Source organism: Oncorhynchus mykiss, chromosome 10, assembly GCF_013265735.2.
Source record: "Oncorhynchus mykiss isolate Arlee chromosome 10, USDA_OmykA_1.1, whole genome shotgun sequence".
Taxonomy (NCBI): Eukaryota; Metazoa; Chordata; class Actinopteri; order Salmoniformes; family Salmonidae; genus Oncorhynchus; species Oncorhynchus mykiss.
This window is the reverse complement of record NC_048574.1, coordinates 58,217,377-58,289,465: the sequence shown is the minus strand read 5'-3', so window position 1 is coordinate 58,289,465 and position 72,089 is coordinate 58,217,377. Positions and strand designations below refer to the sequence as shown.

Below are 72,089 nucleotides of genomic sequence, written 5' to 3'. Positions count from 1 at the left end.
CTAGTTTTTTTCATCTCCATGATGGAACATTTGAATGTTATGAAATGAAATGAATTGAAATTGAAACAATTCTGACATTTATAAATAAAATCTTAGTGTAAGGGCACCCCGAAAAGAAGGAGGAAACTCTCTACGTCCTCGAGAGCTATTGGGATGTGCATGCCTTTGTTCCAGCACAAACAAGCCCGATGACACTTATTGTCATCCAGACTGCATTAGGCTGGAAATGGAGCAAAAGCCTGCACACCCAGGAGTTGGTATTTGATAACCCCTGATAACCCCTCTTTAGAGTGGGGGCTATAGTTTGTTTGAGAAAGTCAAAGGTCAAAGGGCACAGATCAGGGTTTAGAAAATAATCCAGACGGATGGTTATCTTGTGTGACTGTCACCAAGGAAAAGTGACTCACTGGACAGCCAACCATACTGTTGCACACGTGACAGGACATCAGTTTGTTAGACCAGGGAGACATCCAGGGAACATAGGAGTGAGTGTCGTACTGTAGGAGTGAGTCTTGTCTCTTTTTTTCAGTCTTTCTCCACAGCTCCATGCTTTGGGGTTATCTGGTGCAAACACAGAGACAGGAACAATCACCCACAAAACCCAACACCATACAGGCTACCTAAATATGGTTCCCAATCAGAGACAATGACTAACACCTGCCTCTGATTGAGAACCATATCAGGCCAAACATAGAAATAGACAAACTAGACATGTAACATAGAATGCCCACTCAGATCACACCCTGACCAAACAAAACATAGAAACATACAAAGCAAACTATGGTCAGGGTGTGACAGTACCCCCCCCCCCCCCCCCTTACCCGCTCAACCTTACCAGGTTGAATGCTCCCGGTCGCCCTGCCAATGCGGCGAGGTGGAATAGCCCGCACTGGGCTATGCAGGCGAACCGGGGACACCGTGCGCAAGGCTGGTGCCATTTAAGCCGGCCCAAGGAGACGCACTGGGGACCAGATGCGTAGAGCCGGCTCAATGGCACTTGGCTCGATGCTCACTCTAGCCCGGCCGATACGCACTGGGGACCCCGTGCGCTCCACTGCATAACACGGTGCCTGCCCGGTCTCTGTAAGCACAGGAAGTTGGCTCAGGTCTCCTACCTGGCTTCGCCATAGTTCCTGTGTGCCTCCCTCCCAATACATTTTTGAGGCTGCCTCTCGGGCTTCCTTGCCAGCCGTGTTCCCTCATATGTCAGTCACTGTGGGGGGGCCTCCGGAGTGGCTCCTTGCTGCGTGAGGGTGTGCCAGTACTCAAACTTCTTGCCGATGTGTTTGAGACACTCAAACCAATGTTTCAGCCTCAGTCCCTTGGCATTTATGCCCAGTTCAACTCAGCCTGTGAGAGAGGAAGGGAGAAGGTGGAAGGGAGAGAGAGACAGACAGAGAGAGAGAGATAAAAAGAGAAACAGAGGGAGAGGAAGAAGGAGAGAAGAGAAAGAGAAAGGAAATATTTAGTCAGGTAGGTGAGTCATCAAGAAAAACATATATTTTACATGAACAACTAGGCGACAGACATTCAGACAGACAGACATACAGACAGACAGACAGACATTCAGACAGACCCAAAGAGAATCACACAGAAAGACACGGGAGACACACAGGGAGAGAGAACAGCAAAAAAATTGGGAGAGAGAAATAGAGACAGATATCAGACAGATAGAGGTTTTTCTGGCTGTGATTGCATAGTTGATGGATTGTGAAGTTATTTACACATTATTTAACAGACGCCAGCTTTCACAACGCCTCAAACACGCTCAATAGCTCATGTGTGGCCCCACTAAGCCTTGGTATTAAACTTAGATACAGTGTGAGGTATGGGGCAGGTTAATATTGTTCTCTTACATAACTCACACTCCCTCGGAACCAGACATACACACATCAACACACAGTCCTCACAAGTACAGTACACACAAACACACACAGATCCCACTGGGCACAGACGTTAATTCAACATCTATTCCACGTTGCTTCAACGTAATTTCATTGAAATAATGTGGAAACAACGTTGATTCAACCAGCGTGTGCCCAGCAGGATGTGTGTAATTGTATGTGCGCAAACACACCTCGCGCCCAAGTTTCCGAGAGCAAGTGTGTTTGGATAGTCGTCTCACGTACCTTCCTAATGACCCCTTCTCATTCTTGCCACCAACAAACACAGACCCACACAGAGTGGTACATACTTTTGACCTATTTTCCTAGGCCACTCACGTACCGCCTAATGACCTTCCAATCCCCCCCTCCATTTGCTGACCCCCCCCCCCCCTCCACACACACACACACAAACAAACAGATCGATACCATGTTCCCCGAGCCCGGAGGGGTGTGGGTGACAAATGGCGGGCGATTGTGTGACCCGGGCGTGATGGATGAGGGAGAACCTGATGGGGGCCGTCCCACTCCCTTTCTCTTTTCCTCCTCTTCTATTCCTCCCCTTCTCCTCCTTCCTCCACACCTCTGTCTTTGTGCAAAATGAGAGGTCCAGTCCACCCATCAATTGCCCTTACAAATCAGGGGGGACACTGCTACTCTCTCTCCGTCTCTCCTCCTCCTCTCTCTCTGCCTTCCATAATTACTCTATTTCTTTTTCCTTTTTCTGTCCCTGGCTTCTCATCTTCTACCTCTATCATTCTTCCTGGCCTTTACAGAGAGTATTTGACAGCACATTTGCTTCTCCCTCTGCTCTATCTGTCTTTTTTCCTCTCGGTCACTCCCCCCTTTCTCTTCCCCATCTTCCTCCCGTCTCACTCTGTCTCTCCCAGTATCACAGTCATTTTCCGCAGTGCTAACAGATCTAGGCCATCGTGTATGTTGGCCATTACACCATAACGATAACAGTCATGGGAGAGGTTAGCCAGAGCAGTGTGTTAGAGCGATGGCCCTTTTCCCCTTCTCTTCTGGCGCGGGTAATAACTCACCAACGTTATGTCCCCAGCTTGAGAGAAAGAGAGATGGAGAGAGAGAAAGAGAGCGAGAGAAAGAGAGAGAGAGAGAGAGAGAGAGAGAGAGAGAGAGAAAGACTGAAGGAGAGTGAGTGGGTGTCTGTGTGAAAGAGAGAGTGGGCTTGAGATAAATAAAAGGGTGAGTTGGAGAAAGAGAGAGAGAGAGCAAGGGAGAGAGAGCGAGGGCACTAGGGAGGCAGTCGGAAAGAGAGAGAGACTCAGCCTGTTACAGGGAACCTCCAGATGGGAGTAAAACACATTGATCTCAAGGCCTTCCAGCTCCCTGGGAGACGATCCATTCTGCCCCAGCTGCCTCCCCACCGGTTCTCCCTGTGATAAACGTTACACGTCGGGCCGTGTCAGAGCTGTTTAGTGCCTCACAAAGCAGTGTGAATCTCACGTGTCACCCCGTTGAGGGATTGAGGACAACTTTCTGTCGCTCTCGTTTTCATTTCCCAATGCTCTTGCTTCTTCACATACGGCCCCTGCAGTCCTTTCCTTCTTTTCTGCTCATTTTCATTTCATCCCCCTTTTCAGTTCTTCCATCCTTTCACTATTTATTCTCCTCCTTTCACTCACTCCCTCTCTTTTACCTATGACGTCATCGCTCCCTCCCTCTCTTTTACCTATGACATCTTCGCTCCCTCCCTCTAGTTTACCTATGACGTCATCGCTCCCTCCCTCTCTTTTCCCTATGACGTCTTCGCTCCCTCCCTCTCTTTTCCCTATGACGTCTTCGCTCCCTCCCTCTCTTTTACCTATGATGTCATCGCTCCCTCCCTCTCTTTTACCGATGACGTCATCTCTCTCTCCCTCTCTTTTACCTATGACGTCATCGTTCCCTCCCTCTCTTTTACCTATGACGTCGTTGCTCATCACACTGCGGCCCGCCTTGCTTTCCTCCTCACACCCACAAATTCTATTACATTATTTTCTGTAGCTATATTTCTCTCTCGCTAACTCTCCTCCTTTCCCTCACTTCCCCTTGAGACTTACCTATGAAGTCGTTGCTCATCCCCAGATCGTAGTCCCATACAGAGATCTCCAGGGTTTTCTTCGCCAGCTGGTCGTGCGGAACTTCATACACAAACTCCTGTAATGAACAGAGGTAGAGAGAGAGAAAGGTATTCATGTACTCACACTTAGCAGAATTTTATTCAGATTATGTTTAACATTGAATGTGAAACATGCATTGACTTAAATTCACGTTGATGGTATGGTAGGTAGTTATGCAGTATTGAAGGAGATGGAAAATGTATTCAAATGATGTACTGGAATCAAATTATGGATTTAAATGCATGGGACAATATTCTAACACAAATGCATGAGAATGGGTAAGCTATAGCTCTCCATCACTTCCAAGGGCATAGAATTCAACTTCAACAAACAACATTAATATGATATATTATATATCTTGCACATCTGGTTGCCAAATGTGAGTCAGAGAAATGGGTTGCCAGGTACAGATGTAGGATCTACATTTGATCACCATTTTGTTGCTGAGGATTTTCCTACAAACTTGTAGTGTATTTGAGTTTAAAAAATGCTTATTTTCGTTCGTTTGTGATTTCCACTTTGCTCGGGGTGGGTGGAAGTACCTCATTAAACTCGGTATTGAGAATTTTCTTCTTCATTGTGGTTTTGAACTTGTACTTTTTCCCCATATAAGACTGCAGCACAGAGAGAGAGGGGGAGAAAAGAGCGAGGGAGATTTAGAGAGAAAGGGAAGGAGGGGATGAGAGTGTGAAAGAGAATGAGGCATAGTAAGAGAGTTAGAGGGCAAGGGAGAGCACAGAGGAGAAAGAGAGCAAGGGAGAGCACAGAGGAGAAAGAGAGCAAGCAAAAGCGAGATCGAGAGGAAGAGAGAGATATGAAGGGAGAGCAGGAGAATGAGAAAAATATGGAATCTTAATTAGACTGTTGACACAGCATGACGACTGAAAATGCCGCTTTTCAGGGCCTCCTGGGTGGCCCAGTGGTCTAAGGCAGTGCTAGCTGTGCCACCAGAGATTCTGGGTTCGAGACCAGGCTCTGTCTCAGCCGATTGGTAGGCCAAAGGGGCCACACAATTGGCCCAGCGTCGTCCGGGTTAGGGAGGGTTACACACCAGCAAGTCCTGTGGCGGGCCGGGCTCAGTGCACGCTGACCAAGTCACCAGGTTTTCTGTGTTTCCTCCGACACATTGGTGCGGCTGGCTTCCGGGTTGGATATGCATTGTGTCTATTAACAGTGCGGTTGTGTTTTGGAGGACGCGTGGCTCTCGACCATCGCCTCTTGCAGCGATGAGACAAGACTGTAACAATTGGGAAGAAAAAAAGGATAAAATAAAATAAATAAATAAAAAATATATTAAATAAAAAATAAAAGTGGTAACAAACTGCAGGTCAGCAAACATTGCTAACTAATAAACACAAATTAGTTTTATTATCTGAAGCTCTGAGATAAACCGGAAACAATAAAAAGCAACTTTAAATAGCTACTTTAGCACTATTATGTCTACATTTTTTAGTTGCACTGCTCCGCTAACTAACGTCTAGCAAATTATATAAGTAATAAACTTGCTGAGGTAAACACAAAGAGCCAGTTTCCTGGAGAATGATTAAACACACTCTTGGTCTGAAAAGCATGCTAAATGGAGAAACTCTGTTGAATGCTTTTTTAGTCCTGGGTCCGTTGCCTCTACAAAGAGTAGGATTGCTGTTCGGCTTTAGCTTTTAGATCATAGTGAATATGATAATATGGACAGGGCAGACCTGTCGCTAGATCAGCAGTTCTACTCTAAGACACTTTTTGAATTCGGTCCCAGGAGTGTAGGCGTAAATCTGGTTCTGGGAAAACTGGCCCATTTTGAATTGTAATATTAATCCCTGTTTTTTTAGGACAAATGCTAATGTAGCACAGACACCTCATGTACCTTACAGCCCCCACCTTCTTGTTTGGTTGTCCTTCTCTGTCTCTCGATCCAGCTTTTCTCTTCCTCCGTTGGGGTCCTGCATGGTGTACCTGGCTCCACCCTGGTCATCCCATGTCTCCCTGGCCAAAAACAACAAAGCTTTGCTGGGGCTAAGATCACCTGGAAATACAATGACTCCCTGGTTCCAGACTACCCAGAATCCTCAGAGCAACTCAAGCTCTCCCCGGGTTGGCTTCTTTCTGGAAATCTCTCCTGTCAGTGTAGCCAACGAGGGGGAATATGAATGTGTGATCAAGCAGAATGATATGGAGTGGCAAAAAGTGCACATAGTCCAGGTTGATGGTGAGGACACATACTGCCTCCTCCTATTTTCATCACAACTGCCTGTGACGTGATGTAGGCCTTTCTTGAAATAGACACTCTCGGCTTGTGGTTTCTACACCCGACTTTAAAAAAAAATGTACAAGTCAAAACTCAATCACCGTGTAAAGTGTGCCTACATTTTCATACTTAGGAATGAATCTTTGAGTCCATGTTGAGGAGAGAAACAGGACGACAACTTGAGCAGAGGGTTTAGATCACAATGAGTAAGGCATTTAGTCAATTTAAACATACAGCCCCAGAATTTCACTCTATTCAAAGATTGTAATTGTTCAAACTGGTGAAATATGGGGCCATTTTTTGTTGCAGTTTAGCAAACTGCAGGTCAGCAAACATTGCATGCATTTTGAGGTTGGCTCCAGAAATCAACTCCACTGTTGTGCTGTCTTTCATCTTGGTGTCTATCCCTCCAGTGTCCAGCAGCTACATTCTCAAGGTAAACGAAGGGTCCACTGTGAATTTACCTTGTGAACGCCCACCATCCAGCAAAGACCAGGTCCATTGGTACAGATATGATAAAGTGATGAGGAACGGCACACGGAAGCAGTTGAATCCTGCAGAGACTGGGGAAATGGTGGATGGTGACAGACTAGAATGGCTTTTTGGCTCCTTTGAAAAAGATGTGACAATAACACTTAATGGTGTCAAAATGGAGGATGCTGGCATGTACTACTGTGAGACAGCTGAGGAGGGCAGAGACAGCAGCAACTTTAATACAACTGAGCTAATTGTGGAAGGTACGTTTAGCTAACCTTCTAATACGCGCTCAAACTTTTGCCTATACAGATGAAGTAGGAAGTTTACATACACCTTAGCTAAATAGATTTAAACTCAGTTTTTCCACAATTCCTGACATTTAAGCCTAGTAAGAATTCCCTGTCTTAGGTCAGTTAGGATCACCACTTTATTTTAGGAATGTGAAATGTCAGAATAATAGTAGAGAGAATGATTAATTTCAGCTTTTATTTATTTAATCACTTTCCGAGTGGGTAGGAAGTTTACATACACTCAATTAGTATTTTGTCACGTTCTGACCTTAGTTCCTTTGTTTTGTCTTTGTTTTAGTATGGTCGGGGCGTGAGTTGGCGTGGGCAGTCTGTTTGTTTTTCTATGTTGGTTTTTTGAGTTTGGCCTGGTATGGTTCTCAATCAGAGGCAGGTGTTGTTAGTTGTCTCTGATTGAGAATCATACTTAGGTAGCCTTTTTCCACCTGTGTTTCGTGGGTGTTTGTTTTCTGTCTTTGTGTCTGCACCAGATAGAACTGTTCCGGTTGTTTTCATAGATTTTTTGTTATTCAGTGTTCAGTTTTAAATAAAGATAAGATGCGCATTGGTCCTCACCTCATTCCAATGACGATCGTTATAGAAACACCCACCACCAAGGGACCAAGCAGCGTGGTAACGGGCAGCGGCAGCAGCGATCACAGGACTCCTGGACATGGGAGGAGATTCTGGACGGCAAGGGACCCTGGGCACAGGCTGGAGAATATCGCCGCCCCAAGGCTGAGCTGGAGGCAGCGAAAGCCGAGAGGCGGTGGCATGAGGAGGCAGCACGGCAGCGCGGTTGGAAGCCCGAGAGACAGCCCCAAAAATGTATTGGGGGAGGCACACAGGGACTGTGGCTAAGTCAGGTAGGAGACCTGAGCCAACACCCCATGCTTACCGTGGATAGAGAGGGACCGGGCAGGCACCATGTTATGCCGTGAGAAGCACGGTGTCCCCGGTGCGCGTGCATAGCCCGGTGGGTACATTGCAGCGCCTCGTATCGGCCGGGCTAGAGTGGGCATTGTTGTTTTGTTATTCAGTGTTCAGTTTTCATTAAATAAGATGAACACGTATCACATTGGTCCTCACCTTCTTCCACCGACGACGGCCATTACATATTTGGTAGCATTGCCTTTACATTGTTTAACTTGGGTCAAATGTTTCAGGGAGCCTTCCACAAGCTCCCCACAATAAGTTGGGTGAATGTTGGCCCATTCCTCCTGACAGAGCTGGTTTTTAACTGAGTCAGGTTTGTAGGCCTCCTTGCTCGCACACGCTTTGTCAGTTCTGCTCACACATTTTCTAAAGGATTGAGGTCAGGGTTTTGTGATGGCCACTCTAATACCTTGACTTTGTTGTTCTTAAGCCATTTTGCCACAACTTTGGAAGTATGCTTGGGGTCATTGTCCATTTGGAAGACCCATTTGCAACCAAGCATTAATTTCCTGACTGATGTCTTGAGATGTTGCTTCAATATATCCATGTAATTTTCCTCTCTTATAATGCCATCTATTTTGTGGAGTGCACCAGTCCCTCCTGCAGCAAAGCACCCCCAAAACATGATGCTGCCACCCCCGTTCTTCACGGTTGGGATGGTGTTCGTCGGCTGGCAAGCCTCCCCCTTTTTCCTCCAAACATAATGATGGTCATTATGGCCAAACAGTTCCACTTTTGTTTCATCAGACCAGAGTACATTTCTCCAAAAAGGACGATATTTGTCCCAATGTGCAGTTGCAAACCGTAGTCTGTCATTTTTATGGCGGTTTTGGAGCAGTGGATTCTTCCTTGCTGAGCGGCCTTTCAGATTATGTCGACATAGGACTCGTTTACTGTGGATATAGATACTTTTGTACCTGTATCCTCCAGAATCTTCACAAGGTCCTTTGCTGTTGTTCTGGGATTGATTTGCACTTTTCTCACCAAAGTACGTTCATCTCTAGGACACAGAACACGTCTCCTTCCTGAGCGGTATGACGGCTGTGTGGTCCCATGGTGTTGTACTTGCATACTATTGTTTGTACTGATGAACGTGGTACCTTCAGGCGTTTGGAAATTGCTCCCAAGGATGAACCAGACTAGTCGAGGTCTACAATTGTTTTGTTGTTGCTGATTTCTTTTGATTTTCCCATGATGTCAAGCAAAGAGGAACTGAGTTTGAAGGTAGGCCTTGAAATACATCCACAGCTACACCTCCAATTGACTCAAATTATGTAAATTTCCTATCAGAAGCTTCTAAAGCCATGACATAATTTTCTGGAATTTTCCAAGCTGTTTAAAGGCACAGTCAACTTAGTGTATGTAAACCTCTGACCCACTGGAATTGTGATGCAGTGAATTTTCAGTGAAATAATCTGTCTGTAAACAATTGTTGGAAAAATTAATTGTGTCATGCACAAAGTACATGTCGTAACCGACTTGCCAAAACTCTAGTTTGTTAACAAAAAATTTGTGGAGTGGTTGAAAAATGAGTTTTAACGACTCCAGTCTAAGTGTATGTAAACTTCCGACTTCAACTGTATATACACACACATGTTTGCTATATTGGTGTAGATAACAAATGTAACATCAATTGGTTCCGAATAGCCATAATGCCCAAATGTTAGACTCTCACCTGCAATGCTCAAGACACTGTTACGCTCTTGATTTGTTGAAATTATCATAGTAGTTCTCTATTCCTTTTAGCCGTGCCCTCCATTCTTCCTTACTCCTGCGTTGGGTTCATGACCCCCTGGGAATCATGTCAAGACGAGACCAGCAGGTCGTGGGAGGCCATGCTAAAAGAATCCCTCAATGAGTTCTCCATGAACCTTTATGCCTACCTCAGCCAATCACAGCCCATGAAAAACATGCTCTTCTCTCCAATCAGTATCAGCGGGTGTTAACCCACCTGTTACTAGGTAAGAGAGGGTGAGGTTTCTTTAAAAGGGAACTTGGGGAGGGGTTGTCCAAGTGCACTCATACTCTAGATCTCTCTCTTTTTTAAATATTTTAAATAAAGCAACATTCTTGATATTAACTCTTACTGTGTTCATTCTTGTGACTCCCCATCCCGGGTCCGGGAGCGTAATCATCGCCTGACACTAATTAGCATAACGCAACGGACATAAATCTTCCTAGAAAATCTTCCTATTCATGAAAATCACAAGTGAAATATATTGGAACACAGCTTAGCCTTTTGTTAATCACCCTGTCATCTCAGATTTTTAAAATATGCTTTACAGCCAAAGCTAGACAAGCATTTGTGTAAGTTTATCATAGACTAGCATAGCATTATGCCTTGCTAGCAGCAGGCAACCTTGTCACGAAAATCAGAAAAGCAATCAAATTAAATTGTTTACCTTTGATGAATTTCGGATGTATTCAGTCACGAGACTCCCAGGTAGATAGCCAAAGTACATTTTTCCCAAAATATTATTTTTGTAGGTGAAATAGCTCCGTTTGTTCTTCACGCCCGGAAATTGCAGTCACGAAAACAGCAAAAAATATTCCAAATTAGCTCCATAATATCGACAAACATGGCAAACGTTGTTTATAATCAATACTCAAGGTGTTTTTCTAATAACTATTCGATAATATATCCGTCGGGACAATTAGTTTTTCAGTAGGACCGATCAGAGTAATGGCTACCTCTGTATTTTACGCGAGAGTCACCCTGGGAGCCATCATGTTACCACTTACGCAATGTAGCCGCCTACGGCTATTCTTCAACTTAAATGCGTAAAACTACGTCACAATGCTGTAGACACCTTGGGGAATACGTAGAAAGCGTAAGCTGGTTGATAGGGCATTCACAGCTCAATAGGGACTCAATGGAACGCAGCGCTTTCAAAATATGGGGCACTTCCGGATTGGATTTTTCTCAGGCTTTCGCCTGCAACATTAGTTCTGTTATACTCACAGACAATATCTTTACAGTTTTGGAAACGTTAGTGTTTTCTATCCAAAGCTGTCAATTATATGCATATTCTAGCATCTTGTCCTGACAAAATATCCCGTTTAAAACGGGAACGTTTTTTTTTCCAAAAATGAAAATACTGCCCCTAGAGTCGCAACAGGTTTTAATGATTGACACATGGGGAGCTAGTATAATACATACTCTCTTTCTCTCTCTCTCTCTTTCTCTCTCTCTCTCTCTCTATGTGCTTGTGGCAAGACAAGGAGAGACATGGAGACAGCTCTCTGTCTCTCTCACGACTTCTTCTGCGTTCATTCCGAGATGAAGAAACTGAAGCTGAAACTTCATCAGGACACACTGAAGATGGCCTCTCAGATCTATTACAACCCCAGTACTACCAGAGCACAATTAGTACTCATGATAATTATCATTTATTCTCCAGCTATAATTTCGAATTCTCGTCGTATATTGTAAATTTAATCATGAGTCGCAGACACCCATTAACTCACTGTCTGTTTGTTCATCTCTCTGACATTCCCTCTCTCTCCCACCTCAGACAAGAAGTTGAGTGAGTCCAATCCATGCAATTCTACGATGCAGATCCAGTCAAATTGACCAATAGTAGTGAGGTAAACGTGGAAATGATCAACAGTTGGGTGGCGAAGCAGACAAATAATAAAATAAAAGAGCTGGTCGACTCTGTTCCTGCCCACACCGAACTGATACTCCTAATGCTGTGTATTTCAATGGTCAGTATTGTGTGTGTGTGTGTGTGTGTGTGTGTGTGCTCAAAGTAAGCTCTTGGTAAGCACCGATGCTCTATCTGATAGGATGAAGTCTATTTTAGTGGATATGGAGGTGGTGGATTAACTTCTTGGCGCACCCATCCCGTTAGCAGGATCATTTTTGTCAACATCCGTTGAATTGCAGAGCGCCAAATTCAATACAAATTACTAAAATATTTAATTTTCATGAAATCACAAGTGCAATATAGAAAAACACAGCTTAGCTTGTTGTTAATCCACCTGGCGTGTCAGATTTCAAAAACGCTTTACAGCGAAAGCAAACCAAGTGTTGACGAAGGACATCTCTCTCAGCAGACAAAACATTACAAACAGCTAGCAGCAAAGTAGTTTGGTCACGAAAGTCAGAAAAGCAATAAAATGAATCGCTTACCTTTGATGATCTTCAGATGTTTGCACTCACGAGACTCAGAGACCAGTTACACAATAAATGTTCCTATTGTTCGATAAAGATTATTTTTATATCCAAAAACCTCCATTTGGTTTGCGCTTTTTCAGTGATCCACAGGCTCGAGCGATAACGACGGGGCAGACAAATTCCAAAAAGTATCCTTAAAATTTGTAGAAACATGTCAAACGTTTTTTATAATCAATCCTCATGTTATTTTTACAATAAATAATCGATAATATTTCAACCAGACCGTAGCTTTTTCAATAGGAGAGAGAGAGAGAGAAAATGTCTGCTCCAAGCTGTTGGCGCATGCAAAACTCTAGGGACACCCAGCCATCCACTGACGCGATGTGATCATTCTCGCTCATTTTTCAGAATAAAAGGCTGAAACTATGTCTAAAGACTGTTCAAACCATGTAGAAGCCACAGAGAAAGGAATCTGGTTGATATCCCTTTAAATGGAGGGAAGGCATGCAATGGATCAGGGAGGTTTCAAAATAAGAGGCACTTCCTAGTTGGATTTAACTCAGGTTTTCGCCTGCAATATCAGTTCTGTTATACTCACAGACAATATTTTGACAGTTTAGGAAACTTTGGAGTGTTTTCTATTCTAATCTGGCAATTATATGCATATTCTAGCTTCTGGGCCTGAGAGATAGGCAGTTTCATTTGGGTACGTTTTTCATTCAAACATCAAAATACTACCCCCTACACCCTACACTGTTAAAAACATATCTGTTTGAGGTCAATGGAAGATGAAATTTGATGCAAAATCCAAGAAGTCTCCATTTGTGAAACTGAATGGTGATACTGTGAATGTGCCTGTCCTCTACAGTGCCAAATACAAATTGGCTATGCAATACGTCCCAGCACTGATGGCACAGGTAACCATTTTGATTACACACACCCACACCTACATGCATAGATACACTATAGGCAGTCACACACACAATCTACATAACGTTCTGACCTTGTTGTCACCCATAGGTGGCGATGTTCCCTCTCTCTGGTGAAAGTAGCCTGTTCATCCTGCTACCACCCTCTGCCAAGCTCTCTGACCTGCAATTGGTGGAAGGGAAGATGGCGGACAAGGCAGTGAGCCAGATGGTGGAGCAGATGAATCAGGTGTCTCCCCAGGCCACCGAGGTCACTTTGCCCAATCATTTAATCCAGTCATTTATATAACTCTGGCTTTTCTTGATTTGCCTCTCCCACTTCTCTCCCTCCCTTTCTTCGATCTCCCTCTATCCTTCCCTTTTCCCTTCTGGCCCTCTTCACTCTCCTTCTCCATGTACCCCTCCTCTTAATCCCCCACCTCTTTCTTCCCTTAGGTTTGTCAGAGCTGTTTGACAGCACCAACCTGTGTGGCCTCCAGCCCGACAACGAGTTGCTCCTGACGGACGCCCGCCACCGGGCCTTCCTCTCCCTGACGGAGCAAGGTGTGGAGGCTGGTGGGGCCACTTCCCTCTCTTTCTCTTCCTTCCCAGCCCCCAGGCCCTTCCTGATGATACTGTGGAGCGACCAGGCCAAGTCCCCACTGTTTGTGGGCCGAGTGACCGAGCCGTGAGAGGAGGAGGAAGAGAGAGGGAGTGAGAGTAGTATGCATATAGAAAAAGCCATGTTTGCAAAGGAAAGGACATTTTCAATAATATTAAAATCAAATCTGTCACATACACATGGTTAGCAGATGTTAATGCGAGTGTAGAGAAATGCTTGTGCTTCTAGTTCCGACCATGCAGTAAAATCTAACAAGTAATCTAACAATTTCACAACAACTACCTCATACAAACAAGTGTAAAGGAATAGATAATTATATGTACATAAAAATACATGGATGAGCGATGGCCGAACGGCATAGGCAAGATGCAGTAGATGGTATAGAGTACAGTATATACATATGAGATGAGTAATGTAGGGTATGTAAACATTATATAAAGTGGCATTGTTTAAAGTGGCTAGTGATACATTTATTACATCCAATTTTTCAATATTAAAGTGGCTAGAGATTTGAGTCTAGTTGTTGGCAGCAGCCACTCAATGTTAGTGATGGCTGTTTAACAGTCTGATGGCCTTGAGATAGAAGCTGTTTTTCAGTCTCTCGGTCCCTGCTTTGATGCACCTGTACTGACCTCGCCTTCTGGATAATTGCGGGGTGAACAGGCAGTGGCTCGGGTGGTTGTTGTCCTTGAGGATCTTTTTGGCCTTCCTGTGACATCGGGTGGTGTAGGTGTCATGGAGGGCAGGTAGTTTGCCCCCGTTGACGCGTTGTGCAGACCTCACTACCCTCTGGAGATCCTTACGGTTGTGGGCGGAGCAGTTGCCGTACCAGGCGGTGATACAGCCCGACAGGATGCTCTTGATTGTGCATCTGTAAAAGTTTGAGTGTTTTTGATGACAAGCCAAATTTCTTCAGCCTCCTGAGGTTGAAGAGGTGCTGTTGCGCCGCCTTCACCAAGCTGTCTTTGTGGGTGGACCATTTCAGTTTGTCCGTGATGTGTGTGCCGAGGATCTTAACACTTTCCACCTTCTCCACTACTGTCCCCGTCGATGTGGATAGGGGGCTGCTCCCTCTGCTGTTTCCTGAAGTCCACAATCATCTCCTTTGTTTTGTTGACGTTGAGTGTGAGGTTATTTTTTTGACACCACACTCCGAGGGCCCTCACCTCCTCCCCGTAGGCCGTCTCGCCGTTGTTGGTAATCAAGCCTACCACTGTAGTGTTGTCTGCAAACTTAATGATTGAGTTGGAGGCGTGCATGGCCATGCAGTCATGGGTGAACAGGGAGTACAGGCGAGGGCTGAGAACGCACCCTTGTGGGTCCCTAGTGTTGAGTATCAGCAGGGTGGAGATGTTGTTTCCTACCCTCACCACCTGGGGGCGGCCTGTCAGGAAGTCCAGGACCCAGTTGCAAAGGGAGGGGTTCAGACCCAGGGTCTCGAGCTTAATGACGAGTTTGGAGGGTACTATGGTGTTAAATCCTGAACTGTAGTCGGTGAACAGCATTCTTACATAGGTATTCCTCTTGTCCAGATGGGTTAAGGCAGTGTGCAATGTGGTTGCGATTGTGTCGTCTGTGGACCTATTGGGGTGGTAAGCAAATTGGAGTCGGTCTAGGGTGACATGTAGGGTGGAGGTGATATGATCCTTGACTAGTCTCTCAAAGCACTTCATGATGATGGAGGTGAGTGCTACGGGGCGATAGTCATTTAGCTCAGTTACCTTAGCTTTCTTGGGGACAGGAACAATGGTGGCCCTCTAGAAGCATGTGGGAACAGCAGACTGGAATAAGGATTGATTGAAATTGTCCGTAAACACACCCACCAGCTGGTATGCACATGCTCTGAGGACGGGGCTAGGGATGTCGTCTGGGCCGGCAGCCTTGCGAGGGTTAACACGTTTAAATGTTTTACTCACGTTGGCTGCGGTGAAGGAGAGCCCGCAGGTTTTGGTAGCGGGCTGTGTCAGTGGCACTGTATTGTCCTCAAAGCGAGCAAAAAAGTTGTTTAGTTTGTCTGGGAGCAAGACATCGTGGTCCATGACGGGGCTGGTTTTCTTTGTGTAGTCCGTGATTGACTGTAGACCCTGACACATACCTCTCGTGTCTGAGCTGTTGAATTGCGACTCTACTTTGTCTCTATAATGACGCTTAGCTTGTTTGATTGCCTTGCGCTACACTGTTTGTCTTCGGTCGTGTTTCCGATCTCCTTGCCCTGATTAAAAGCAGTGGTTCGCACTTTCAGTTTTGCGCGAATGCTGCCATCAATCAACTGTTTCTGGTTGGGGAAGATTTTGATAGTCGCTGTGGGTACAACATCACCGATGCACTTGCTAATAAACACGCTCACCGAATCAGCGTATTCATCAATGTTGCTGTCCGACGCTATGTGGAACATATTCCAGTGTACAAGATCGAAGCAATCTTGAAGCGTGGAATCGGATTGGTCGGACCAGCGTTGAACAGACCTGAGCACGGGCGGTTCCTGTTTAAGTGTCTGTCTATAGGCTGGGAGCAACAAAATGGAGTCGTGGTCAGATTTTCCGAAAGGAGGGCGGGGGAGGGCGTTATATGCATCGCTGAAGTTAGAATAACTATGATCCAGGGTTTTGTCAGACTGGGTCGCACATTTGATATGCTGATAAAATTTAGGGAGCCTTGTTTTCAGATTAGCCTTGTTAAAATCCCCAGCTACAATAAATGCAGCCTCAGGATATGTGGTTTCCAGTTTACATAGAGTCCAATGAAGCTCTTTCAGGGCCGTCGATGTGTCTGCTTGGGGGGATATACACGACTGTGATTATAATCGAAGAGAATTCTATTGGTAGGTAATGCAGTCGGCATTTGATTGTAAGGAATTCTAGGTCAGGTGAACAAAAGGACTTGAGTTCCTGTATGTTGTTATGATCACACCAAGTCTTGTTAATCATAAGGCATACAGTATGACTTAATTGAGAGATTGTGCTTTTTGACGATACTGTACAGTTAATCATCAGTACGTTTCATCATATAATGGAAATCGATACGGACTCATTATAATGACATGTTCATTGTAACTTCGTAGAATGACAATCAAAGTGTTTTAAACAAAATGCGTGCCAGGGCTCGCTGTAGGTTGTCACAAAATGCATGACTTATCAAAGAATAAAAGGTAACATCTCTCCACGTGGTATGGAAATCTTTTTTGGACAAATGTGCCATTTAAATCACTCTTCTGTCCAACAACATACATACACAGTAAGCCACTCAAATGGGTTCAGTTTATTTTGAGAAGTAGTTCCACAAAGTCACCACAGAATGGCAATCACACCGTATGTTCCACATAGAGATAGACAGTACAGGATGTCCGTGAGTACACAGGGATGCTGTAACAATAGTCCTTCCCCTCCACCCTGTCTCCCCAATCCATTAATGTCATTAAAGGAAGACAATGTCAATATCTATGACAATAAAGGTTTTAAAGCAACGGCAGAACTGAGAAAAGCATAAAATTGAGCAAGTTACCCTGAATAATCCCTTATTTTTTTCTTACAAACAGTAAATTACAAACCAACGAGTACACAGCAGCGATGATAGCTGTAACAGATTTGATTGATGATACCATGTCAAAGATATCAACCAGAAAGAAATTGGCATTGATCAATGTTAGTTACAATGTTAGTTACATATGCATATATATGACAATCGTTACACGTGCATTTCTTTATTAAAATGTTAAGATGCATACGTTTTTTTTTTTGTTGTCACATGATGAACAAAGTCAAGTTCGCTAGACCGACAACATATCAAAATAAAAGGCAGAGATAGAGAGAATCTGAGTGAAAATAAACCACCAGATCACCTGAACAAGAGAAGAAACATCTCCCGTTGTTACATCAGAACTTCAAGCCTGGCTTCCCATGATGAGGAATATCCCAGAGAGGGAAGTACATACATACTAAGTAACTTGTGGAATAGACACCGGCTGGAATGCGGTTTAACCAATCATCTTTCAGGAGTAGACCCACCCGTTGTATACATATGCAGTATTACATACATAAAAAACCTTGAATGCATCTTTGACAACATATCACATAGTGACATCGGAGATGTTTATCATTTGATTATTCATTTCACTGTTGTTGCTGTGCGTGGAGAGGCTTCCTGTGTCGTCATTGGTGTGCATAGAGAAGAACAGATTCCGCCCTCTCCACTCCACCGCCATCTTTGTCGAGGTCAATCAACGTACGATCTTGGTGACCGTGAAAGACTTAGACGAGCTCAACTTCTCACTCATCGTTTCAGAGTTCAGTCCCTAGCTTTGACGATCCATGATCCATGTCACAGTCCCTCTATATTTGACCCCTAGCCATGCTGAATCATCGTTGTTTTTTTGTTATCCATGGTGACGCCTTCATTCAAACCTTTGTCCAAGTACAGAATAACGAACACAGAGATCCCAGACAACGGTTAGAAAGTAAGAAAAAGTCCAGGAGACTGTTGACTGACTGAGATGTCTAATTCACACTACTGGGCCAACCCAAACCATACTGTGCTGGCCAGGATATTTTATTTTCACATTGTCCTTTTTTCATTCCAGCAAATACAGTAGATGAGTAACCAGGCCAGTGTGACACAGCTTGGCTTGACTTGGCTGTGTTTGTCTCAGTAGTGTGAAAAGGGTAATAGTGTGCTTTAGTGGGCCAACGTTGGAACTATAAGGTGTCCAAACTGTAGCCAGGGGCCACAGGGTTGGGCCTCTGTCCTTAATGTGGTTAACCCCTCGAGGTCTGTCTCTGGTAAAGGAATCCATGGTGAGAAGTCACTGTCTACTTTATGCCAGTGTTTTTTGTTGTTGCGAGGGATGGTGGGGGAGTGAGGTGTCCATGAGTGTGTTTAGATTCAATGCATGAACACACACAGAAATGTACACAATGCACACACGCTTGCAAGCATGCACACACACACACGTCTTGTCAGTATCCTTTGATCCTGCATGCAGAACAGTCCATGATTGTCCACACAGTCCAGTGGTAGAGCTTCAGGGAGGGATTGTTGCCATGCTGAGTATAATTCATCACAGCCAATCTCTCTTTCCTCCAGGGAAATCTCTGCTGTCCATCCCTGCAAGTCTGGCATCCCATGGTAGTCTTTTAAGCTCTATGGGCAGTTCTCTGTCATGAAAACAGCCTGGGTAGTCTCTCTCTCAAAGTTCCCTAAACAGACCCTAACTCCTAGACCTAAACACTGCTTCATATGCTCGACTTAGACATGAATAGATGAGTAAATTGATAAAATCTCAGGTTTTTTCCATATTTCTCACACTAATAGTTTTTTTCATCTCCATGATGGAACATTTGAATGTTATGAAATGAAATGAAATTGAAAAAATTCTGCCATTTATAAATAAAATCTTAGTGTAAGGGCACCACGAAAAGAAGGAGGAAACTCTACGTCCTCGAGAGCTACTGGGATGTGAATGCCTTTGTTCCAGCACGAACACGCCCGATGACACTTATTGTCGTCCAGACTGCATTAGGCTGGAGCTGGAGCAAAAGCCTGCACAACCAGTAGTTGGTATTTGATAACCCCTGATAACCCCTCTTTAGAGTAGGGGCTATAGTTTGTTTGAGACTGTGCCGCGGAAATCTCTCTGTGTAGCTTTCAAGTCACTCAAAGTCAAAGGTCAAAGGGCACAGAGCAGGGTTTAGAAAATAATCCAGACGGATGGTTATCTTGTGTGACTGTCACCAAGGAAAAGTGACTCACTGGACTGCCAGCCATACTGTTGCACATGTGACAGGACATCAGTTTGCTAGACCAGGGAGACATCCAGGGAACATAGGAGTGAGTGTCGTACTGTAGGAGTGAGTCTTGTCTCTTTTTTTCAGTCTTTCTTCACAGCTCCATGCTTTGGGGTTCATGGATGGAGACATTTGGAGGCACGCTTACAGACAAACACACAAAAACACACGTGCACACACATATTTGTATGCAAAACGTATGCACACACAAACACTCGCTCACACACAAAGACACATACACACAGGAGGATAAGGGGAGATACAGACACCCACTGTCATCACCTACAGACATCGGACAAGTACACAGAGACAGACCGTCAGATGGATCCTTTTGTGCTTTAACGTCATGGTGTGCCAGTTTGCATCAGAGCGACATCCACCATAATAAAAATCTATAGCAGGTGACTTACCCAACTTGTCCTCATCATTTGGGTACTTTGTATAGTAAATCAGGGATGCAGAGGAGGGTAAACACATGCTAACGCTGTTAACGCACTTTGGTGAATACTGTTTTCACACCTATTACGCTAAATTAGCGCTGTTAGCACTATTCGGGCTGTTAGTACTGTTAGCGCTGTTGGGCGTGGTACCATTGTTAGTACTGTTAGCACTGGTACCATTGTTAGTACTGTTAGCATTATTAGCGAAGTTTGTTTTGTTAGCTTAGTTAATGTTCGAACTGAGTCGCGGGTAACTGCATATGTGGAGTGTGTCTGAAAGTGGACGTGGCGAAAGAAGTGGGTTGATCAACACAAGTGGGTATATGGAAAGCGAATCATTAAATTGGGCAGATTTGTTGGTGCTAAAGACCGTTTTGCGTGGCTGACTGGGCTGCACGAGGAGTGTATAAGCCAGTGCAAATGACTAATGTGCCGTTGTCGTTGTATCAAAGTGTCTGCCAACCTGAGGTGCTTCCCACTGGGCAGCATTGTTGCTAGCAGTAGCTAAAGTGGCAATTTTTTGCCCTCCCATTATTTTATTTCAAGTGGGATAGCAACCTACACAATAAATAACTAATATTGATAACTATCTAGATGTCACCTTGATACAACCTACTCAATAGGGACGGCATGAACGGCAACAACACCGGGTCTGTCGCTTCCGCTTGCTAAGCACTTTTGTCCCGCAACGGCGTGGGAAGTAGCTACCTAGTGTAGCCAGGGTGACAGTCACATCATTAGTACTTTTAATAAAAAATTTGTCAGTTTTATTCACTGAAAATATACAATTATTTGTAGCAGTGAAATACAATTTGCGCTCATCTTCTGGCTTCAAAACTGAAGTCCAAACACTAGCGGTATGGTAGTTGCATGGTAAGAAACTAAAAACAACACCGCTCAGTCAAAACCGTCTAACCAATAAGAGAGAGCTGATGTTACACCCATCGCTGTTGATCCACCCACTTTATTCGCCGCAGCCACTTTCAGAGACACACCAAGTATGCAGTTTCCCATACTTCCTAGAACTGTTATAGCAGTTAGCATTAGCGTTGCTAGACGCCAGTCATCTCAACCGGACGCACCTTTTCAACTGCATCCGAGTAGAATCGACCTGGTGACTACAACGTTCGTAACAAGACCTTGTTTGGCAAAGGGCCCAAAGGTGCTTACAGACTGTTCCAGTATTGTAGTTACAGTGCAGGTAAGAGATTCTACACTATTAATGTGTACATCTGAATGACTGAAATGCAAGTGACTTCACAATATTGAGGGCTAAGGTCAAATTTGTTCGCACCTTCACATTAAACATTTCAACGAGGGACATTTTCACAAATGTACTTACTTAGAAAAAAGCTACATTGGGATAATTACCTACTATTGTGATTTTGTATTATAATTAATATTATTATTATATCATCATTATCCGTATCATTATTGCATGTTTTATCACTTATTACTTTATTACATTATTATTGATTTATTTCTTCACCATTCATTGATTATCATTTAATAATTGCGATAAAGTGTGTGTGTATTTCAGTCACTGCGGGGGGGCCTCCGGAGGGGCTCCTTGCTGCGTGAGGGTGTGCCAGTACTCAACTTTCTTGCCGATGTGTTTGAGACACTCAAACCAATGTTTCAGCCTCACTCCCTTGGCATTTATGCCCAGTTCAACTCCGCCTGTGAGAGAGGGAGGGAGAAGGTGGAAGGGAGAGAGAGACAGACAGAGAGAGAGAGAGATACAAAAAAAAGAGAAACAAAGGGAGAGGAAGAAGGAGAGAAGAGAAAGGAAATCTTTAACCTTAAGTCAAGTAGGTGAGTCATCAAGAAAAACATATATTTTACATGAACAACCTAGCGACAGACAGACAGACAGACAGACAGACATTCAGACAGACAGACATTCAGACAGACCCAAAGAGAATCACACAGAGAGACACGGGAGACACACAGAGAGAGAGAACAGCAAGAGAAAGGAGAGAGAGAAAGACAGTCATCACTGGGGGGGGGGGGGGGGGGTCATCAGACAGGTTTTCCTGGCTGTGATTGCATAGTTGATGGAGCGTGAATTTTATAACACAGTATTTAACAGACGCGGGCTTTCACAACGACTCAAACACGCTCAATAGCTCATGTGTGGCCCCACTAAGCCTTGGTATTAAACTCAGATACAGTGAGAGGTATGGGGCAGGTTAATACTGTTCTCTTACATAACTCACACTTCCTCGGAACCAGACATACACACATCAACACACAGTCCTCACAAGTACAGTACACACAAACACACACAGATCCCACTGGGCACAGACGTTAATTCAACATCTATTCCACGTTGGTTCAACGTAATTTCATTGAAATAATGTGAAAACGACGTTGATTCAACCAGCGTGTGCCCAGCAGGATGTGTGTAATTGTATGTGCGCAAACACACCTCGCGCCCAAGTTTCAGAGAGCAAGTGTGTTTGGATAGTCGTCTCACGTACCTTCCTAATGACCCCTTCTCATTCTTGCCACCAACGAACACAGACACACACACACAGTGGTACACACACCTGACCTGTTTGCCCAGTTTGTCTAGGTCCCCATAATGACCTTCTATACCATACTTCATGAGCCCGGAGGGGTGTGGGTAACAAATGGCGGGCGATTGTGTGACCCAGCGTGATGGATGAGGGAGGACCTGTAGGGGGCCGTTCCACTCCCTTTCTCTTTTCCTCCTCTTCTCCTCCTTCCTCCACACCTCTGTCTTTGTGCAAAATGAGAGGTCCAATCCACCCATCAATTGCTCTTACAAATCAGGGTGGACAATGCTACTCTCTCTCCGTCTCTCCTCCTCTCTCTCTGCCTTCCATAATTACTCTATTTCTTTGACATTTTTCTGTCCCTGGCTTCTCATCTTCTACCTCTATCATTCTTCCTGGCCTTTACAGAGAGTATTTGACAGCACATTTGCTTCTCCCTCTGCTCTATCTGTCTTTTTTCCTCTCGGTCACTCCCCCCTTTCTCTTCCCCATCTTCCTCCCGTCTCACTCTGTCTCTCCCAGTATCACAGTCATTTTCCACAGTGCTAACAGATCTAGGCCATCGTGTATGTTGGCCATTACACCATAACGATAACAGTCATGGGAGAGGTTAGCCAGAGCAGTGTGTTAGAGCGATGGCCTTTTTCCCCTTCTCTTCTGGCGCGGGTAATAACTCACCAACGTTATGTCCCCAGCTTGAGAGAAAGAGAAAGAGAGAGAGAGAGAGAGAGAGAGAGAGAGAGAGATTGAAGGAGAGTGAGTGGGTGTCTGTGTGAAAGAGAGAGTGGGCTTGAGATAAATAAAAGGGTGAGTTGGAGAAAGAGAGAGAGAGAGCAAGGGAGAGAGAGCGAGGGCACTAGGGAGGCAGTCGGAAAGAGAGAGAGACTCAGCCTGTTACAGGGAACCTCCAGATTGGAGTAAAACACATTGATCTCAAGGCCTTCCAGCTCCCTGGGAGACAATCCATTCTGCCCCAGCTGCCTCCCCACCGGTTCTCCCTGTGATATACGGTACACGTCGGGCCGTGTCAGAGCTGTTTAGTGCCTCACAAAGCAGTGTGAATCTCACGTGTCACCCCGTTGAGGGATTGAGGACAACTTTCTGTCGCTCTCGTTTTCATTTCCCAATGCTCTTGCTTCTTCACATACGGCCCCCGCAGTCCTTTCCTTCTTTTCTGCTCATTTTCATTTCATCCCCCTTTTCAGTTCTTCCATCCTTTCACTATTTATTCTCCTCCTTTCACTCATTCCCTCTCTTTTACCTATGACGTCATCGCTCCCTCTAGTTTACCTATGACGTCATCGCTCCCTCCCTCTCTTTTATCTATGACGCCTTCGCTCCCTCCCTCTCTTTTACCTATGACGTCTTCGCTCCCTCCCTCTCTTTTACCTATGACGTCATCGCTCCCTCCCTCTCTTTTACCTATGACGTCTTCGCTCCCTCCCTCTCTTTTACCTATGACGTCATCGCTCCCTCCCTCTCTTTTACCTATGATGTCATCGCTCCCTCCCTCTCTTTTACCTATGACGTCATCGCACCCTCCTTCTCTTTTACCTATGATGTCATCACACCCTCCCTCTCTTTTACCTATGATGTCATCGCTCCCTCCCTCTCTTTTACCTATGACGTCTTCGCTCCCTCCCTCTCTTTTACCTATGACGTCATCGCTCCCTCCCTCTCTTTTACCTATGATGTCATCACTCCCTCCCTCTCTTTTACCTATGACGTCATCGCACCCTCCTTCTCTTTTACCTATGATGTCATCACACCCTCCCTCTCTTTTACCTATGATGTCATCACACCCTCCCTCTCTTTTACCTATGATGTCATCGCTCCCTCCCTCTCTTTTACCTATGACGTCATCGCTCCCTCCCTCTCTTTTACCTATTATGTCTTCGCTCCCTCCCTCTCTTTTACCTATGATGTCTTCGCTCCCTCCCTCTCTTTTACCTATGACGTCATCACACCCTCCCTCTCTTTTACCTATGATGTCATCGCTCCCTCCCTCTCTTTTACCTATGACGTCATCGCTCCCTCCCTCTCTTTTACCTATGATGTCTTCGCTCCCTCCCTCTCTTTTACTTATGATGTCTTCGCTCCCTCCCTCTCTTTTACCTATGACGTCATCGCTCCCTCTAGTTTACCTATGACGTCATCGCTCCCTCCCTCTCTTTTACCTATGATGTCATCGCTACCTCCCTCTCTTTTACCTATGAAGTCATCGCTCCCTCCCTCTCTTTTATCTATGACGCCTTCGCTCCCTCCCTCTCTTTTACCTATGACGTCTTCGCTCACACCCTCTCTTTTACCTATGACGTCATCGCTCCCTCCCTCTCTTTTACCTATGACGTCTTCGCTCCCTCCCTCTCTTTTACCTATGACGTCATCGCTCCCTCCCTCTCTTTTACCTATGATGTCATCGCTCCCTCCCTCTCTTTTACCTATGACGTCTTCGCTCCCTCCCTCTCATTTACCTATGACGTCATCGCTCCCTCCCTCTCTTTTACCTATGACGTCTTCGCTCCCTCCCTCTCTTTTACCTATGACGTCATCGCTCCCTCCCTCTCTTTTACCTATGACGTCTTTGCTCCCTCCCTCTCTTTTACCTATGACGTCATCGCTCCCTCCCTCTCTTTTACCTATGATGTCATCGCTCCCTCCCTCTCTTTTACCTATGACGTCATCGCACCCTCCTTCTCTTTTACCTATGATGTCATCACACCCTCCCTCTCTTTTACCTATGATGTCATCGCTCCCTCCCTCTCTTTTACCTATGACGTCTTCGCTCCCTCCCTCTCTTTTACCTATGATGTCATCGCTCCCTCCCTCTCTTTTACCTATGATGTCATCACTCACTCCCTCTCTTTTACCTATGACGTCATCGCACCCTCCCTCTCTTTTACCTATGATGTCATCACACCCTCCCTCTCTTTTACCTATGATGTCATCGCTCCCTCCCTCTCTTTTACCTATGATGTCATCGCTCCCTCCCTCTCTTTTACCTATGATGTCTTCGCTCCCTCCCTCTCTTTTACCTATGATGTCTTCGCTCCCTCCCTCTCTTTTACCTATGACGTCATCACCCCCTCCCTCTCTTTTACCTATGATGTCATCGCTCCCTCCCTCTCTTTTACCTATGACGTCATCGCTCCCTCCCTCTCTTTTACCTATGATGTCTTCGCTCCCTCCCTCTCTTTTACTTATGATGTCTTCGCTCCCTCCCTCTCTTTTACCTATGACGTCATCGCTCCCTCTAGTTTACCTATGACGTCATCGCTCCCTCCCTCTCTTTTACCTATGATGTCATCGCTACCTCCCTCTCTTTTACCTATGAAGTCATCGCTCCCTCCCTCTCTTTTATCTATGACGCCTTCGCTCCCTCCCTCTCTTTTACCTATGACGTCATCGCTCCCTCCCTCTCTTTTACCTATGACGTCTTCGCTCCCTCCCTCTCTTTTACCTATGACGTCATCGCTCCCTCCCTCTCTTTTACCTATGATGTCATCGCTCCCTCCCTCTCTTTTACCTATGACGTCTTCGCTCCCTCCCTCTCATTTACCTATGACGTCATCGCTCCCTCCCTCTCTTTTACCTATGACGTCTTCGCTCCCTCCCTCTCTTTTACCTATGACGTCATCGCTCCCTCCCTCTCTTTTACCTATGATGTCATTGCTCATCACACTGCGGCCCGCGTTGCTTTCCTCTTCGCACCCACAAATTCTATTACATTATTTATTTATATATATATATATTATATTTCTCTCTCGCTAACTCTCCTCCTTTCCCGTACTCCCCCTTTCTCTTACCTATGAAGTCGTTGCTCATCCCCAGATCGTAGTCCCATACGGAGATCTCCAGGGTTTTCTTCGCCAGCTGGTCGTGCGGAACTTCATACACAAACTCCTGTAATGTACAGAGGTAGAGAGAGAGAGAAAGGTATTCATGTACTCACACTTAGCAGAATTTTATTCAGATTATGTTTAACATTGAATGTGAAACATGCATTGACTTAAATTCACGTTGATGGTATGGTAGGTAGTTATGCAGTATTGAAGGAGATGGAAAATGTATTCAAATGATGGTACTGGAATCAAATTATGGATTTAAATGCATGGGACAATATTCTAACACAAATGCATGAGAATGGGTAAGCTATAGCTCTCCATCACTTCCAAGGGCATAGAATTCAACTTCAACAAACAACATTAATATGATATATTATATATCTTGCTCATCTGGTTGCTAAATGTGAGTCAGAGAAATGGGTTGCCAGGTACAGATGTAGGATCTTAATTTGATCACACTTTTGTTTGCTGAGGATTTTCCTGCAAACTTGTAGTGTATTTGAGTTTTAAAAATGCTTCTAAAGTTTGTGATTTCCACTTTTGAATGAACAAAATGAACAAACGAACAATGTATCAACCCATACAAAAATGTTCAAGAATTATAATCCACCAAATAATTCACGTTTATTGTTGCTAAGGATTATTTTCCTGCAGTAGCAAACGGCTCAAATTAAGAACCTACATCTTTATGTGCTTATGGGAAGAATGATAGATATTGCTTCACTGGAAGTTTGCCAGGTATTGGTTTTATGTATTAGGGAGAGTGATTTGTAGTGCTCGGAGCGGGTGGAAGTACCTCATTAAACTCGGGATTGAGCGTTTTCTTCTTCACTGTGGTTTTGTACTTGGACTTTTTCCCCATATCAGGCTGCAGCACACTGGGAGAGAGAGGGGGAGAAAAGAGCGAGGGAGATATAGAGAGAAAGGGAAGGAGGGGGTGAGAGTGTGAAAGAGAAGGAGGCATAGCGAGGGAGTTAGAGGGCAAGGGAGAGCACAGAGGAGAAAGAGAGCAAGCAAAAGCGAGATTGAGAGGGAGAGGGAGAGAGAGATATGAAGGGAGAGCAGGAGGATGAGGAAAATATGGAATCTTAATTAGACAGTTGACACAGCATGACGACTGAAAATGCAGCTTGTCCCCTATATTTCTGACACAGGTCTTTTATTGTTTCTGAAACATCAAAGCAAATTATCTTCCATTTAGTCTTCCGCCCCAGCATGACATTAAACCCCACCGGAACGAGGGAGGAAAATGGAACAAAGAGAGACAGTGAGAGAAAGAAAAGAGAAAAAAATTCAGAGCTTAAAACTTTTATTTCCTTTTTTGGGGAGAGGGCGAGAGAAATCGGTGATGAGAGAGTCAGAGACTCAAAAGCTCAAGCCAAGAGGGGGACAGACGGCTTCCTAGAAGGCCATTGTTTTTTATTGGAGAAGTCATCAGCATAAATTCAAGCAGCGAAGTCATGATGTTCTAGCGGGGGAGAGATATCTCACTCTCCAACGCCACCCACCTTCAGCCCAACGTCAATAACACGTACTCAATGACAAGCCAACAGATGTGCTGCTAGGGTTGGGGTTTGTTCACATCAACAAGACAGGCGGGAGGGAGAGAGGGATGAGAGAGAGAAAGAGGTCGTAGGAGAGAGTTCTCAACCAACCCAGTGAAAGAAATAAACTAATTGGATTTGTTGGAAAAGAGGGAGAGAGGGTGCTTTATTGAAAGAAAGATAGAGAAAGATGGAAGAGGACTGGCCACCCCCCGGAGCCTGGTTCCTCTCTAGGTTTCCTCCTCTAGGTTCCTGCTTTTTGTGGTGAGTTTTTCCTAGCCACTGTGCTTCTACATCTGCATTGCTTGCTCTTTGGGTTTGTCGGCTGAGTATCTGTACAAGCACTTTGTGACAACTTTTGATGTAAAAAGGACTTCATAAAACAAATTGGAATTTGATTGATTGAGATAGAGAAAGAGAGTCCTCAACCAACGCAGTGAAAGAGAGAAAGAAATTGGGTTCGAGAAAATACAAGCTAGGAGAAAAATGAAGGCAGAGAGGGATGGAGGGAGAGAGACGGAAGAGTGAAAAAACGAGAAAAACAGCCGATTTCACACAGAGACAGAGGATAGAAAAACAGAGTGACAGGTGGAAAGCGGGGAGAGGGGAGAGCGAGGAGAGAAAGGAGCAAAACAAACCGCCCCGTTTCGAGACTCACACATCCACACAGCACAGGCCGAGATGACAGTTTGCTCACTCAGCACCAGAGGGACGGGCGGCATCCCAAATAGCACCCTATTCCCTACATAGTGTACTACCTTTGAACGGAACCCTATGGGCCATGGTGCACTATACAGGGAATAGGCTGCCATTTGGCATGTAGAGAAACTGAAACCCTCGTTTCCAATATATAATGTCTCTTCATGGTCTCTGGTTTGAAGCGATTACTAAACACTCTAATATCTTAGTTCATTTGTATTAACGGAGAAAGGGAAATAGAGGAAAGGCAAGTAGGCAACACACCAGCACTACTGAAGAGGTTCACATTGGTCTTTAAAATGTTGATGGAACGTTGCTCTAACATTTCTGTTTATCTGTATCCGAGGAGAGAGGGAAATAGAGGAAAGGGAGGCAACCCACCTAGAGCAACTGACCCAGAGGTCAATATTGATCTTCAAGGCAGTGATGGAATAGCCTCTTGGTCGCTCGAAACAGGGTTGAGGGGGTTGTGCGGGTGATTGTGATTTTGATACATGCTTAAGTGAATTGTAAAGGCCAGTAGTAGGCGGCTCAAACCATAGGAGCCAATCGTATGTCGGAAAGATAGGAAAAAAAGGCCCCCTGGACATTTGTAATGAGAAGTTAATCAGCACAGAATTAAGTGCAACATAATATACATATGTATCTCTGTGGTTATTATAAGAGTGCCGGAGTCAGGAACCTCCTAGTCCAAGATCTCCAGCCATCAAATCTTGGATGAGCTACTGGGTGTGCAGGCTTTTGTTCCGGATCAGCATGATCAATGATGATCATACTCTTGTTAAAATAACCTGTGTAGTTGCTAATGCTACTGACAGTATTGACATTATTGACATGCTTGATTGACATGACATGACGAGTGGGACCCTACCCTGCGAGGGTATGTAGGCGCCTACCACATTGTTCCTACTTAAGGCTCTGACAAAGGCGATTCATACCGAAACGTAAGACTATTGGTTGTTTCTCTCATCAATAAATCTATTCAATTTACCCAGCAACAGAGTGTCATGGTTCCTCCTGGCACCAGAGGGCGGCATAGACCGCCCTAGAGACTTTTATCGGACTCGGGTATGTCTTGTTATTTCATGATTGTGTCCCTGTTAAAAGAGGTGTATTGTCTGTGGTCCTTCGTGTGTTTGTTTCCAGAGTGAGTTTGAGACTTAGCGTTTGTTGCTTTTCAAGTGTACTGTGATCCTGCGGCTAACCTGTTCTCAGTAAAGTATTTTTTTATCCTTAAACCACTGATTCCTTGCCTGGTCTCTTCTCTGCACCTGGGTCCAACCTTACCACGTCACACATAGTGCTCCCTTTTCTTTATTCTCCCGGATAGTCAACAGTTGAAGTATCCTGGGGTAAGGAATGTTTTTTTTGGAGTCAATGTTGATTTGTTTGAAACTGACATCCTTGTTTCACACAGCTCTGCTTCGTCTTTTTGGGGGGGCTCTGGTTGAAGGCCCCTGGACATTTTGTAATGAGAAGGTTATTAAGAGTCTGACTCCGAGAAGCCATTTGTCTTGCTCTTGCCTCCAGCTTTAGACTCGCTCATTGATGATTAGCATATTTATTTTTTGTCTCCCCTATCCCCCCTTAACAATGTTTTTGCTCTGAAATAGTGTCATGCATTGATAATTTTGACAATGCTGTCTCTTGTTCTCTTTCCTCGTTGTAGATGTGTTAGTGCTGGGTTGGATCAAAAGCTTGCACACCCAATAACTTTCCAGGACCAGAGTTGGAGACTCGCAGCCCCCCCCCCCCCCCCCCCACACACACACACACATTCTGAAAATACATTATTCCCCCCCCCAGTTTCATCATTGGGATGTGATACAAATCTAGGCAATGGTGTGCTTTGGGACCTTGATGACGCCTCCGAGCGGTCAGGTAGCCTGTTTGGAGTGTAAGACTAGATAAAAAACAAAAACTAGATAAAAACAATAAAGCAAATGATGCCCCTCCACTACTTCTAAAACCAAAGTTGTGCCCCTGAAATACGGAATAGTGCCATTTGGGGTGGAGCAATGGAAAAGTTCATAGGACCCCAAACTTGAACCCTGCTTAATCTCTTGCAGAAAATGTGTTATGTGAAACTGCAACCAGCACACAAATCAACTTCCAGCTTAGTGTAATATAACTTCTTAATTGTAAAGGGTTTAAACACTGTTTCCCATGCTTGTTCAATGAACCATAAATAATTCATAAACATGCACCTGTGGAACATTCGTTAAGACATTAACAGCTTACAGATGGTAGGCAAGTAAGGTCACAGTTACGAAAATTTAGGACACTAAAGAGGCCTTTCTACTGACTCAGAACACCAAAAGAAAGATGCCCAGAGTCCCTGCTCATCTGCATGAACGTGCCTTAGGCATGCTGCAATGATGCAAGAGAACTGCAGATGTGGCCAGGGCAATAAATTGCAATGTCCACACTGTGAGACGCCTAAGACAGCGATACAGGGAGACAGGACGGACAGCTGATCGTCCTCGCAGTGGCAGACCACGTGTAACAACACGTACACAGGATCGATACATCTGGACATCACACCTGCGGGACAGGTACAGGATGACAACACCAACTGCCCGAGTTACACCAGGAACACACAATCCCTCTATCAGTGCACAGACTCTTCGCAATAGGCTGAGACGGGCTGGACTGAGGGCTTGTAGGCCTGTTGTAAGACAGGTCCTCACCAGACATAATCGGCAACAACGTCGCCTATGGGCACAAACCCACCATCGCTGGACCAGACAGGACTGGCAAAAAGTGCTCTTCACCAGGGGTGACGGTCAGATTCGTGATTATCGTTGAAGGAATGAGCGTTACACCGAGGCCTGTACTCTGGAGCGAGATCGATTTGGAGTTGGAGGGTCTGTCATGGTCTGGGGTGGTGTGTCACAGCATCATCGGACTGAGCTTGTTGTCATTGCAGGCAATCGCAACGTTGTGCGTTACAAGGAAGACATCCTCCTCCCTCATGTGGTACCCTTCCTGCAGGCTCATCCTGACATGACCTTCCTGACCTTCCAGCATGACAATGCCACCAGCCATACTGCTCATTCTGTGCGAGATTTCCTGCAAGACAGGAATGTCAAAGTTCTGCCATGGCCAGTGAAGAGCCCGGATCTCAATCCCATTGAGCAAGTCTGGGACCTGTTGGATCGGTGGGTGAGGGCTAGGGCCATCCCATTCAGTTAATGGCTGAGTTGTTGAATCTTGTTATGTTCATACAAATGTTTACACATGTTAAGTTTGCTGAAAATAAACCCAGTTGACAGTGAGGACGTTTCTTTTTTTGCTGAGTTTACATACACACATGCTAAGTCCCTGAACTGGACTCCATCCTAGCTGGAGGGGCTTTCATCTTATCTATGAACATATGCAGGGCTCTAACCCCTCTTGCTCCACACTGAGATAGGGTGCAGGCTGTTGGCCAGCCGACCAGCTTAGTGGAGTCGGCCACTAGCACAGTCAGTGTAGTCAGCTCAGCTATCCCCATTAGACCGAGTCCGTGCCTCGATCTAGGTTGGGAAAAACTAAACATGGCTGTGTTCCTCCTCCATCCCTGTCATTATTGAAAGATTGTGATCTCTAACATCTCAAAATAGGGCTACTTAATGTTAGATCCCTCACTTGCTAGGCAGTTGTAGTCAATTAAGTAATCGCGGTTCGTAATCTTGATGTGATTGGCCTGACTGAAACATGGCTTAAGCCTGATTAATTGACTTTGTTAATAAATCCTCATTAAATAGTTTACTATTAAATACTTTTTTCTTTGTATCATCTTTTACCAGATCTAATGTGTTATATTATCCTATATTCCTTTCACATTTCCACAAACTTCAAAGTGTTTCCTTTCAAATGGTAGCAAGCATATGCATATCCTTGCTACAGGCAGTTAGACTGAGGTATGTCATTTTAGGCAAATATTGAAGAAAAAAAAAGGGGGCCGATCTTGGCGCACCGATCCCTTTAGCCGGATCATTTTCGTCAACATCCGCTGAATTGCAGAGCGCCAAATTCAAATTCATTTCTCTCAAATTTTGAGAGCAGCAACTCACTACCTTCCTGAAGACAATGTATACATCTTGTGACCGTAGCGTACGTGTAGGTATGTACGGCAATGTATACAAAACGCTTCAGTCAGGATTTAGACCCCATCATAGCGCTGAGACTGCACTTGTGAAGGTGGCAAATTACCTTTTAATGGCGTCAGACCAAGGCTCTGCATCTGTCCTTTGTGCTCCTAGACCTTAGTGCTGCTTTTGACACCATCGATCACCACATTGTTTTGGAGAGATTGGAAACCTAAACTGGTCTACATGGACAAGTTGTGGTCTGGTTTAGATCTTATCTGTTGAAAATATATCAGATTGTCTCTGTGGATGGTTTGTCCTCTGACAAATCAACTGTGAGTTTCAGTGTTCCTCAAGGTTCCGTTTTAGGACCATTATTGTTTTCACTCTTGGTGATGTCATTCAGGAAACATAATGTTAACTTTCACTGCTATGCAAATGATACAAAGCTGTACATTTCGATGCAACATGTTGAAGCCCCAAAATTTCCCTCCCTGAAGCCTGTTTCAGACATAAGGAAGTGGATGGTGGCAAATGTTATGCTTTTAAACTCGGACATAACAGAGATGCTAGTTCTAGGTCCCAAGAAACAAAGATCTTCTGTTGGATCTGACAATTTAATATTGATGGTTGTACAGTCGTCCCAAATAAAACCGTGAAGGACCTCGGCGTTACTCTGGACCCTGATCTCTCTTTTGACGAACATATCAAGACAGTTTCAAGGACAGCTGTTTTCCATCGTAGAAACGTTGCAAAATCAGGAACTTTCTGTCCAAAAATGGTGCAGAAAAGTTAATCCATGCTTTTGTCACTTCTAGATTAGACTACTGCAATGCTCTACTTTCCGGCTACCCGGATAAAGCACTAAATAAACTTCAGTTAGTGCTAAACACGACTGCTAAAATCTTGACTCCAAACAATTGGATCACATTAGTCCAGTGCTAGCCTCTCTACACTGGCTTCCTGTTAAGGCTAGGGCTGATTTCAAGGTTTTACTGCAAACCTACAAAGCGTTATATGGGCTTGCTCCAACCGATCTCTCTGATTTGGTCCTGCCGTACATACCTACACATACGCTACGGTCACAAGACGCAGGCCTCCTTACTCTCTCTAGAATTTCTAAGCAAACAGCTGGAGGCAGGGTTTTCTGCTATACAGCTCCATTTTTATGGAATGGTCTGCCAATCCATGTGAGAGACGCAGACTCGGTCTCAACCTTTAAGTCTTCATTGAAGAATAATTTCTCCAGTAGGTCCTATGATTGAGTGTAGTCTGGCCCAGGGGTGTGAAGGTCAATGGAAAGGCACCTGAGCGACGAACCGCCTTTGCTGTCTCTGCCTGGCCAGTTCCCCTCTCTCCACTGGGATTCTCTGCCTCTAACCCTATTACGGTGGCTGAGTCACTGGCTTACTGGTGCTCTTCCATGCTGTCCCCAGGAGGGGTGTGTCACTTGAGTGGGTTGAGTCACTGACGTGATCTTCCTGTACGGGTTGACACCCCTCTCGGGTTTGTCTCGTGGGGGAGATCTTCGGGGGCTATACTCAGCCTTGTCTCAGGGTAGTTGGTGGTTTGAAGATATCCCTCAAGGGGTGTGGGGGCTGTGCCTTGGCAAAGTGGGTGGGGTTGTATACTGCCTGGTTGGCCCTGTCCGGGGATATCGTTGGACGGGGCCATAGAGTCTCCCGACCCCTCCTGTCTCAGCCTCCAGTATTTATGCTGCAATAGTTTGTCGGGGGACGAGGGTCAGTCTGTTATATCTGGAGTATTTCTCCTGTCTTACCCTGTGTCCTGTGTGAATTTAAGTATGCTCCCTCTAATTCTCTCTCCCTCCCCTCCCGGAGGACCTGAGCCCTGGGACCATGCCTCAAGACTACCTGGCCAGATGACTCCTTTCTGTTCCCAGTCCACCTGCTCGTGCTGCTGCTCCAGTTTCAATTGTTCTGCCTGTGGCTATGGAACACTGACCTGTTCACCGGACATGCTACCATGTCCCGGACCTGCTGTCTCGAACTTTGAACGCTCGGCTATGAGAAGCCAACTGACATTCACTCCTGAGGTGCTGACCTGTTGCGTCCTCAACAACCACTGTGATTATTATTGTTTGACCATGCTGGTCTTCTATGAATGTTTGAACATCTTGGCCATGTACTGTTATTAAAGGGCTCCCGAGTGGCGCAGTGGTCTAAGGCACTGCATCTCAGTGCTAGAGGCATCACTGCAGGCACCCTGGTTTGAATCTAGGCTGTATCACAACCGGCCATGATTGGGAGTCCCATAGGGCATCGCGCACAATTGGCCCAGCGTCGTCCGGTTTTGGCCGGTATAGGCCTTCATTGTAAATAAGAATTTGTTCTTAACTGACTATTCTAGTTAAATAAAGATACATTATTTTAATCTCCACCCAGCACAGCCAGAAGAGGACTGGCCACCCCTCGGAGCCTGCTTCCTCTAGGTTTCTTCCTAGGTTCCTACCTTTTCTAGGGAGTTTCCCCTAGCCACCGTGCTTCTACATCTGCATTGCTTGCTGTTTGGGTTTTAGGCTGGGTTTCTCTGTAGACCTTTCTGACATCGGCTGATGTAAAAAGGGCTTTATAAATACATTTAATTGATACACTCCAGACAACTACTGCTGTGCAGGTGTGTCATACTGACCGAAGCAATGCATTCTGGGATGTTGGGGGCATAAGCGGATCTTAACTTCATAGCTTCCATAAAAGTAGGTTCAGTGACACACACACTGAGAAAGAGGCATCCACGCTCACCGTAGTTACTCTCCCACAGACAGTGAGAATACGTCTGACAGGCGAGATTCACCCAGGCAGCATCCCAAATAGCATTCTATTCCCTAAAGCACTACTTTTGTCCCGAGCCATATGGGCCCCGGTGAAAAGTAGTGCACTGTTTAGGGAATAGGGTGCCATTTGGGATGCACTGCTTGGTTGTTTCAGAGCATCAATTCTGCTCAGTTGCTGATCACTGACTCCCTGAGCAGACTGACTGATCTACAAATCACTTTTGCCTCCTAAATAACTACTGTAATTCGTAAATCAGTCATATCTAGATTGATGCTCTCAAACATAGCCAACTAGTCAGGGTAACAGTTTGCAAGTGCAGGGGCAGCACTTCTAACTAAAAGTTACACATTGCCATGAGGGGAAAATGATGATGAAATGCTTTTAACCTAAAAACATATTTTCTTTACTTGAGCGAGAGCTGCGCCTTTCCCCTCCTGTGTTAACCTTACATTTCAGCTGCAACTCCACTCGGTTTTGAGTCTTACCCTACATACTTAGGTTCGAGTATACATTTAAACCACCATCACAAACAGTACAGGCAAATATTTACTCTCTTTGAGGAACAACAAAAGAACAGAGACGAGTGCGACGGAACTCGCCAAAATAGGATCAACAGAACACCTCGCTCTGAGGCAATACAACGATAACAGCAGCCGCTGTTGCAACACTCCGCTGCTTCTGATTCTACCGGCCAGCTTGACTGAACACACTTCAAACACTCAGGACAACTCCCCACAGTACCAGAAGAGAGACGGCGTCTCGAACACAGCTCAGACATAATAGGCTACTAACTAAACAGCAGGTGTTGAATGTCAGAGATTTGAGACTGTGAAAGAAGAGCGTCTCCAACGCAGCTCAGACGGCAAGGCGTTTCAAAGACAGACATGAGAAACTAGAAGAGAAAAGAGACTTGAAACGCAACTCAGACAGAATCCTACTTACTCACATGGAGTGGGTGTCGTAAACAAACAATTTGATTTGTGACTGTAAAATAAGAGAGTGCATCGAACGTAACACAGATACTAAACTGCACGTCAAAGACAGCAAAATGTGAGAAACTCTTAAATCATAGAGTGCCTAAAATAAGATTTGTGACTGTAAAATGAGAGAGTTCTGACATAATAAACAACAGATACTGCATGTCAAGGATTTGTAAAAAAAATGTAAAAAGAGATTAAAGATCAAATAAAAAGGAAAATGAGATAAAAACTATCTCTTGGCTCCAGAACTCTATTGCGCCATACATCAAAATAGAGGCAGATAAGACACCCAGCTCCGGCTCAAAAGAGCAGGAACAAATCAATGAACAGCAAAAAGTGGAGAAAAAAACGAGGAAAGGGAGAGAAAACAAATCACGAAAAGCAGCTCGCTCTGTCTGTCACGGGTCTGCTTACAGCCTCCCTGCTCCGTTTCTTTATCTGAATCTAGCCTTGACTGGAAGAAGTTGGCTTCACAGCTCAATAATTTCAATGGGGAAGTTGGAGGAGTGGCATGAGTTTCAGGGAGTCGTGAATGAGACTATATGTAGTTAGCGATAGACCTCTTTGTCCCATTGACTAACCTCTTCTCTTCATCTTTCGGGGTTTAGATTGAGGTCCTACTTCCTACATATTTCCCTGCATCTCAAAAGGGATGGGGGAGGAATGTATATGAGGGAGCCATGAATGAGAATGAGGATATGTGTCGTCATTTATAAACCTATTTTCCTCTCGACTAACACCATCTCTCCATCCTTTAGGCCCGCTGACTTCCGAGATACAGTCACAGATATTGTGTCATTCCATAAACTCAATCTCTCATATGTGGACTGGTGATGCATTCAACATATCTATATCACTCCAATGCACCTCTCTCTCTCTCTCTCTCTCTCTCTCTCTCTCTCTCTCTCTCTCTCTCTCTCTCTCTCTCTCTCTCTCTCTCTCTCTCTCTCTCTCTCTCTCTCTCTCTCTCTCTCTCTCTCTCTCTCTCTCTCTCTCTCTCTCTCTCTCTCTCTCTCTCTCTCTCTCTCTCTCTCTCTCTCTCTCTCTCTCTCTCTCTCTCTCTCTCTCACAGCTCAGACATAATAGGCTACTAACTAAACAGCAGGTGGTGAATGTCAGAGATTTGAGACTGTGAAAGAAGAGCGTCTCCAACGCAGCTCAGACATAGGCTACTAAATAACAGGAAGTGTATGCCAAAGAAAGTGAATCTCAAAAGGGATGGGAGAGGAATGTATACGAGGGAGCCATGAATGAGAATGAGGATATGTGTCGTCATTTATAAACCTATTTTCCTCTCGACTAACACCATCTCTCCATCCTTTAGGCCCGCTGACTTCCGAGATACAGTCACAGATATTGTGTCATTCCATAAACTCAATCTCTCATATGTGGACTGGTGATGCATTCAACATATCTATATCACTCCAATGCACCTCTCTCTCTCTCTCTCTCTCTCTCTCTCTCTCTCTCTCTCTCTCTCTCTCTCTCTCTCTCTCTCTCTCTCTCTCTCTCTCTCTCTCTCTCTCTCTCTCTCTCTCTCTCTCTCTCTCTCTCTCTCTCTCTCTCTCTCTCTCTCTCTCTCTCTCTCTCTCTCTCTCTCTCTCTCTCTCTCTCTCTCTCTCTCTCACAGCTCAGACATAATAGGCTACTAACTAAACAGCAGGTGGTGAATGTCAGAGATTTGAGACTGTGAAAGAAGAGCGTCTCCAACGCAGCTCAGACATAGGCTACTAAATAACAGGAAGTGTATGCCAAAGAAAGTGAATCTCAAAAGGGATGGGAGAGGAATGTATACGAGGGAGCCATGAATGAGAATGAGGATATGTGTCGTCATTTATAAACCTATTTTCCTCTCGACTAACACCATCTCTCCATCCTTTAGGCCCGCTGACTTCCGAGATACAGTCACAGATATTGTGTGATTCCATAAACTCAGTCTCTCATATGTGGATTGGTGATGCATTCAACATATCTATATCGCTCCAATGCACCTCTCTCAACATCTCTCTCAACCTCTTTCCCCCTCTCTCTCCCTCTCTCTCAACCGCTCTCTCTCTCTCTCAACCTCTGAATGCTTGGCTATGAAAAACCAACTGATATTTACTCCTGAGGTAATGACCTGTTGCACCCTCTACAACCACGGATTATTATTTGACCCTGCTGGTCATCTATGAACCTTTTGAACATCTTGAAGAACAATCTGGCCTTAATGGCCATGTACTGGCCACCCCTCAGAGCCTGGTTCCTCTCTAGGTTTCTTCCTATGTTCCTGTCTTTCCTAGCCAATTTGCTCCTATATCTGCACTGCTTGCTGTTTGGGATTTTAGGCTGGGTTTTTGTATAATCACTTTGTGACATCTGCTGATGGGCTTTAGAAATACATTTGATTGATTATACATTTCTTATTCTTCGTACCGTTGTTCCAATCTCATCTTGGATTTATACATTTGACCCCTGAACATGGGAATTCCCAACATACTTTACATTCAAGTCCCACCCGTCCTCACCACAGTTTACCAACAAGTGCAGGGGGAACCCCAGAGCCCTATACTACGAATCAGAAGGGCATACTACGACGCAGTGATTATACAAAAAAGCTAGCCAGCTTCAGTTAGCTTCACATTCCAGCTCAGGCTTCATCCGTACCACGACGGTGGGTATTGCTCATCTGCCTTGCTGCCAGCAGGCTTGTAACTGCACGTGGGATAGACGAACGCCAAACTCTTCATTGAGACAAACATCAATCCATGGGCGAGTTTTTGCCACATTTACATTTGTGCCAAAATCTAAATGAAAGAAAAGTTATCTTGCAAATTCAGCTGGCTATGGTGTGAAATAGGCTTTTAGAAGTGCTGTCTTTATTTGATTACTTATCGTGAATGACGTCTTTGGTGTGGTTTTGGTGTGCCCCCCCCCCATGACTTTAACACACCCAAAAAAAACATTTAATTCAAATATTCAATCAGTCATCTACCTCAAATGAAGGGGATGATGAAGCAACCTTAGCGAGAGGGAGGGAATCTGATTTGGTTGGTTCTCAACTCGCAGCAGAGACACTTTATAAAATCCTGAGTAGATATACCACTCTGTTTCAATCAAAAGTTACAGATTATGCCCTTTAGAGCCCCATCTTCTCAAAATCAACACCACAAGCAAATAGACAAAAGGCAGTTTTTTTGCTGAAACCATGTAGGAGTGGAAACTGAATCTAATGACTGTTGGGGATTTTCGTATTCAGGTGTGAAGTGTACCAATAATGATTATCTGTTTACACCGAGGATGCGTCCCAAATGACATCCCTATTCCCTAGAGTGCGCTACCTTTGACAAGGGCCCATAGGAAATATGGTGCCACTTGGGACTCCGGCTCAGCCTGAATGCTCTGTCAAGACATGATGCCGACAGTATATGTGCAGTGCAGGTTGTCATATGAATAACAACGATCCTGCTAGCTTACATAATGCCAGCACAGTGATTCCCAATGTGCTCCTGGGAAACCTTTCACGACTGCACATTTTAATCAAAGGCTTGACGAGTGTCTGATTAGTTGAATCAGGTGTGCTATTTTCACAAACTAGAAGAGAAAATATGCAGTCCAGTGGGTATTGTACGACCAGATTGGGAAACTTTGACTAGTGACGGTTTAGACTCTAGAGAGGAATAGCAGTTGATTATTTATTCATGTTACATGTCTTTATTTATGCCAGTCAGTCTCCCTATCAATTTGTGTGGAGCAAAAATAAGCTTTCAATGTGTCATGACTCATGCACTATAACAAGGTTGTGGTAGAGACTGTCAGTGTGATATATGTAGTCGCTACAATAGATATAACCAGCATCAGTGTGCTAGCTTAGCATATAGCGCTGCCTCTGACTGGGTTTGAACCAGGGTCCTCTACCTCATCAACACACCTGACAACATAGAAACCAGTTGAGCTATAGAAAAATATCCAATTCAATAGCATCACTGGTGAGATTTCAAGCTAGCTCACCCTCAGCAGGAAAGAGTGAACTCGACAGTCATTTGTGCCAGGTGTGATATCCCTCCTAAATAGCTCGGGCTAATGTTCCTATCGAGGCCAGCAGGCTAGTCTTTAAAAAAAATAAAAAATGTTTTATTGGTATGTAACTGTTATGAAAGTTGTATTGTCAATTTTGTTTTGTATTTACATGACACTGCAACAAAATTTCCCCATGGGGACAATAAAGTCAGTAAGTAAGTAAGCTTACGGCCTTTCCCTTAATCTAATAATGAGCCTTATAATAAAAAAAAGGTAGATCAGCTTTATTATTACAGATAGATTTTTAGCTTCCATCAATGTAATTGTATGCATCATTTCCAATCCCCTATAAATATACAGTATTTAGTCAGCCATCAATTGTGCAAGTTCTCCCACTTAAAAAGATGAGAGAGGCCTGTAATTTTCATCATAGGTACACTTCAACAATGACAGACAAAATGAGAAATAACAATCCAGAAAATCACATTGTAGGATTTTTTATGAATTTATTTGGTGGAAAATAAGTATTTGGTCACCTACAAACAAGCAATATTTCTGGCTCTCACAGACCTGTAACTTCTTCTTTAAGAGGCTCCTCTGCCCTCCACTCGTTACCTGTATTAATGGCACCTGTTTGAACTTGTTATCAGTATAAAAGACACCTGTCCACAACCTCAAACAGTCACACTCCAAACTCCACTAAGGCCAAGACCGAAGAGCTGTCAAAGGACACTAGAAACAAAATTGTAGACCTGCACCAGGCTGGGAAGACTGAATCTGCAATAGGTAAGCAGCTTGGTTTGAAGAAATCAACTGTGGGAGCAATTATTAGGAAATGGAAGACATACAAGACCACTGATAATCTCCCACGCAAGATCTCACCCCGTGGGATCAAAATGATCACAAGAACGGTGAGCAAAATCCCAGAACCACACGGGGGGACCTAGTGAATGACCTGCAGAGAGCTGGGACCAAAGTAACAAAGCCTACCATCAGTAACACACTACGCCGCCAGGGACTCAAATCCTGCAGTGCAAGACGTGTCCCCCTGCTTAAGCCAGTACATGTCCAGGCCTGTCTGAAGTTTGATAGAGAGCATTTGAATGATCCAGAAGAAGATTGGGAGAATGTCATATGGTCAGATGAAACCAAAATATAACTTTTTGGTAAAAACTCAACTCGTCGTGTTTGGAGGACAAAGAATGCTGAGTTGCATCCAAAGAACACCATACCTACTGTGAAGCATGGGGGTGGAAACATCATGCTTTGGGGCTGTTTTTCTGCAAAGGGACCAGGACGACTGATCCGTGTAAAGGAAAGAATGAATGGGGCCATGTATTGTGAGATTTTGAGTGAAAACCTCCTTCCATCAGCAAGGGCATTGAAGATGAAACGTGGCTGGTTCTTTCAGCATGACAAGGATCCCACTCACACACTGCCTGGGCAACGAAGGAGTGGCTTCGTAAGAAGCATTTCAAGGTCCTGGAGTGGCCTAGCCAGTCTCCAGATCTCAACCCCATAGAAAATCTTTGGAGGGAGTTGAAAGTCTGTGTTGCCCAGCAACAGCCCCAAAACATCACTGCTCTAGAGGAGATCTGCATGGAGGAATGGGCCAAAATACCAGCAACAGTGTGTGAAAACCTTATGAAGACTTACAGAAAACGTTTGACCTCTGTCATTGCCAACAAAGGGTATATAACAAAGTATTGAGATAAACTTTTGTTATTGACCAAATACTTATTTTCCACCATAATTTGCAAATAAATTCATAAAAAATCCTACAATGTGATTCTCTGGAATTTTTTTTTCATTTTGTCTGTCATAGTTGAAGTGTACCTATGATGAAAATTACAGGCCTCTCTCATCTTTTTAAGTGGGAGAACTTGCACAATTGGTGGCTGACTAACTATTTTTTTTGCCCCACTGTATATACTATATATAACATTCTATTGGTTGCAAGAATTTTGTTTAATAATTTAAATTGAAATACTAAAAGTTTTGAATCTGTTTTATGGAAACTATTATTATACTATTTATGGAAACTATTTTTGCAATCTATATGGCAAGGCTGTACATTTTTGGTCCTTAAATGAAACTGATATACTTTTTTTAGTTATTACAATTTTCTTTAACTAATTTTGGTCTTTAATGTAGGGCCGACATAACAAGTTCCTTACTTTCTCCCTCTTCCACTTCCTTTTTTTGCAGCAACGCTAGAGAGCCTTTGTTGCTGCCCTATATGTGCCAGCCGGCACAACAGGGAGGACTGCTGACTGGCATCTAGCAACAGAACACCACAGGACCTACTAATGTATAACAACAAGTAATGTGAAATGACAAGGGACAACCACAACAACCTCTCCTCCATTCGTTCCTCCATTCGTTCCATCCATCAACCCATCTTCATTCCGTCCTTTGTGTGTGTGTGTGTGTGTGTGTGTGTGTGTGTGTGTGTGTGTGTGTGTGTGTGTGTGTGTGTGTGTGTGTGTGTGTGTGTGTGTGTGTGTGTGTGTGTGTGTGCGCGTGCAGGTCAAGACTTACATCTTGACAAAGGGGTCAGAGTACCCATTGGAGTCCATAGCAGCGAGGTGGGCACAGCGTACGATGCCAACCAGTAGACAGCTCTTTTCTGGACTGTAGCACAGCGACACCAGGATACGACCACGCTGGGGGAGGGGGACACACAGTTAGCCATGACACCACTACAAATTTTAACTAAACTGCATTGATAGTTCCCTTAATGTATGTCAATGGACTGACTGTTCATGAATTAAGACCAACACATGTAAAACAGGCAGTAAAAACATACTACAGAGGGTAACTTAAAATTCATGGAACAAAAAAGTTACAAAATGAATTAGAATAATAAGATGAATTGCATGTTGGGAAATCAGTGACAGGACTGTCACTAACAGTGGGATTAGTACTACTACTATCATAGTGGCACCATTACTACTGTAATAGTAGTAGCACAACTAATGTTACTACTCCTGCTACGGCCAATACTATATCTATATGACAATCTCTACTATTTATGACAATGATGGTGATCTTCTTACCTCTTCCTCAGCCACAGGTGTTCCTTGCTCCACGGTTTCTTTGTTGATGTCTTTGTTCTGAGTGTGAGAAGGGAGATTGAATTCAATACACAGTTTATAAATCATGAGAGTCCATTGGCGAACTGACGCATACACACGCACATGTGCACACACACACACACTCACTCACTCACTCACTCATTCACACACACACAAAAACACACATGCATACGCACACACTCTCTCTTTCTCTCTCTCGCATGCACACACACACACTACATACCTGTGTGATTCTCTCCAGACCCATTTTGAATCTTTTGCTCTCGCCCTTGCTCAGTTTCTTCAAGGCAACACGGACCTCTCCGATAAACTCGTTACGACCGAGCCTGTCCATGTCGCACACACACAGCCTACACACAGACAGGAATCAGACAGACAGACAGACAGACAGACAGACAGACAGACAGACAGACAGACAGACAGACAGAGCAATAGAATAGTGAGCAATAGAAACATATCCTCTCAAGAGCTAGCAGTGGGGACTCTAAGCTGCAGATAGAAACCCCACTGATCTACAAGTAACTGCCAAAATAATGGAAATACCTGAGTAAGTGAGGGATGCAAAGGCTATTAAAATCAGGTGCTTCTCTAACAAGAGAGTTCTCATCTATATTATTCATAGCTGTCTACTTACCACCACAGACCAATGCTGGCACCAAGACCGCACTCAACCAATAAGGCCATAAGCAAACAACAAAACGCTCATCCAGAAGCGGCTCTCCTAGTGACCACCTTTACTCCACACACAGAGATGCATACAAAGCTCTCCCCCACCCTCCATTTGGAAAATCCGACCATAAGTCTATCCTCCTGTTTGCTGCTTACATGCAAAAACTAAAGAAGGAAGTACCAGTGAGTCGCTCAATATGGACGTGGTCAGATGACACGGATGCTACGCTACAGGATTGTTTTGCTAGCATAGACTGGAATATGTTCCGGGACACAACAATTGGTATTGAGGAGTATACCACCTCAGTCATCGGCTTCATCAACAAGTGCATCGACGACATCGTCCCCACAGTGACCTTACGTTCAAATCCCAACCAGAAGCCATTGATTACAGGCAACATTCACATCGAGCTAAAGGCTAAAGCTGTCGGTTTCAAGGAGCGGAACACTAATATGGACGCTTATAAGAAATCCTGACATGCCCTCAGACGAACCATCAAACAAACAAAGCGTCAATACAGGATTAAGATTGAATCCTACTACACCGGCTCTGATGCTCATCGGATGTGGCAGGGCTTGAAGACTATTATGGACTACAAAGGGAACCCCAGATGCAAGCTGCACAGTGCACCGAGCCTACCAGACGAGCTAAATACCTCCTATGCTCGCTTTGAAGCAAGCAACACTGAAGCATGCACGAGAGCACCAGCTGTTCTGGATGACTGTGATAACGCTTTCGGTAGCCGATGTGAGCAAGACCTTTAACAGGTCAACATTCACAAAGCCGTGGGGCCAGATGGATTACCAGGACATGTACTCAAAGCATGCGCAGACCAACTAGCAAGTGTATTCACTGACATTTTCAACCGAGTATTACCTACATGTTTCAAGCAGACCACCATAACAGTCCCTGTGCCCAAGGAAGCGAAGGTAACCTGCGTAAATGATTTACCGTCCCGTAGCACTCACATCAGTAGCCATGAAGTGCTTTGAAAGGCTGGTCATGGCTCACATCAACAGCATCCTCCCAGATGCCCTAGACCCACTCCAATTCGAATACTGCCCCAACAGATCCACAGATGATGCAATTTCTGTCGCACTTCACACTGCCCTTTCCCACCTGGACAAAAGGAACACCTATTTGAGAATGCTGTTCATTAACTACAGCTCAGCGTTCAGCACCACAGTGCCCACGAAGCTCATCACTAAGCTAAGGACCCTGGGACTGAACACCTCCCTCTGCAACTGGATCCTGGACTTCCTGAAGTGCCACCCCCCAGGTGGTTGCTGTTACTCGCTGTTTATCTATGTGCCCCCGCACATTGACTGGGTACTGGTACCCCCCTGTTGATGTGTTGTGCATTGAAGTCCACAAACGAAGGGAAAAGGTGAGAGGAGGAGAGTGCATAGATGAGAGAAGGAATACAACGTGGCTGCTATGAAAGTGAACTGTGTTTACACGTGATCAGGGCTGTATTGAATGTGTTGATGTCTGTCCATGTGTCACTGTCTGTCACCTCAACATCTACGTTGTAAACATTCATTCATAGGCTAGGTTATAACAACCCCATGATGGGTATAGGAAAAATGTGAGTATCACGTATCAGTCTAAACCTATTGCTGTCACATTGACCTGTGAATGACAGCCATCCATTATGCTGTAATAGAAATAAGGCCATGCTCATGAAAAAACAATTGTCCTCCCTCATCATAAACGGCACTGACCGCCACTGCAGCAGACAGACAGATAGACATGTCTCTGTGTGTTGCGGAACAGCTCTGATCGGAACCTTAGTTTTGAAGTGAGGAGTAGAATAAGCCGTCATTAAGCAAATCTTGAGTTGAAGAAATATGGTCTGCAAAAAAAAACAACATTTGAGAGTACATTTGTGCCTCTATAGTGCACTTGAGATGTTTTATTAAGAACTGAGAATGGCCTTGAGTTTTTTCTCATGTAACTATGACAACTGCGGCATGCTAGTCATTTCACAAGGCTGGTCGTGTTTACTCTTTCAACCACTACTACTCTACTGCTCTCAGATGTTCTCTCACCTTCCTGCATATCCCTCTGGGCTGTCGCCTGGGTAATTGCGCTCTCTCTCTCTCTCGCTCTCTTTTTATCCCCCCTGTGACAGTGGTTCCTGTTGGTTCCAGCATGTTAGTCATACCTGCCGTGCGTGTGTGTGCGCGTGTGCGAGTCAGGACCAGAAGGCTCTTCATGATACTCCCACAATTTCACCCCAACCGTGTTCTCTACATCATAATCAGTGTGAGGCATGCACTGCATCCCAAATGGCACCCTACAACTTATATAATGCATAGGGCTCTGCTCAAAAGTAGTGCACCATATAGGGAATAGGGTGCCATATGGGATGCAGATATACAGCAGGGTCACAGTAACATGCATTTGATCACGGATCAGTAACCATTGTATGTGTCATTCTATATGACATGATGGTGGTATGTCTGCATTGCACCTCAGCAGTCGTGAAGAAGCAGTGGAGAGAGACAGGTAGAGATACACTAAGTATACCAAACATTAGGAACACCTTCCTAATATTGAGTTGGACCCCCTCCTTCCCTTACCCTCAGAACAACCTCAATTCGTCAGGGCATAGACTCTACAAGGTGTCGAAATTGTTCCACAGGGATTCTGGCCGATGTTGACTCTCAAGCTTCCCACAGTTGTGTCAAGTTGGCTGGATGTCCTTTGGGTGGTGGGCCATTCTTGAGCGTGAAAACCCCAGCAGCGCTGCAGTTCTTGACACAAACCGGTGCGCCCGGCACCTGCTACCAAACTCCGTTCAACAGCACTTAAATGTTTTGTCTTGCCCAGTCATCATGGCACAATACATGTCTCAATTGTCTTAAGGCTTAAACATCCTTCTTTAACCTGTCTCTTCCCCTTCATCTACACTGATTTGAAGTGGAATTTAACATGTAACATCAATATGGGATCATAGCTGTCACCCGGATTCACCTGGTAAGTCTATGTCATGAAAAAGCAATGTTTTGCCTACTCAGTGTAGAGAGATACAGTAGGACCTCCGTGATACGAACATGTTCGATGGAGGTCTGAACTGAAATGTCTGTAACTTTGAAATTCACGGTGCATCAAAGCGTTATAGAAAATGTTTATTGCGTAGTTACATGTGTTTTCGAATCATTTAGCCAGACACCATAAAGTTCATTTTTATTCTTCATTTGATATGTGTACTGGACTGGTTTGATTTTGACTGTTCAGTTGACTGGTCGGTCCGTAACTCTGAGGTTTGTATCTTTGAAGTTCTACCGTCGAGAGACAGAGAGGTGGAAAAGTTCTGCCATCAGACTGGCACTCTGTCGGTCTTGTCTGGGCTATGGCAAGGTGTTGACGGTAGCCGTGATTTTGTCACACAGAGTCGACATACTTTCCCTACACCGCTATGGAGCTATCCATTGACTGACAGCAGGATGCTGCGGGGTCAAGTTAACCCTGGGTACAGATCTAGGATAAACTTCCCCTCGCCGAAAACCTAACCATAACCATTAGTTATCAGAATGCTAAACTTTTTATCGCTAATATCTCACCTTTGTCATACATTTATTGATTGCAGCCAAGAAATATGATATAAGAGGAGGACATTTGGTATTATTGCACCTCAGTGGGAGTTACAATTGCCAAGACCCACCCCTGCCGTCTACTAACAAGTATAGGGGCAGCATTTTGGAAGAAATTAAGTTACAGCTAATGCCTTGCGCCTGAAGTTGTAAAACACAATAAAAGTCCTTGCTGGAAGGTAAATGCACATTAGCATTATCAGTCCCTATGCTACGCCACAATTCCCTATTCACATCCACTGCCTATGCTACGCTACAATTCCCTATTCCCATCCACTGCCTATGCTACGCTACAATTCCCTATTCACATCCACTGACTGTGCTACGCTACACTTCCCTATTCACATCCATTCTATACTACACTAAAATTCCCTATTCACATCCGCTGCCTATGCTACGCTACAATTTCCTATTCACATCCACTGCCTATGCTGCGCTAATTCCCATTTCCCAGTCATTGTGCCCAAGTGTAAAGCCTGCTGTTCAGCTATTATCCAGTTCTACAGCTCTGGTACCCCAGGCTGCCCCCATGGGGAGAGGCTGAGCTTGGCGGTGCACCGTGTTGGGGGAAGAGTTTTGAGTAGCCCCCCCTCCTGATCTACCCTGCTGGGACTGATGATGCCGGTCTCACAGAGGGGCCAAGCCAGGGGGCAGGCAGCACGTCAGGGTACACACAGACTGGAACTCACGCCCTCTCCTGTCTTCCTCGGTCTGCCCTCCCACTTCCTTTCTCTCTCACTCACTCCATCCCTTGTCTTTCTCTCCATAGGCTCTCTCCCTTTTCCTCTGCCCCTTTCTCTTTCCAACTCTCTCTCTCTCTGCCCTCAACTTGTTCTCCCTTTCTTGGTTTGCCCTGCATCCCACTCTCTCTTTCCACCCCACTCCCTCTCCTTCTCATCTGAAAATGTTCCCCCTCTCCTAAGCACTGTGCCTCTTTCTCTACTCCTGTTCCCTCACTCTCTCCACCTCCATCCCCTCTTTCTTGGAACCCCAATCCTCTCTTCTATCCTCACCTCCCTTTCCTTTCCCATCCATCCTCATCTACACCCCAGTTTCTTGGCATCCCCCTCTTTGCCCTGGCTTTCTCCCCTCCTCTATCCTCCCTTTTCCTGGCATTCCTACCGTCTATAATCCCCTCTGTCTTGGAACCCCTCCCTCTCTATCTTCCGTTTTGTCTTCCCTTTCCTGGCTCTGCCTAGCTTCTGTGCTGGCCTGTGTCTGGGGGCTGTCTCCTTGGCTGGAGGTCAGGTGGGTTCCCTGGGCATTCAGGGTCTTTCCTGAAACCTTATCTACAAAGAGATGGAGTGTGTGTGTGTGTGTGTGTGTGTGTGTATGTGTGTGTGTGTGTGTGTGTGTGTGTGTGTGTTTGGGGGGGGGGTGTCTGGAGGGAGTGGGGGGCTACATGGCTTCTCTGCCCAGTGTCTGCCCTTGACTGCATGCCAGAGGGTATCTGTCCAGTGCACACACCAGACCGGATGCATTAGAGATGGGGTGAGGAGTGTGTGTACAGTCCCTTCAGAAAGTATTCACGCCCCTTGACTTTTTCTACATTTTGTTGTGTTAAAATGGATTGACACAACAAAATTGACTAAATAGAGATTGTGTGTCCCTGGCCTATACAGAGTATCCCATCATGTCAAAGGGGTGTTATGTTATTGGAAATCTTTACAAATGATTTAAAAATTAAGAGCTGAAATGTCTTAAGTCAATAAGTATTCAACCACTTTGTTATGGCAAGCCTAAGTAAGTTCAGGAGTAAACATTTGCTTAAATAAGTCACATAATAAGTTGCATGGACTCACTCTGTGTGCAATAATAGTGTTTAGAATGATTTTTGAATGACCACCTCATCTCTGTTCTCCACACATAGAGTCATCCATAAGGTCCCTCAGTCGAACAGTTCATTTCAAACACCGATTCAACCACATCGACCAGGGAAGTTTTCCAATGCCTCACAAAGGGGCGGCAGCGTAGCCTAGTGGTTAGAGCGTTGGACTAGTAACCGAAAGGTTGCAAGTTCGTAATCCCCGAGCTGACAAGGTACAAATCTGTCGTTCTGCCCCTGAACAAGGCAGTTTACCCACTGTTCCTAGGTCGTCATTCAAAATAAAAATGTCTTCTTAACTGACTTGCCTAGTTAAATAAATGTTTAAAGAAAACTAAAAAGAAGGGAACCTATTGGTAGAACATTGGTAAATATTTCAAAAGCAGATGCTGAATATCCCTTTGAGCATGGTGAATGAATTAATTACACCATGAATGGTGTATCGATACACCCAGTCACTACAAAGATGCAGGCGTCCTTCCTAACTCAGTTGCCTGAGAGGATGGAGACGGCTCAGGGATTTGACCATGACTTTAAAACAGTTGCAGAGTTTAATGGCTGTGATAGGAGAAAACTGAGGATGGATCAACAACATTGTAGTTGCTCCACAATACTAACCTAAATGACATAAAGGGGAAATGGGGATACCTCGTCAGTTATTCAACTGAATTGTGTCTTCCTTAGAGAAAAGACGGAAGACAATATTCCAATACACACATCCTGTTTGCAATAAGTCACTGAAGTAAAACTGCAAAAAATGTGGAAAAGAAATTAACTGTATGTCCTGAATTCAAAGAGCTTTGTTTGGGGCAAATCCAACAACACATCACTAAGTGCCACTCTTCATATTTTCAAGCATGGTGGTGGCTACATCATGTTATGGGTATGCTTGTCATTGGCAAGGAATAGGGAGTATTTTAGGATAAAAATAAACGGAATAGAGCTAAGCACAGGCAAAATCCTAGAGGAAAACCTGGGTCTGCTTTCCACCAGACACTGGGAGACAAATGTACCTTTCAGCAGGACAATAACCGAAAACACAAGGCCAAATTTACACTGGAGTTGCTGACAAAGATGACATGGAAAGTTCCTGAGTTGCCAAGTTACAGTTTTGACTTAAATCGACTTGAAAATCTATTGCAGGATTTGAAAATGGCTGTTTGGCAATGATCAAAAACCATCTTGACAGAGCGTGAAATTTATTTTCAAAGAATAATGTGAAAATATTGTATAATCTATGTGTGCAAAGCTCTTAGAGGCTTACCCAGAAAGAGTCACAGCTGTAATTGCTGTCAAAGGTGATTCTAATATGTGTTGACTTAGGGGGTTCAATACTTAGGTAATAAGACACATTAGTATTTTTATTATTCTAATAGTTTTGGGGACGAAAGTTAAAAATGGTCTTCCGCTTTGACATTAGAGTATTTTGTGTAGATCGTTGACAAAAAAAATGACAATTAAATCCATTTTAATCCCACTTTGTAACACAATAAAATGTGGGGGAAATGTCAAGGGGTGTGAAGACTTTCTGAAGGCACTCTGTGTGTGCGTATGAGTGCCTATGTCTGTGTGTATATCCCTGAGGCACGGGTTTTACATTGCTGCATTTATCATGACGCTGCCAAACACACAAACACAACCACGCTCATAAAGTTGCCACGCTCGACCTCAATCACTTCAGCGCTTTGTATCAAGAGCACTCAATGAATGATGGGGCTGAGACTCGAGAGAACGAACGAGAGCCAACACCTGAGTGGGTTACCGCGGTGACAGCTAATGGAACAGTTGGCCGGTGTGCATGGCAGTTTTTTTGGTTCGTCCGCGGGACAATTAATTGGCCAGGTGGCCCTCTGGGACCTGTAGGCAAGTTGTTTTATAATATACAGTGGGGCAAAAAAGTATTTAGTCAGCCACCAATTGTGCAAGTTCTCCCACTTAAAAAGATGAGAGAGGCCTGTAATTTTAATCATAGGTACACTTCAACAATGACAGAAAAAATGAGAAAAAAAATCCAGAAAATCACATTGTAGGATTTTTTATGAATTTATTTGCAAATTATGGTGGAACATAAGTATTTGGTCACCTACAAACAAGCAAGATTTCTGGCTCTCACAGACCTGTAACTTCTTCTTTAAGAGGCTTCTCTGTCCTCCACTCGTTACCTGTATTAATGGCACCTGTTTGCACTTGTTATCAGTATAAAAGACACCTGTCCCAACCTCAAACAGTCACACTCCAAACTCCACTATGGCCAAGACCGAAGAGCTGTCAAAGGACACCAGAAACAAAATTGTAGACCTGCACCAGGCTGGGAAGACTGAATCTGCAATAGGTAAGCAGCTTGGTTTGAAGAAATCAACTGTGGGAGCAATTATTTGGAAATGGAAGACATACAAGACCACTGATAATCTCCCTCGATCTGGGGCTCCACGCAAGATCTCACCCCGTGGGGTCAAAATGATCACAAGAACGGTGAGCAAAAATCCCAGAACCACACGTGGGGACCTAGTGAATGACCTGCAGAGAGCTGGGACCAAAGTAACAAAGCCTACCATCAGTAACACACTACGCTGCCAGGGACTCAAATCCTGCAGTGCCAGACGTGTCCCCCTGCTTAAGCCAGTACATGTCCAGGCCCGTCTGAAGTTTGCTAGAGAGCATTTGGATGATCCAGAAGAAGATTGGGAGAATGTCATATGGTCAGATGAAACCAAAATATAACTTTTTGGTAAAAACTCAACTCGTCGTGTTTGGAGGACAAAGAATGCTGAGTTGCATCCAAAGAACACCATACCTACTGTGAACCATTGGGGTAGAAACATCATGCTTTGGGGCTGTTTTTCTGCAAAGGGACCAGGACGACTGATCTGTGTAAAGGAAAGAATGAATGGGGCCATGTATCGTGAGATTTTGAGTGAAAACCTCCTTCCATCAGCAAGGGCATTGAAGATGAAACGTGGCTGGGTCTTTCAGCATGACAATGATCCCAACCACACCGCCCGGGCAACGAAGGAGTGGCTTCGTAAGAAGCATTTCAAGGTCCTGGAGTGGCCTAGCCAGTCTCCAGATCTCAGCCCCATAGAAAATCTTTGGAGGGAGTTGAAAGTCCGTGTTGCCCAGCAACAGCCCCAAAACATCACTGCTCTAGAGGAGATCTGCATGGAGGAATGGGCCAAAATACCAGCAACAATGTGTGAAAACCCTGTGAAGACTTACAGAAAACGTTTGACCTCTGTCATTGCCAACAAAGGTTATATAACAAAGTATTGAGATAAACTTTTGTTATTGACCAAATACTTATTTTCCACCATAATTTGCAAATAAATTCATTAAAAATCCTACAAAAAATCTCATAGTTGAAGTGTACCTATGATGAAAATTACAGGCCTCTCTCATCTTTTTAAGTGGGAGAACTTGCACAATTGGTGGCTGACTAAATACTTGTTTGCCCCACTGTATGCCAGTATAATACACACATAGGAGTTGTAGTTCTCTGTAGTTCAGTACCTGAGGGTTTTGGTGGTCATGTCGATAGCGGTGATGCCGTGGTACATCAGCGTCTCGCTCCACACCGGGTTCAGAGTGTTCTTCAGTGTTTTGGTGCGGAGCTTGTTCGCCTGCAGGGGACGAACGTGAGGAGAGAGGGTTGAGAGATGGAAAGGGAGATGAGGAGGAGAGAAAGGATTGGGATAAGAGGGAGAGAGGAGAGAGAGAGTACAGAAAACGGTGCGTCTGGGAGCAAAGAAATGGGCGATCGAGAAAGTGACAGGTGGGAAGAGATGAGAGAGAGAGAGAGAGAGAGAGAGAGGTGAGGCAATTGGGGAGGAGTACGAGGGAGTTGAGATGATAGACAGAGAGATAAGAGGGAAATAATTAGAGAGAGAGAGAGAGAGAAACTTAATTTATCTCCTTCCCTCAGGAAATGGTAGACATCTGCTCACCTACTTTATAGAGGAGGACAGGAGGCTTCCCCACTTCACCTGTCTGTCTGTCTCCCTAGCCTGTTGCTAGCACCACTACCAGTCAGACCCGCAAACAAGCACTAAGCTAATGCTAACACAACACACCACACCTGTAAATTAACCCGCTCTAACACAATTAGCATGAAAAATCAAAGCCCCTCAATGAAGAAAGGCCTAGCGTTACCGTCCGATAATGCTACGCTAACTTCCCCTTCATGAATGATTGAGAAGGCAGGGTTTTCACATTAGCCAGCTCTAGACTATTTTCCATTATAAGCTGCCTCCAGGATGTGCTGCTGTTTTACATATTTCATTTATTTTCTCGGTTACACAACGGCTGTTTTTTTTTCCGTTTTGATGCCGAGACCAGGCACGCTTCCTCACTTACTCAGCCTTGAATCCCCCCAGTTCACACACACACACACATACATACATAAAAACACGCACACACATGCACACGCACGCACATGCACGCACACACACACACACACATACGCACAAACACGCCAAGAGAGTGGAGAACTGTATACTCTCGAGGTACTCAAGCACGAGCCTAAATCCCCACTCCCCGGGGCATTCTGGTGCTCCAGAGCTAATTACCTCTCTCTCTCCATCCTTCAGTCTCTCTCTCTTTCTCTTTCTCTAAAAAACTCTGTCTCTCTCTCTTTCTCTAAACATCTCTGTCTCTCTCTTTCTCTAAACATCTCTGTCTCTCTCTCTTTCTCTAAACATCTCTGTCTCTCTCTGTTTCTCTTTCTCTAAACATCTATGTCTCTCTCTCTCTCTTTCTCTTTCTCTAAACATCTCTCTCTCTCTTTCTCTTAACATCTGTCTTTCTCTCTTTCTCTAAACATCTCTGTCTCTCTCTTTCTCTTTCTCTAAACATCTCTGTCTCTCTCTCTCTTTCTCTTTCTCTAAACATTCTGTCTCTCTCTCTCTTTCTCTTTCTCTAAACATCTCTCTCTTTCTTCCTCAAATCACCCCTCTCTTCCTCCATTCCTCACTCTTTTTCCTCCTCTTTCTTATCTTTTTCACCTATACCACCAGGTACATCCACATCCAAAACAGCATATGGTGTCAGCAAAAATCACCTGCCTGGCTCCCCTCCCTCTTCATCTCCATCTATCTCTTTCTCTCACCTGCTCCCTTCCCCCCATCATCAATGATGTTACATGTTTCCCTAAATATTTCATCTTTAGCCCTCCGCCTCTCCCTTACTCCCCCACCCATCCATCTATATGGACCCTCTCCCTCTCTTCCTCTCTCCCTCTCTTCCTCTTTCTCCTGTTCCCCCGAGCTCACGCACACACAGTCTTACTGTGACTCAGAAAGCTCATTCTCCATGCGCCACAATTAGGACAGGGAGCAGATGAGAACGTCGAGCCGAGGAGACACCAAGAACCTCTCTCACGTCTCTCTCTCTTTCTCTCTCTTTTCACCTCTCTCTCTCTCTCTCTCTTTCTTTCTCCCTGTCCTCTATCCCTCTCTCTCTCTTCCTCTCTCTCTGTGTAATGTGTGAGTGTGTGTGAGGAGGAGAGAATGTGTAAAGGCGTGTGTTGTGTTTTTGTGCATGGGCAAGAGAGCAAGTGTGTGTTTCTGTGGAGGTGTGTTTAGTCAGGTGTGTCTGTCCATGTGAGCCCAGCGTTCCTTTAGTATGAGTAATCATCTTGTGCCCCTGTATGTGTGGACGCTGGTGTGTGAAGGAGTGTGTGGGAGTCTATGTGGGAGTATCTCTATGTGTGAGTGTGTGTGTGAGTTAGAAAAAAATAGAAAGGTGGAGAGGGGAGAGTGTGTGTGTGTGTGCTTGTGCCCCTGTGTGTGCAAGATGGTGTGTACGGGTGTGAGTCCCTCCCTGCCGTCTGCCAGCCCCCCTGTCATCCTCTGTTTCACACTCACGTGCTCCCCACTCCTCGGCGCTGTAGACTCATGTGGTCGATATTTACCAAACGGGGGTTTGTGGGTACTTACGTATGTGCTGACGTACGTACCCCCCGCCTGCCCTCGTCTGTTGACGTGAGTAGCGTAACAATCGGCGCTGTTTCCATGACAACCACCCGCTGCTGTCCTCCCTTCACCCATCTCCCCCCTCCTCCCTCCCTCCTTCTCTCCCCCTTTACCTCCCGCCCTCCTCCTCGGCACTGTGTTGCTATTCCAAGGTCATAGAGGGTCACAGAGAGAGAGATAGTGACAGAGATGGGGACGGAGGGCAGGGTGGAGAAACAGGGTGTGGAATAAAAGGATATATATAGGGTATAAACAGAAGCAGACCTAGTAGCTTTGTTTGCTGTATTTTTGGGGGGAGTTTGACCACAGACATTGTGTTTATAATACCGGTCTCTATCTCTATGCGGCTATCACAACTTACTTCGATGTTGACCCAAACCCAAGATGGCCGCCACCAACAAACAACCACCTGATAAGATTTTGTGTCGGCTGCCAAATCCTCCCGACCGTTCACAAGAACATCTCCGAAATCTAAACAAAGCCAGTAAAGTGGGAACAAAACATTGCCGTGGAGCATAGAGAAATACCACATTATCCAGCAAAGTGCCAAAACAACTCCTTTTCAATAGTCGATGTAGCTTGTCAACGTGCTACATTAGCTAGCTAGTTACATTTAGCTATAAAGCCAAAGCCCAATTTTTTCAAAGTACATGGACTTGCCAGCCAAATAGAAAAAGTAGCCAGACAGAGAGTTACCAGGCTGGGGGGAAAAAAATAATTAATTCAGAACAAGCAAGATTTTGCCACGATTTCTTCTGAAATACACAGCTAAATTATTGAATAGTTTAACAAATTTACCTCCCAGATTTGTAAAATAAATTGTGGTATTGAATAGAAAGACATTAATTTACAATTGAAATTACTGGAAATGTATGAATTCAGTCTGTTGTAAAATGATGCAGAAACAAAACTTAAGAATGGGAAGCATAGAAATAGCGCACATAGAACGTATTTACTGCTTCTTAGACTTGTGTTCAATGAGAATGACAGATCTAACTAATGTGAATTTGGTAGGGTCGCCCACTTTGAGGGAAGCGGTAGATTAGTAATTTAGTCAGAAAAACTAGTTTAGTCTACTCTTTCAGTGTAATTTATTGTGGCAAAAACTACATCTAGTCTAGTCTTTTTATTTATTTTGTTGTGGCAAAAACCTAAGAAAAAAGGTTGTGTTCTGTCAAGTAAACATAGATTCCCTGTTGAGAATCAACAATATAGAATTGCAGTAAAATGGTTTTAAAAATGCTGCTGTATAAGTGCTGTAGCATGCCAGGGGCATACTTTATGTATACTGTAGTTAAGAAAGTAAGTGTATGTTGTGTAGTAAGCTGTTAGTAGCCCATGTGTCTCACCCTAAGTATTTGGTCCCTCTAGCCCTCAGAACTTAGCCTGCTGTTCTGACTTGGTGGTGCACAAATAGCCTATAGCCTGTTTTAGAGAAATGTCATCATCGAATATTGTAAGAGCTTATGTTCCCCTGTTATTTATCCTACGGTTCTGACTTGGTGTACAGGGAGAATACAGTAAGAAAGGCCCATGTTCTGAATTCTGTTGCTGTACATTTAAAAAGTGCAGAACGAATAGGCATTTCATCCGTCTCAGCTCTCTCATGTCTTAATCGAAATTATGGCTTGTGAGAATGCTATTCATTGACTACAGCTCAGCATTCAACACTATAGTGCCCTCAAAGCTCATAAATAAGCAAAGGACCCTGGAACTAAACACCTCCCTCTGCAACTGGATCCTGGACTTCGTGACGGGCCTTCAACCAGGTGGTAAGGGTAGGTAACAACACATCCGCCACACTGATCCCCTCAGGGGTGCGTGCTCAGTCCCCTCCTGTACTCCCTGTTCACTCATGACTGCACAGCCAGGCACGACTCCAAAACCATCATTAAGTTTGCTGATGACACAACAGTGGTAGGCATGATCACAGAGAATGATGAGACAGCCTATAGGAAGGAGGTCAGAGACCTGGCTGTATGGTGCCAGGACAACAACCTCTCCCTCAACGTGATCAAGACATAGGAGAGGATTGGGGTTGTAGTGGAGCAGGTTGAGAGCTTCAAGTTCCTTGGTGTCCACGTCACCAAAATAACATGATACAAGCACACCAAGATACTTGTGAAGAGGGCACGACAAAACCTATTCCCCCTTAGGAGACTGAAAATATTTGGCATGGGTCCTCAGATCCCTAAAAGGTTCTACAGCTGCACCATCGAGAGCATGTGACACTGGTTGCATCACTGCCTGGTATGGCAACTACTCGGCCTCCGACCACAAGGCACTACAGAGGGTAGTGCATACGGCCCAGTACATCAATTGGGCCAAGTTTCCTGCCATCCAGGACCTCTATACCAGGCGGTGTCAGAGGAAGGTCAGACAAATTGTCAAAGACTACAGCCACCCTAGTCACAGACTGTTCTCTCTGCTACCACACTGGCAAGTGCTACCAGAGTGCCAAGTCTAGGTCCAGGAGGCTTCTAAACAGCTTCTACCCCCAAGCCATAAGACTCCTGAACATCTAATCAAATGGCTACCCAGACTATTTGCATTGCACCCCCCCTCACCCCCTCTTTTACACTGCTGCTACTCTCTGCTATTATCTATGCATAGTCACTTTAATAACTCAACCTACATGTACATATTACCTCAATTACCTCGACTAACCGGTGCCCCCGCACATTGACTCTGTACCGGTACCCCCTGTATATAGTCTCGCTATTATTTTACTGCTGCCCTTTAATTACTTGTTCCTTCCTTATTCTTATTCGTATTTTTTAAACTGCATTGTTGGTTAGGTGCTTGTAAGTAAGCATGTCACTGTAAGCATGTCACTGTAAGCATGTCACTGTAAGCATGTCACTGTAAGCATGTCACTGTAAGGTCTACTACACCTGTTGTATTCGTGGCATGTGACTAATACAATTTTATTTGATTTAGATCATCTGTCTCAGCTCGCTCATGTCTTAATCAAAATGACGGCTTGCCTCTCATGCGCTCATCATTTCCTTATGCCATAGTTTGTACATCTCCATTGTTTGACTGCTTATACATGTATAGGGATATCTCGTTAGTAGTATCTTATTCATCCTTTTAGACAATATTAGAATGGCGCATTTCATTGTTTTGTTTACTTTGTGTAGCCTATTCAAATTCACTCCTGTGGTTTTCTCCACGAGGAAGGAGTACTGCAGCATGGTCTGCAACCATGCTTGCCAGTGACAGCCTCTTCACATTCAAATACTTTTGTTCAACAAAAAGTTTGTGTAATTCCAGGACATATTGCGAGGGTTGTTTTGTTTGCGCAATACGCTGCCTTTGCGTCAGTATATTGTCTATAAAAGTGGAGCCTTTTTTATAGTATTTTCCTTCCTTTTAAGACCACATAATAAAATACTTCAAATGGTATGCTAACAGCGCTCTCTCTCTCTCTCTCTCGACAAAGAATGGTATAGTTAAGGCCTCAACATCTTGCAGAATTGATCAGAACTAAAATCTATCAGAATATCTCTTACAGTCCATTTTGAAAGTGCTGACCGAATAGGCACTTGCTCATACATAGAGCTAAGTATGGCAATGAGATAAATAATCTACCCCTACCCCGAGTTCTACTGGTGAACATACAATCACTGGAGAACAAACTGGACAAGCTCTGATCTATCCTATCAATGGGACCGGAAGAACTATGATATCCTATGTTTCTCGGAGTCGTGGCTGAACAAGGACATGGATAATATACATCTAGTTGGTTTTTCTATGCATCGTCAAGACCGCAAGGCAGCGTCAGGTAAGGTTGGGGGGAGAGCTGTGACTCTTTGTTAACAACAAAATAACTGCGCAATCTGTAATATTAAGGAAGTCTCGAGGTTCTGCTCGCCTGAGTTAAAATACCTCATGATAAGCTGTAGACCAGGGTTCCCCAACTGGCCCCCCAAGCTTCATGAGCAAAATCATTTTAAAAAACTTTTTTTTTTTATTGTATTTTTTTATTGTTGGACATAAAAGACTGTAGAAACTTGAAATTAGTATGATTTTGGCAAACATTATATCTGTTTGGGCATCTTGTGGTCAATTTGCAGTCCTACAAATTATTTGTAATTATTTTTCGGCCCCCAAGAAAATAATTGTCCCGCGGCTGAATCTAGTTGATGATCCCTAATGTAGACCATACTATTTACCAAGAAACAAGCTGTCTATTTACCACCACAAACCAATACAGGCACTAGGACTGCACTGAACTAGTTGTATAGGGCCGTAAGCAAACAAGAAAATACTAATCGAGAGGCGGCGTTCCTAGTGGCTGGTGACTTTAATGAAGGGAAACGGAAACACGTTTTACCTCATTTCTACCAGCATGTCACCTGTGCAGCTAGAGGAGACAAGTCTAGATCACCTTTACTCCACACACAGAAACGCATACAAAGCTCGCCCTCCATTTGGACAATCTGACTATGACTCTATCCTCCTAATTCCTGTTTACAAGCAAAAACTCAAACGAGAAGTACCAGTGACATGCTCAATACAGAATTGGTCCGATGAACTACAGGACTGTTTTGCTAGCACAGACTGAATTTTTTTATTTATTCAAATAAATAAACAAAGGAATATGCGCCTGTATTTATCTGATGGAGTTTACCACATCAGTCACCGGCTTCATTAATAAGTGCATCGATGAGGTTGTCCCCACAGTGACCGTGGCAGCTCAGAGGAGTAAGAGGTGAATCTCACAAGAAAATAAGGCAGCGGGAGACCGTTTTGCGGTGCTCAAACAAAAAGCTGTTCTTTAATAAAGGTTGGGGGGAACGGGGAGGGTAGAAAAACAACTAAAAGGCCTCTCGGGTAACGGGTGGGTCGCTCTGCGTCCAGGGTGACGGCTCCTCTGACCGCCTGTGGTAATGAACAACAAAAGAGAGAGAGAGAGCGATGAGTCCGGGGTTTCAATACTTGCTCTCAAATTGCGCCGGGTGGTGCGCTTCCAGGGAATGAGTCCTCTTCTTCGGTTCTTCTAAGGTCTAGACATACCCTCTGCCTGTCTGCCCAAGCTCCCAAGAGACTGCACCTCTACTTATACACATTTGGGGTAATGACAGACAGGTGGGACCAATTCCATATTCCAATTGGTTGCAGCACCTGGACTGGGTAGTACTGGTGTTGAATCACCAACCCCAGCTGCTGCATTTAGCTGTCCATGGTGCTGATTGACCTTGGCCTCCTTAGCCCTCTGGAGCTGACCAAGGTCCTGCCCCATCCTTTGTAGCTTCCTGCTGGCTCCCATGTTGCCACAGTATGTACACATCCCATCAGAAGTCATGGATTACAGTATGTAACATTAGCTGAAGGCTAGCGCTGCCTCTTTCAAGAAGCGGGACACTAACAGGCAAAATGTCATTACATGACTAAGATCAAATCCTACTACACCGGCTCTGATGCTCGTTGATGTGGCAGGACTTGCAAACTATCATGGATTACAAAGGGAAACTCGGCCGAGAGCTGCACAGTAATGCAAGCCTACTAGACGAGCTAAATGCCTTCTATGCTCGCTTCAAGGCAGGCAACACTGAACCATGCATGAGAGCACCAGTTGTTCCGGATTACTGTGTGATCACACTCTCCATAGTCAATTTGAGTAAGACCTTTAAACAGGTTAACATTCACAAAGCCCCAGATGGATTCCCAGGATGCATACTCAGAGCATGTGCTGACTAGTTGGCAAGTGTCTTCACTGATCTGTAATACCTACATGTTTCAAGCTGACCAACATAGTCCCTGTGTCCAAGAATGCCAAGGCAACCTGTCTAATTAACTATCGCCCCACAGCACTCACATCTGTAGCCATGAAATGCTTTGAAAGGCCAGTCATGACTCACATCAACACCAACATCCCAGGCACCCTGGACCCACCCCAATTTGCATAACGTCTCAACAGATCCACAGATAATGTAATCTCTATCCACACTGCCCTTTCCCACCTGGACAAAAGGAAGACCTACGTGAGAATGCTGTTCATTGACTACAGCTCTGCGTTCAACACCATAGTGGCCTCCAAGCTCATCACTAAGCTAAGGACCCAGGGATTAATAAACACCTCCTCTTCCATTGGATACAACAGGAACAGGATCCCACCTGTCTATCTGTACTTCCCCATACCTTTTCCTATTTGCCGGGAAATGGCTGCTGGCTAAGCTAAGGACGCTACTGGGACACGTGCTGCGTTACATTTTTCACTCTTTACTTTAAGTGCTGTTTGGAATTTAGCGATTTAACCTGCATCTTGCTTTTGTCTTCTCCCAAACTTTGACTGCAGCCAACCAGTGGTGTTTCCCTGTGATCACTCACTTTGTGACTGTCAGGCTCATGTCCCATCAATAGATCACTAGAAGATGCATTCTAGCAGGAGAAGACTATACAGACGTTTCTGACTAGCGAGTTGAAACATTTAAATGAAAAGAAGCCTAGTTAGTTGGAGAAAGTAGTCAGTTGACAATGAGTCTTTTGTTTAGCCGACAGCCGGCGCTTATGGAAAACCCTGATTAAGCCCAGTGTGTCACGAATATCACCGAAGGTGGCTCCCCTTCCTGTTCGGGTGGCGCTTGGCGGTCGTCATCACCGGTCTACTAGCTGCCACCAATCCCTTTTCCCTTTTTGTTTGGTTTTGTCTAATTGTTTTCACCCGTTTCTTGTTGGGGTTTTTGGGATGGTGTTATTTAAGTTCGATTTGCCCGCTTGTGTATGTAGGGGCTTGTTTCTGTTATGTAAGAGGTGTTCTTTATTATTGTGGGTTTTCCGCTGGTTAGATACCAGTGTGTACTTAGGTGGAGTGTATTACGCCTGTGTTCGGGGTCACCTATTGTACGGTTTCGGTTGGACATTAAAGCGTGTTTTTTCCATATCCTCTGCTCTCTGCGCCTGACTCCACACCCATTCCCTCTTTGAGCGTTACACAGTGCTTTGGCCAAACTCACAGGTGGTATTGTCTGTCCACTAAACAGCAGAGAAGCACTCAAAATTCAACACATTATCCATAATATATAAAACTGGATTCATTTCAAAATGGATTTATTTTAAAATTGACTATGTCCGTGAAAGTATGGCAATAATTTCTATGACTCTTAAGTGCCGTGCTATCGCCAGCGTCAGGAAGCACTCTCCCGTCTGTTCGATATGTTATGGTGGTTTAGGTAAGACCATTTAGCACTTCACTGTGAGGCTGTTTCAGTGGAAAGAAACACGCACACGACTAACACACTGGGCTCCACTAATATGGAAGCTGATGAGGGATAGGAAGGTTGTAGTGACCTTGCTTGCTCCAGGCAGGAGGTGGAGCTTGACGTATGGATCGGCCAGTCCGTTGGAGTCCATGGCCTTTAGTCCCTGTGGAGACACACACAGGCATGGTTACAGACGCATGCACACACACACACATATATATAGTGAGACACACACACACACACACACACACACACAGGCACGCACACACAGAGCACACTTGGTCAAGGTTTAGCTATCATACACACGACATACATACATACAGTCGTACAATACAGGCTGTAAGCCAGACAAGGTCAGGGCATGACAAAGAACATTATGTCCTTTGCTGTTCAACTCTACTCTTGTTTTGTCTATTGTGTCGCATGCCATTCTACTCAAATCGTTTTCATTCTAAGTTCATCATTTCTCAGGCTTGTCTGTTTATATGTAAGGTGTTCCAGCACTACCAATGATTTCCATTGGGTTGAGGTGCTTATCTGGGTATGAACACAGTCAATCGCCTCCCAAAAAAGGACAAAAGACAGCAACTCCCCGAAATGTAGGAAGGCACAGGATTACGGCTGGATCCCAAATAGCACCATATTCGCTATGGAGTGCACTACTTTTGACGAGGACCCATATAGCGCTGGTCAATAGGGAATGGGGTAACATTTGGGACACGTTTTTATTCTGTGTATATTATTGAATGGGTGCATCTCAGCTTCACATCTACCATAATACCCATGAGGGGTGTATATAATATGTTTGCCTGGTGTGGACTGAATGCCAAATCGATCTCTCTAGCCCGGATCGCATCAATACTTAACTCTGCCTCATTGTCAAGAGATAAACCTCGGTTCTCTCTCACCGAGTAGAGTTCCCGGTTTTTCTAGGCAAGCGCCATTGTCTTCATGACTTGGCTCGATGTTCTGGGTTAGAGCTAAGCCTGTCTCTGCGGAAAAGATATCTGGAGTGGCTTTCGACGCTGCAACGCTAACCTAAGGCTTGCAGTGGATTGGATAGCGCTTAAGCCGACTGCACTTTGATTCTGGACGCTTTGTGTAGAGGGGACATGGCTTAGCTTGTGCTTGGGGGTGTAAGTGGAGTCTTGTTTAGAATAGTCTGTGTAGGGTGTATAGGGTTGAGTTTCTTACCTTGGCCTTGTGGATTGTACAGTGTAGACAGTTGTTCTCGTGATCAAAGAGCAGGGTGAACTCCAGGGTGCCCAAATAAGCTGTAAAACAGAACAATTCATTCAGAAGGTCCATTATCGGCCGTTGGTTTGGACCTGGCGGTGAAGACAGCCTGAATAAAAGTGCGTATAAATGAATTGAATGCGCATAAACACATATTCATGCACAGGTGGCCACACCGATGAATGCACATAAGCATAAACACAAAGGCACACACGCATACCTCCCCCCCCCCCCCCCCCCCCCTCCCAAACACAAACACCAGTAACTCCAGCCTCCTGCACAACTCTGGAAACGAGACACGCTGGAGCTTATTTTCCTGACACTCTCTTAAAAAACATGCCTTGTGCTTATTACTCGCCATGAGTGGAAAGAAAATAGGCTTGAGGGCTGAATCACATTACTCTGACACAGCTAAATAAATCACACACCGCGTGTGTATGTGTTGTGCGTGTGTGTGTGTGTGTGTGTGTGTGTGTGTGTGTGTGTGTGTGTGTGTGTGTGTGTGTTCCCCTCTGTCGGCGAAATTTGGAGCGACTCTAGCGACACCGAAACACGAGACAATGATGATGGCGAAGACGCTCAAACTCACAATTACTCTCCTTAAACACACTGAGAGGCGACACTGAGAAATGTACCCAGAAACCGGTTTTGACATAAGCAAACGGCGACTTCGAGAGTCGGGATTGAACCGTGAGAATATTGAGGCACTTGTTTTGTTTTCGGTGATTAACTAGGATACACATTTATTTACATAAATCACCGCAAGGACCCCATCGAGTTTATGTGCGTAGACCTGCACGAACATACAGAATTTGACAGCTGTGCACACATGGACTGTGATGCTCATCCTCGTACACGCACATAGAAACACACTCAAAGAGAACACACACACACACACACACAGACAGAGACAAACGCATTAGTATATGACTTCAGGACTGGAAGTTCATTAACTAGCCTCATTTCAACACCCACAGTTAAACCCATAATGACATTCAGAAAGACAAGCAAATAAAACGCAAGCCACACTGACTACGGCCTTACACAATTTGACCGACGGATGTACGCAATTGTCAAAACGAGTGTAGTAGAACATACAGTTCCTTTAGAAAGCTTTCACGCCCCTTGACCTTTTCCACATTTTCTTGTCTTACAGCCTTCATTTTTTAAAAATGTATTACATTGAGATTTGTGTCAACTGGCCTACACACAATGCCCTATAATATCAACGTGGAATTATGTTTTTGGTCATTTTTACAAACTAATTAAAAATGAAACGCTGAAATGTCTTGAGGCAAGAAGTATTCAACCCCTTAATTATGGCAAGCCTAAATAAGTTCAGGAGTAAAAATGTGCTTAACAAGTCACATAATAAATTATTAATTACACTTTGAATGGTGAATCAATGCACCCAGTCACTACAACGATAGAGTACCACTCTCTGTATTTGCATAGTGGTAGCTGAATCATGTTATGAGTATTGTTGTCATTGATAAGGAATAGGTTTTTTTCCTGAATTTTAAAAGAAACGGAACGGAGCCAAGCACAGGCAAAATCGTAGAGGAAAACCTTGATCATTCTGTTTTCCAACAGACACTGGGAGATGAATTGACCTTTCAGCAGGACAATAACCTAAAACACAAGGCCAAATATACAATGGAGTAGCATACCAAAACGACATTGAATGTTCCTGAGTGGCCTAGTGACAGTTTTGACTTAAATCGTCTCGAAAATCTATGGCAAGACTTGAAAATGGCTGTCTAGCCATTTTCAACAACCAACTTAACAGAGCTTGAAGAATCTAAAGAATCATGTGCAGATATTGTACAATCCAGGTGTGCAAAGTTCTTAGAGACTTACCCAGAAAGGCACAGCTGTAATAGCTGCCCAAGATGCTTCTACAATGTATTGACTAAGGGCTGTGAAAAATTATGCAAGTTAGATAATTCTGTATTTAATTTTCAATACATTTGCAAAAAATGTTTTTCACTTTGTCATTATGTGGTAATGTGTGAGAAAAATAATTTTGAATCCCTTTTGCTGTTACACAACCAATTGTGGGAAAAATCAAGTGGTATGAATACTTTCTGAAGGCACTGTATATGTTTGATGAGTGTACGCACAGAAAAAAAAAACATTTCCACAACAGTTGTGGCTAGAATACATCCAGAAGGTAGTGTGCAATGGTTGTGTATGTGTTGTGTATGTGTTGTGAGAAGCATTGTGTGGAATATTTGTACAAATTGTCAAATATTCTCAAATGAGAGTTCTCCATTTCCAATCCTTTCTGTTCTGCGTCCTCATATACCCATAAAACACTGTTCATTTGTGCTTGTGTATCGCTCATTCTGTTGAAATGTACTTGGATCAAAACACGGATTTATGCGATATTAATTGGATGTCGTTGGAGATGTGAGAAGGAACATTTGGCCCACGTATCTTTCCTTAAAACCCTGGCAAATGATGTGTTACCAAGCAATGTTCTTAATTATTGTAAACATTGAGATTAATTGAGGATCTTATTGAGATTTTTTTTGCGTTGGCGCTCAAAATAGATTCACACACACAGACACACACACACCATACTTGACCCAAAAGGCCTTCCTTTCCCTAACCTCTGAACCCTGACCGCCCCACCAAATCCCCCCCCCCCAACTCACTTTCATCATCATCGTCCGAATCCGCCCCTTCTTGCCTCTCCCCCCGGTCCACCTCGGTGGGTTTCCTCTCTTTCTCCTTATTCTCACCGTCAGTCTCCCCTCCATTGTTCAATCCGAAATCTGGTTCCTTCAGGATCTTCTTCTCCCGGGGCGGGGGCGGGGTCATGGGAAAGTCGTGGAAGCGCGGGAAGAAGTCAGAGATCTGCGGGATAGGCATGATGGGCCCGGGACACACGTTGATAGCAAAGTGCTCCTGCATGGAGATCTTGACAGGAGAGGGCGGCGGGAGAGATCTGGGAGCAGAGGAGGTGGCACGAGAAGGTGCGGGGGAGGATGGGGTGGAGGAGGAAGGAGGGATGGAGAGATGGGAGGAGGTGGAAGAGTCGGGTGGGGGGGCGAAGTGGGAGTGGGGCGGAGGAGGTTTCGATACGCTCATGTGGACCGCCGGATGGGACTGTGGGTAGGCGTGGTTGTGTGGGTAATTAGGTAGGTAGGTGTGTGTTTATGTGTGTGTGTGTGTGTGTGTGCGTGTACGTGTGTGTGCAGTGTGTAGTGGGGGGTGGGGATGGAGATGATATGAAGAGAGAGAAATAGAGAGGGAGATGTGAATGAGAGGGGAGGAAAGGAAGGAAGTGTGGGAGACCAAGCGATAGTATCACTCACTTTATCGAGTATATCTCACTTCCTGGTTCTTTTGCTGTCTTTAGTCCCTCCCTCTCCCCCCCCCCTCTCCTACAGTACATAACGCTCTTCTTCAAGTACTTGAGCTGACGTAAACTACTCCCAATATCTCAATAGACCTTCAAGTCAAAATGTTGTGCTACTATATCAGATCTCCGAATATATCTTCATGTTTGACAGTGTATCGTCCTACTCAATTGATCTCTCTCTATTTACTGTTATTTATACCTAACAAACAAGATAATCCCTGCATCTCTCTCTCTCTCTCTCTCTCTCTCTCTCTCTCTCTCTCTCTCTCTCTCTCTCTCTCTCTCTCTCTCTCTCTCTCTCTCTCTCTCTCTCTCTCTCTCTCTCTCTCTCTCTCTCTCTCTCTCTCTCTCTCTCTCTCTCTCTCTCTCTCTCTCTCTCTCTCTCTCTCTCTCTCTCTCTCTCTCTCTCTCTCTCTCTCTCTCTCTCTCTCTCTCTCTCTCTCTCTCTCTCTCTCTCTCTCTCTCTCTCTCTCTCTCTCTCTCTCTCTCTCCCTTGTTCTCAATATTTACATAACAGTGCTTGAAGTCTTATTCTCCAGTCCAGACAATGGCTGTCACCTACGAAATGAACAATCGTCTTCTACATAAAGATCAATGGTAAACTGTAATAGAAATGGTAATCATCCCATTGTTTATTGAGGACATTTAATTATAGTACCTCTCCTTTCATCATCCTTTAATACCTCTGTCCTAGTGTAAATTGTAATTGCTGAAAGACTACACTACTGGCTATTGAAATGAGATCACAGTGTGACACACAGGCTACGTTTAGACAGGCAGCCCAATTCAGATATTTTTTCTTCACTAATTGTTTTTTTTTGACCAATCAGATCGACTCTTCAAAAAGATCTGATGTGAAAAGATCTGATGTGAATGGTCAAAAGACCAATTAGTGGAAAAAATATCAGAATTGGGCTACCTGTCTCAACGGAGCCACACACACACACACACCCACACACACACACACACACACACACACACACACACACACACACACACACACACACACACACACACCACAGGAGTTTGGTGGCATCTTAATTGGAGAGATCGGGCCCGTGGTAATGACTGGAGCGAAATCAGTGGAATGGTATCAAATACATCAAACATATGGTTTCCATGTGTTTGATGCCATTCCTTTTGCTCCGTTCTCCCTTTAGCAGCCTCCACTGACACACACACACACTCAAGACACACACACACTCAAGACACACTCAAGACCAGTGGAGGCTGCTGATGGGAGGACAGTTCGTAAAAAAGTCTGGAACAGAGTAAATGGAATGGCATCAAACACCAGGAAACCATGTGTTTGATGTATTTAATACGACCACTCATTCCGCTCCAGCCATTACCACGAGCCCGTCCTCCCCAATAAAGGTGCCACCAACCTCCTGTGCTCAAGACAAACACACAGAGACACACGCAGAAACATATACATGAGCAGACACACAGACCGATAATAAACCATTTGTTTTGCCTCAAATTAAGCTAGCAACCGAATGCATTCCAGAATTGTTCATCAATGTAAGAAATGGTTCAATAAAAAGCCCACATTTTACCACAGCCACACTTCTCTGTCTTTCCTTAGGAAACCCAAACTCATACGCACTGGCTGTACGCACAGCAAACCTGTCCACTCTTGCATGCAGCCACTCTAACATGAATTATGCACACACGCTCTTACTCAGGTAGAACTACACAGAGAGAGAGAAAAAAAACGGTGTGACTTACGGCTTCTTGAAGATACACACGCACTTCCTCTTTCACAAACGCACACAGACCGTCAGACACACACGCGCTCTCACCAAGTCAGACTTACACACAGGCATCGCCTAAACTCAAATTGTCTGACTTACAGCTTCTTCAGCATTCACGCGCACACTCATTCACTCACACATGTACACACAGACACACTCATTCGTTCACACAGATAGTCAGAGACAGACAGACATGCGGAGACACAGAGACACGAACCCAGTGACAGTCTTCATCTGTTCCAGCGCTCCATCTTGTCTTCTCACACGTCCTCTGTCTCTTCTCTCACAACACTGAAGAGCAAGCAGAGCTGCTTTGACTCAATATATCCTTCCCCTCTCTCTCTCTCTCTCTCTCTCTCTCTCTCTCTCTCTCTCTCTCTCTCTCTCTCTCTCTCTCTCTTTCTCTCTCCTCCCTTTCACTTGGTTGTGACGTTCTCTCACAGTTCTCTCACAATTCTCTCACAGTCGGTTGTGCGCGCACACTGTGTACAACCATGTACATTGTACTGTCACTCAGTGGCTCCGCAGTGAGGGTATTTAACTAAACAGAGGGGGGGGGGGGGGGGGGGGGGGGGGGGGGGGGGGGGGGGGGGGGGGGGGGATTGACATTTCATTGCCCATTGCTAGCACATTTCAATATAATAATAATAATTATTATCATTATTATTTGGGGGGTGTTTATATTTGTCCTGTAACACACAATTGTGTAATGGAAATGTTTTTTTCGCATATCCCCAACTCCCCCCTGAGACACCCGTAGGGAGTGGGGTCACAGCCAGGGTCACCATTGTACAGCGCTCCTGGAGCAATTTCAAGTGAAGTGCCTTGCTCAAGGGCACAGTGACAGATGTTTCACCTTGTCGGCTCCAGTATTTGAACCAGCCACCATTTGGTTACTGACCCAACGCTCTAGCCTCGAGGCTACCTGACACATTTCAACCCATCGCGGCCATGCACACAGGCAATGAATTGGGATTAATCAGTGTCAGGGATGCTTCAAAAGTGAATAATATCCCTTAGAGAGAGAGAGAGCGAGAGAGAAAAATGCCATTGCCCTTTGCTGGCACCTTCTAATAGACACATTTCAACCAATAAATAAGGTAAGACTTCATCCAAAACAATGGAAACGCCACGGAAACACGGTTCCCATGTGGTGGATAGAGCCAGAATCCCCTCATTGCTGGTCATCACAATCAGGCTATATTTAGGTTGTCGTTTACGTGTGTATTTCACACTATGTGGAGGTAAAATCTGAGTATAAATGCTAGTATCGATGTCAACCACAATACATGTTGATGTCGTCATCGCCAAGAAACTGCACTACAGTTCAAAATGACTTGACTACCACCATCCATTTCTACAGCACGTGGCCAGCTGTCCTCCCGGGTTATCCAAACGGGAGTTTGCGTTTAGCAGACAACTTCTGAACAGCGAAAACAGCTAAATATATCCAAATCCGATTTTTTTTGTAACCATGTTGTGGGCCACACAAATTGGGACGGATTTGACGAATAGCCACTTTCTTAGACCTGCTTCTTCGAACGGGACGCCAATGATGGCACCCTTGTTCTATCCACCCCGATTTGTGTTCCACTAATCTCTCAATGCTCCACACAGTCAATGGATTTGTGTTCATCGGTATCAGGGATACTTCAAAAGTTAATGAGAGAGGGAGAAAGGGGGGGGAGAGAGAGAGAGCGAGAGAGAGAGACGAGAGAGACGAGAATGATCAACAGGGAAATTGAAAGCGAATGAGAAATTGAGAGGCATAAAGAAGTCATAAAGAGAATACACTTCAAATGATTTGAGTCACATACAGCACAAAATAACGACAGAAAGAGTTACAGCTGTACAAAGGCAAGAGCCCATTCTATATGATAGATTACAGGAAATGCTCTCCGATACTGTCACATGACAGGCTGTATAAAGGGAGACAGGGGTGTGGACGTTAATGAAGCATGGCATGGGTTATATAAAGCCAGTATACACGTGATCTCGCTCGATAGATAAATGTCTCCCTTTTCATGTTTCATCTGATGAGGGAAAACCTGGTTAGCCAGTCAACGGAATGCATGGTCAAATTGAAAGAGAAGATCGATTCTCCTTGCGCGTTAAAGTGCCTCTGGACTTGGTATCATTTGTGAGATCATCGGTTACGCTTCCTACAGATTTCTGTTTACTCGGTATCCACTTTTAAAATCACTCCACAACATGTTCATTACGTGGTTTTTGCGCCTAGCTATTACGCCTGGCTATTTTTGATTGTTTTGGGGCTCATTGAAAGAAGCGCCGTTATATAGCATGCCGTTTGATGCCAGGTTACCAAATGGGGTTGAATTCTACGAGGCTAATACCATAGCATAGTCCCCGTTCTTCTGACATTGTTTTTTAGCCGTTAGAAATAGGACTCTAACGTCAAGCCGTGACCATGACATTTCCATCCAATCACAAGTGGTGTGAAAGCCATTCCCTCAGCCCGAGCCCTGATTGTGCTCCAGTAGCGAGACAAGACGACAGGCTCCTGTTATCTCGGAGTGCTATATCATTTCAGAACTAGAGCCACCCGTCCCTGGAGTTTATATGTGACAGTCTGCGTTCACACAGCCTGTTGGGTAGACGACTGCCTCGCCGCCTTGGGCTCCTGCTGTCAGAGTGCTGGGCGTCACCAGAGAATGTTATCTTTCTCCACGGCCGCATGCCGCTCCGTGTCTGCTTCGAGTCTCGGCCCTCTTCACATGACCGCCAGCCGCGAGATGTGCGCTCTGAGCTTTTATGCGCTCTTGACACGTCTCGGGTCATGGCTGAATGGCGGCAGAGTCATGGAGCTCGCTGTTATTAATGTTTTATGTCATGGGAGGGAGGGAGGGAGAGAGGGAGGGAGGGAGGGAGGGTGTTGAGGTAGAGTGATGGGTGCTGTTTTATGATCCTTGGAGTTTGTCCTTTTGACCTTATTTGAGGATGGGGTGGACACAGACAGGACTAGATGTACGGAACACATTCCAGTTCTGAATTTCATTCGGGGCATTATGAAAATCTCGGGGATTCCATGAGAGGTTGGCAGTGTCGCAGGTCAAATGCAACCCCA

General features: G+C 44.7%; 1 protein-coding gene and 1 pseudogene across 1 annotated transcript; one reads left to right on the top strand and one right to left on the bottom strand.

Moving 5' to 3' along the window:
• Nucleotides 1–5,844: 5,844 nt before the first annotated feature.
• On the top strand, nt 5,845–13,683 carry LOC118936717 (annotated as a pseudogene).
• A 3,153-nt stretch (nt 13,684–16,836) lies between these two features.
• Nucleotides 16,837–69,486, bottom strand: LOC110533157 (double C2-like domain-containing protein beta). Its single transcript, XM_036933461.1, has 11 exons — nt 69,222–69,486; nt 66,538–66,991; nt 63,836–63,915; nt 62,730–62,804; nt 52,975–53,084; nt 43,597–43,723; nt 43,335–43,391; nt 42,817–42,941; nt 26,982–27,063; nt 26,147–26,243; nt 16,837–21,498 (listed from the first exon to the last, which is right to left on the bottom strand). Exons 2-11 carry the CDS (start codon nt 66,971–66,973, stop codon nt 21,359–21,361), a joined length of 1,329 nt encoding a protein of 442 aa, XP_036789356.1. The 5' UTR covers nt 66,974–66,991; nt 69,222–69,486; the 3' UTR covers nt 16,837–21,358.
• Nucleotides 69,487–72,089: the final 2,603 nt, after the last annotated feature.

Bases quoted from the DNA above. Each gene is read 5' to 3' on its own strand.
- LOC110533157 (XM_036933461.1), bottom strand. From the start codon at position 66,973: ATGAGCGTATCGAAACCTCCTCCGCCCCACTCCCACTTCGCCCCCCCA. The intron at 62,805-63,835 runs GTAAGAAACTCA...GTGTCTCCACAG, and splicing joins GTACAATCCACAAGGCCAAG to GGACTAAAGGCCATGGACTC. The intron at 27,064-42,816 runs GTAAGTCTTGAC...TCTCTCTCCCAG, and splicing joins TCTGACCCCTTTGTCAAGAT to TGTGCTGCAGCCTGATATGG.